The 70,702-nt window shown below is 30.4% G+C and overlaps 12 protein-coding genes across 13 annotated transcripts; 10 read left to right on the top strand and 2 right to left on the bottom strand.

The window, feature by feature from the left end:
* Positions 1-12,880: 12,880 nt before the first annotated feature.
* On the top strand, positions 12,881-13,562 carry LOC124936967 (non-specific lipid-transfer protein 1-like). The gene is made up of 2 exons (XM_047477493.1): positions 12,881-13,254; positions 13,344-13,562. The coding sequence occupies exons 1-2, from the start codon at positions 12,908-12,910 to the stop codon at positions 13,351-13,353; spliced, it is 357 nt and encodes a 118-aa protein (XP_047333449.1). The 5' UTR covers positions 12,881-12,907; the 3' UTR covers positions 13,354-13,562.
* Positions 13,563-29,698: 16,136 nt separating this feature from the next.
* Positions 29,699-30,100, top strand: LOC124933706 (non-specific lipid-transfer protein 1-like). The gene is made up of 2 exons (XM_047474147.1): positions 29,699-29,985; positions 30,091-30,100. The coding sequence occupies exons 1-2, from the start codon at positions 29,699-29,701 to the stop codon at positions 30,098-30,100; spliced, it is 297 nt and encodes a 98-aa protein (XP_047330103.1).
* A 5,614-nt stretch (positions 30,101-35,714) lies between these two features.
* LOC124933705 (non-specific lipid-transfer protein 1-like) lies at positions 35,715-36,156 on the top strand. The gene is made up of 2 exons (XM_047474146.1): positions 35,715-36,061; positions 36,147-36,156. The coding sequence occupies exons 1-2, from the start codon at positions 35,715-35,717 to the stop codon at positions 36,154-36,156; spliced, it is 357 nt and encodes a 118-aa protein (XP_047330102.1).
* Positions 36,157-44,044: 7,888 nt separating this feature from the next.
* LOC124936882 (non-specific lipid-transfer protein 1-like) lies at positions 44,045-44,719 on the top strand. The gene is made up of 2 exons (XM_047477411.1): positions 44,045-44,423; positions 44,513-44,719. Exons 1-2 carry the CDS (start codon positions 44,074-44,076, stop codon positions 44,520-44,522), a joined length of 360 nt encoding a protein of 119 aa, XP_047333367.1. The 5' UTR covers positions 44,045-44,073; the 3' UTR covers positions 44,523-44,719.
* A 538-nt stretch (positions 44,720-45,257) lies between these two features.
* On the top strand, positions 45,258-47,621 carry LOC124934426 (elongation factor P). Its single transcript, XM_047474957.1, has 7 exons — positions 45,258-45,551; positions 45,646-45,723; positions 46,014-46,120; positions 46,424-46,501; positions 46,629-46,730; positions 46,971-47,052; positions 47,152-47,621. Exons 1-7 carry the CDS (start codon positions 45,401-45,403, stop codon positions 47,268-47,270), a joined length of 717 nt encoding a protein of 238 aa, XP_047330913.1. The 5' UTR covers positions 45,258-45,400; the 3' UTR covers positions 47,271-47,621.
* A 2,510-nt stretch (positions 47,622-50,131) lies between these two features.
* On the top strand, positions 50,132-52,992 carry LOC124936684 (protein FATTY ACID EXPORT 3, chloroplastic-like). The gene is made up of 7 exons (XM_047477202.1): positions 50,132-50,527; positions 50,718-51,102; positions 51,213-51,380; positions 51,740-51,786; positions 51,903-51,940; positions 52,569-52,668; positions 52,741-52,992. The coding sequence occupies exons 1-6, from the start codon at positions 50,285-50,287 to the stop codon at positions 52,657-52,659; spliced, it is 972 nt and encodes a 323-aa protein (XP_047333158.1). The 5' UTR covers positions 50,132-50,284; the 3' UTR covers positions 52,660-52,668; positions 52,741-52,992.
* Positions 52,993-53,430: 438 nt separating this feature from the next.
* On the top strand, positions 53,431-57,043 carry LOC124933874 (receptor-like protein kinase FERONIA). The gene is made up of 2 exons (XM_047474316.1): positions 53,431-53,622; positions 54,203-57,043. The coding sequence occupies exon 2, from the start codon at positions 54,225-54,227 to the stop codon at positions 56,862-56,864; it is 2,640 nt and encodes an 879-aa protein (XP_047330272.1). The 5' UTR covers positions 53,431-53,622; positions 54,203-54,224; the 3' UTR covers positions 56,865-57,043.
* A 73-nt stretch (positions 57,044-57,116) lies between these two features.
* Positions 57,117-59,418, bottom strand: LOC124933875 (26S proteasome regulatory subunit 6B homolog). The gene is made up of 6 exons (XM_047474317.1): positions 58,864-59,418; positions 58,366-58,596; positions 58,125-58,283; positions 57,776-57,928; positions 57,610-57,693; positions 57,117-57,471 (listed from the first exon to the last, which is right to left on the bottom strand). Exons 1-6 carry the CDS (start codon positions 59,365-59,367, stop codon positions 57,337-57,339), a joined length of 1,266 nt encoding a protein of 421 aa, XP_047330273.1. The 5' UTR covers positions 59,368-59,418; the 3' UTR covers positions 57,117-57,336.
* A 1,077-nt stretch (positions 59,419-60,495) lies between these two features.
* On the top strand, positions 60,496-62,117 carry LOC124936626 (V-type proton ATPase subunit E1-like). The gene is made up of 6 exons (XM_047477140.1): positions 60,496-60,709; positions 60,915-61,015; positions 61,086-61,242; positions 61,323-61,519; positions 61,641-61,740; positions 61,823-62,117. The coding sequence occupies exons 1-6, from the start codon at positions 60,608-60,610 to the stop codon at positions 61,856-61,858; spliced, it is 693 nt and encodes a 230-aa protein (XP_047333096.1). The 5' UTR covers positions 60,496-60,607; the 3' UTR covers positions 61,859-62,117.
* A 277-nt stretch (positions 62,118-62,394) lies between these two features.
* Positions 62,395-64,292, top strand: LOC124933592 (histone acetyltransferase TAP1). Of its 2 annotated transcripts, none has more exons than XM_047474016.1 (8): positions 62,395-62,502; positions 62,585-62,679; positions 62,928-62,991; positions 63,230-63,422; positions 63,526-63,628; positions 63,748-63,848; positions 63,920-64,013; positions 64,089-64,292. In XM_047474016.1, the coding sequence occupies exons 1-8, from the start codon at positions 62,465-62,467 to the stop codon at positions 64,166-64,168; spliced, it is 768 nt and encodes a 255-aa protein (XP_047329972.1). In that variant the 5' UTR covers positions 62,395-62,464; the 3' UTR covers positions 64,169-64,292. The 2 variants fall into 2 exon arrangements, with proteins under 2 accessions (XP_047329972.1, XP_047329971.1); XM_047474015.1 differs by having other exon boundaries at positions 63,745-63,848.
* A 225-nt stretch (positions 64,293-64,517) lies between these two features.
* On the top strand, positions 64,518-67,115 carry LOC124933590 (putative zinc transporter At3g08650). Its single transcript, XM_047474013.1, has 4 exons — positions 64,518-65,682; positions 65,760-65,888; positions 65,963-66,060; positions 66,170-67,115. The coding sequence occupies exons 1-4, from the start codon at positions 65,002-65,004 to the stop codon at positions 66,993-66,995; spliced, it is 1,734 nt and encodes a 577-aa protein (XP_047329969.1). The 5' UTR covers positions 64,518-65,001; the 3' UTR covers positions 66,996-67,115.
* LOC124933591 (protein RETICULATA-RELATED 3, chloroplastic) lies at positions 67,077-68,824 on the bottom strand. The gene is made up of 2 exons (XM_047474014.1): positions 68,659-68,824; positions 67,077-68,512 (listed from the first exon to the last, which is right to left on the bottom strand). Exon 2 carries the CDS (start codon positions 68,508-68,510, stop codon positions 67,416-67,418), a length of 1,095 nt encoding a protein of 364 aa, XP_047329970.1. The 5' UTR covers positions 68,511-68,512; positions 68,659-68,824; the 3' UTR covers positions 67,077-67,415.
* Between the last annotated feature and the right edge of the window lie 1,878 nt (positions 68,825-70,702).

Below are 70,702 nucleotides of genomic sequence, written 5' to 3'. Positions count from 1 at the left end.
GCAATGAGGATTGAGGAGGATGGGTCAGTTGTTACAATTTTCACTTTCCTAACTAGCAAGTAGGGATGATCCAAAGGAAGAAGCAGAACCCTCGCTTTCTTATCCTAAAGGTATCAGGGTTGGGCTAACCTCGTTTTCCCCTGAAATTGGACTAGGAGCCCCAACACCAACAGATGATGTTGATGGTCTAAGAGAACTATCAGGATCAAGGTTGCGCAAATACAAATGCAATTCAACAAAGAACATCAATTAATTCATTACAATTATAACATCTAACAACATACCTGAAGCAAGACTGTCAACGCTCACTACAAACAATTTGAAGAGATAGATAGATCGATCACTAAACAAACAAACAAATCAGAAGTTGAAAGTGAGATTTAGAAATGAATTAAGGAGGTTTGGAAGCAGTAGCACTCACGATCGCAATTGGTGAGAGGTGGATGAGAGAGATGGCTTTGGTAACATTCAAAGTGACGCCAAATTGAGCGCTGTTTCTGAAAGCGAAGCAGATACACTGAGCATTGTTTTTCAAAACAGCTTTGATACATGAAGAGCAAGTTCCTTGTGGTTTCATATAGGTGCTTCCGGTGGAGACGTAAGACAAGCCATCGACCATTTCGAGGACTATATTAGTACAGCCGGCCATCGGTGGTGGAGATTCAGGAGTGGCGGAGGAGCGACCAATGAAGAAAACATAGAGAACTTACAGTAGTAGAACTACTACGGGAACCGACTTGATGATTGCCATTACAGATACTTGGATTAGAACGAATTCTGCCTACTTGGATTGGGATGAGAAATCTGATCACACGCAAGGTGAGTGAAAGACGAGAACTGGCTTGCAAAGTGATTTAGGTTTTGAATATTTAGTATTCATTCCTAATGTTTTTAGGTTAAAAGAAATATAAATGGACTATTATTTAAAAAATGGGTTGATTAGACTTATATAATGGATATTTAATATTTTTTTTCAAAATTATAACTTACTTATCATTAGGATGTGTTAAAAATTTCTTAAAAAAGAATAGGCCTCTAGGAAAATATTAGTTAATTGATTTCTAATATTATTCGAAAAAACATTCAATAGCCACAGTATTTTTATACGGTTGCCAATGATGAATAAATAGTGTTTGTGATTTTTTTATAGCTACAAAAACATTTTACCGTCGCTAAATTAATCGCTGATGATCAAATTTTTACTAGTGACATAAAATAAAATAAAAAATATTTTAATATTATAATTAGTGATGTAATAAAAGGACAGTAAAATAATATTTAATTTTGTTTAAATTATTTAAAAAAATCAAAACCGAATAAGACTCGTATTCTAAGATCTTTAAACCTTTTATTTCCTTATCATACATTTTATATATATTTTCAAACACTTATTCTTCCTCTCTCTCTCCATTTTCCGCATCATCTCTCTTTTCTTCATGTTGCCATCTTTTCTTCTTCTGTTGATCTTCTCTCTTTTCTCTCTTTTCTTCTTCTCTGTTTTCTCTCATTTCTTCATCATGTTGTTTTGTCTATTGATCAACTCAATACGAAGAAAAGAGAGAAATAGAGAAGATTAAAAGGGACAAAGAGTTTTCAAACTTGCAAGTATATTAATGGGGATATATATACAGATCTTCAGCATTCATTCTCTCCGATCAACGTTTGGTATCTTGTATTTTTGATTCATATGAGTTTATATTCTAATCACATTTTTTTTAATCCTCTCTAATTTGCCAAATTTTCAACTTTATATAACTTTAAATAATGTCATATATATAAATTGACAATCGATCAAATATATATGGTAATCCGTTATAAAAAAACATGCATGGTTATGATTATCAGCTATCTATTTAGTAAGGAAATATTAAAATTAATTGGCTTTTTTGTAAGCATCCAATTAATATATATACCCTTTTGTGTGGGATAATTATTGTGATTAAAATCATGATATAATTTTCTGTAAAATGATTAAATAAAAGTGGTTACAAAGTGATTCAATAGTTTTATTTTTGAAAGTTTTGTATTTAATACATAAATAATATTGGAGGGCAACCCTAAAGTGGAGTCAACAACAACTATAAAATGGTGTGACATAGGGTATTTAGATAACACTACTTAAAAAAATCAGTTTTTCTTTCTAAATCATATTAAACTTGTTTTTTATAAACTTAGTTTTATCCAAAAATTCTAAATCAAACGAGCTTAGTAAAGGCAGTAATTATTAGTGTTAAAAATTATAACATAAACTTAGATTGATTTATTTGTTATTCACTAAAACTTAACCTGGTTGGCTTTATTCAATCTGATAAACACAAAAGAATAATAAACTAAAAAATGTACATGCTTAAAGTTAAACCGAAAAAATAAATATGATCTATAAAGCGAGGACAACGGTTATAGACAACTTAAAAATGAGTAGTAATCTGATAAAGAGTAAGAGAGAGAGAGAGGTGTCAATCCAAAAAAATATGTGGACATAAATGAGGAATTAGTGAAGTTAAAACATAAATAATTCGTGTGAGAAATTGTTTTTTTGGTTTTGTCTGGATTTTGCAAAACTCTTGTTCAGGAAATAATTGGATTTTTCTTCTTTTTTTTTTTTTTTTTTTTTTTTTTTTTTTTTACTAAAATATCATTTATCCTTTTAAATTTTTATTTAATAATTAATTTATATTAAAAAATAGTAAGGAATAATTTTGGTATTTTAAGAAATAAATAAATGGATTAAATTAATGATGTGATGGTTAAGTCTAAAAACTGAGTTTTAACTAAATCACTCATTCATCAAACAAGTCTTAAAATGAAAGAGTGAGACAGTGAGTACAAAAACAAAGCACAAAATTCTAAAAAAAAAAATTATAAACGTATTTGAGTCACTTAAAATTGATTAAATTTTAACCTATTTATTAATTAATATTAAATTAGTCATTGTTCGATCCCCCAAACAAAAATATAGATTTTCATAGTGTAGATACTCATATTTTTAATTAAAATTTGAATTTATTTTAATATTATAAATAAAACAAACAAGTTAAATGAGTTAAATTATTTGATGTTTGATTTTTTTTTTTTTTCTAAAAATGGATCCAAGCCTAACAAGAGATGAACTCCAAAGCCCAACACGTACAAGCTAAACAAAACAAAACAAATAATTAAAAGAAAGTTGGTTGGTTAAACTAAGAGAAGTAGAAAAATTGGAGGGTCACATTTATTTATTTACGGAGCAAAACGCCAAACAACCGACCTTGAGGCAACATGAGGATCACGAGGCCTGAGCCCAGCTGTACGTACGTCCCATTCCTCTTCCTCCCTTTTCAAACAAGGCAACCACCAAAATCAATACATTCTTCTTCTTTCCAGATTCTTAAATTAACACTAACCATTCATTCATAAGAAAATTAAAGAGAGAAGATAAAAAAGAAAACAAAGAGAAGTTGGGGATTTATTATTATTATTATTAACTTGTTGTATACACTTCATGAAAAGCTTGGAATGAAAACACTTTCAAAATAAATAAACCATTTTGAGTTTTGTAGAATAAGAAATATTTATATATCTTCACATTTAAATAAAAAATTAAAAAATATCATTTCATCCTTCTTATTTATCAAATAACTTTATTCATTAACTAATATATATATATATATATATATATATATATATATATATATATATATATATATATATTAACAATATATATATTAGTACCCTTCTCAAAATAATCATTGATACTTATTTTTTTTTTTCTTTAAATAAGCATATGAATTAGATTCTTACATTAATATACTAGTTTGGTTATCTCAAATAAAAATATGTGTATTGCATCTCTCTGTAAATGATAACTTAACTATATACTAATTATAATTACGTACCCGGCCTGACCTATTAAAAAGGATACAACCATATTATATATCCATTTTCTCCAACTTATATAGAAGCTTCAAATAGTCCATTTCCTTTTCTTTAAGTATTAAAAAGGATACAAATAAATAAATAGAAAATGGTACGCCTCTCTGATTCGTAATACACTGCTAACAGATTTCCTTACAACTGTCTCACTCCTCCTATAAAACCAAAATATTTTTCCAAATCAATATTCATTCTTCTTTATTCTCTCTATATAATTTATCCGGATTCTCAAAATATTTTTATCTTTTTTTCTTATCATGAAAGCGGAGCCGAAGGCTTGTCACATCATTACCATTCCAGATTGGTTTCAGAAACAATATTTATATGTTGGACATTCAACAAGAATGGAGGAGGAGGGTTATTATACTGCCTTAATCAAAATTTATCCGTTAAGTCCAGGCAGTACTGGAATACTATTTGCCTGGGCTAGAACTGAAGCCTGGAATGAAAACGTCCAAAATGATGAAATCGTTGGTAAGATTTTTAAGCTTGTATTTTCTATAACCGGAAGATCTGCAATTTCACTAATAAAAATCTACTAGCGTTTATATTTGCTGTTTTATCTACCACCATGACAAGATATATATACCTTTAAAATTCATAAATATCTTTTCAAAATTATCTGGTATTTTTTTGACATGTCAGATTATATTAGGAAGTTATGAAGTTCCTACAAATTATATATATATATATATAAGTTTTTACTTTATTTTGTAATGTTTTTGGTTAATTTGTATGGTCGCTTTATCTTCCTAAAGTTTGTTTTGTTAGTTTATTTTAAGCTGTATTTTTATTATTGTAAAGCTTGTTTTTTAAGTTTATGTAAGCACGCGATGATTTATTAGTTTCTGCCATGGTTGTAGGTCTTTTGTGTTTATTGAAAATTTTGATTTAATTGTGATTCTAACATGATTATCTTGACTCAACCTAAATGAACACAAAATAGTAATAAAATTAAAACAAAAACCCCTTAAAAGTTAAATCAAGAAAATAGATATGATCTATATAGTGAGGATAACGGTAATAAGCGTTTTTGATAGCTTGTGATGATGACTAAAAAAATCAGTAGTTCTAGATTGAGAGAGAGTCAAAATTACAGGCCAGTCGAAAAAGAAGATGAAAAAAAAAAAGAGAAATATGAGGAATTAATCAAGATAAAACATAAATAATTGTAAGTAGGAATGGAAAGAAATAATTTTTTTTATAAAAAAAAAATGGTAAATATATTAAGACATCTATTTTGGGTCCTTTGAAAAGTATCTGATTTTAACCGGTTTAAAATCTACATTAATCAAACCTAATTTTGTGTATGAAGTAAGAAATTGCGATCACATACAACTTCATATTTAACCTCCTTTGAATTAATTTTAAAATAGTTAATTAAGTAAAAAGTTGTAAATGAATATAATATATAATTTTTAGTACATTTATATTTAACTAAAAAAATTTACGTATCATACGGATAAAAATATAAACAAAATAAGTTTTAAAATAAAAATATAAACAAAATAAGTTTTAAAAATATTTATAATAATATGTATTTAATGTTTAATTTTTTTAATAAAGCACAAATAATATATTAAAATAAAAATAAAACACTTTAATTTCACATTTTATTCACTTCGATAAAACAACTCATCTTCTTACATATTTTTTTCCAATGAATCTCAAATCTCGTAACCTTACACTTTCACTTCGGTCTATCAAATATTTGATTCATATTTTTTAATATTTAGCATCATTAACTCACACTTTGATCAATCAAATATTTGATTTATATTTTTTAACCACTTTCAATTGTTAACCGTCTATTATCCTTCGACAAATCAAATCCCAATCACATTTGGTTAAAAAAATTGTATTTGTTTTTGTTAGATTGTAAATTTAAAACATACATAATCGTTTTAAGTTTATGGGTGAGTCAACCCACAATCCGACCCAAATATCTATTTAATCTCACATATATTAAAATTAACCAAAACTTTCGACCCGACAATCCAGAAGAGAGATAAAGAGATATTAATTAGTTAAAAAATTAAACTTATAGTTTTAAAAATGTACCACGTTCATTAAATTTGGTATTAAATTTAAAATATATTATCTTATTAGCCTAATTGGTAATTGGTTAAAGAGTTGTACTTGTTTTTGTTATGTTGCAAGTTCGAAACATACATATAATATTTTTAATTTTATCTTTAACCGTTTTAAGTTTATGGGCGAGTCAACTCATAATCCGGTCCAAGTATCTAGGGGTGTTCAACCGGTCGGATTAAGTCCGGTTTTACATCTTATTTTACAAACCGGTTAGTCGACCAATATTGGTATCGGTTTTACTGGTTTTTGAACCATTGGTTCTGATTGATACTGGTCAGTTAACCGTTTTAACCGTGAACTGATAATTCAATTTTTTAAATTAAATATTAAACTTATTAAATAATTTTTTTGTCAAAATCCTTATTTGCGCCGTATTTTTATGTTATTCTGTATTTTTGTATCTATATTATAATATATTATATTATTGTTATAATATAATATATTATAATAATATTTGATAGATATATTTAAAAATATTTTATAATATAATATATTTCATTTTTTTGAAATGCATCCATTTTTTATTTAATAACGATATAAATTATTTTTTTTAAAAAATAATTCTATACAAATTATAATTAAAAATAAAAAAAACTAATATATATATATATATTATGAAATATAATTTATAATATATATAATATTTATAAAATAATTAATATAAATATACATAATTAAATTATTACCGGTTTACCGCTAGAAAAATAGTTCAACCGAAAACCGAATCGTTTAACCGGTAAAACCGGTTAACCAATATAGCGATAAAACGAAACCCAACTCTTGTCAATCAAGGATTGTTGAAAGGTATATAAGTTTGTAAACTATATTTTTGTGAATATTGTTATGAGAAAACAACAAGGGTGTTTTGGAATATGTGCATTTAGATGTTTGAGGACCTGTCAAGATCCCATCTTTTGGCGATAGACATAATTTTGTTTACTTTTGTTGATGATTTTTTTCAGAAGAGTTTGAGTGTTATTATGAAGAAAAAAGGTGAAGTGTTTAAAATTTTTCTTAAATGGAAAACTCAAGTTGAAAAACAGACAAGAAGAAAAATCAAAATTCACCGAACTGATAATGATGGATAATACAAAAACGATTCATTCTAGAATTATGCCAAGAATGTGGCATATTTCGACACTTCACAGTCAACAAAATATCATAACATAATGAAGTATCGAAACGTATGAACAAGACATTGATGGAGAAAGTTCGTTGTATGTTCTTATATTGTTGAGAATATCTCGCGTTTATCAAATTTGGTGTTGAATTTAAAATATAAAATCTCATTAGTTTAGTAGGTTAAAAAGTTGTACTTGTTTTTGTTAGGTTGCAAGTTCAAAACATATCTAGAACATTTTTAATTTTCTTTTTAATCGTTTAAAATTTATGAGCGGGTCAACTACAATCCGACTCAAGTATTCATTTACTCTCACATACATATCAAAATTAATCACAGTTTTCAACCTGACAATTTAAACACTTTGAAAATTAAATATCAATATATAACTTCATAGCTGTATGCATGTTTTTGAGTTATTGAGATTTTCATTAAGGAATTATATAATACATGAAAAATTGAGAATATTATTTTTTTAGTTAAAATATTTAAAAAATATTATATAATAATAAAATAAATAATTAGATTTTAAATTAAAAATATTTAATTTATAAATTAAGTGATTTTTTTTTTGAAAATTGATTATGATCATTACATTAAAATTTCAAAAATGAGAGGATTAATAATCAAAACTTGACCAACCATAACTATGATTAAAATGTGACAATCAAACCATCCTAAAGAACTCGATTAATAGCAATCAAACATACAAACATAAATTATAAATAAATATTATAAATTATATCAAATCCCAATTATCACAAGAGTAATGATAGGGAGAGCGAAAGATTTGTAGCAGCTAACCACTAACCACGTGGAGCGCTGATTAGATTAGATTGCTGACTAGGTATATATTTATTTTTATCTTTTATCTTCATTAATAATTTTATCTCTCTTCTTATTACTTCCATTTTCTCTCTTTATTTTAAATAAGACTCGTTCAATAAAACAAATTTAATTTTTATTATTAAAAAATAGTTAATAATTTATCTTTTTAATTTTTATTATTATAATTTTTTTTTTAAATTATTATAAACACATTTTAATTATTTCTCTCTCAATAATTTATTTTCTTTTATTTTTTGAAGAAATTAAAATCAATAATAAAAATGACTCAAATTAAGATAAATAATAGTTAATTGTGTTATATTTAATTTAAAATATTTATTTGAGTTAATTTACTATTTTATAAGGAGATTATACCTTTTAGTTTATTGAACCTTATTGACTCATTTCTTCCTCTTACACCCATATTAATATGGTTCTCAATTATGGATAAATTTAATTATAAAATGACTACATTGAGAGAGATCAAAATATTGTGAACACAAAATTAGATTTCAACATACATTAAACTTAAGGCTTTTTTAACTTTCATTTTATTTGTGTTTTAAATGAATGACTTAATTGTGATTGAAATGAACTTAAGGCTTTTTAACTTTATTTTATTTTTGTTTTAAATGAATGACTTAATTGTGATTGAAATGTACTTAAGGCTTTTTAATTTTCATTTTATTTGTGTTTTAAAAGAATATGACTTAATTATGATTGAAATAATTGAACATGATTATGATTATATGAGTAAATGACACTATTATTTAATGATAGGGTGATGATGATATTTTCACATTCATATTTTCACATTCATTCTTTGATTCTTGGCGGGTCTTTGGCCTATCAACTAATTTGATGGCTATGGATTGTTGGATTTTTAAAAAACAAATGGAGAACATATATTTTATTTCAGATAATTATAAGATTAAGAAACAATGTTTGAATTTAATAGAATATTATGTAGGTTTGTTCACTAATAAAAAACTTATAATTTTGATCTTTTAAATCTTTTTATTCATGTTAAATTTTGTAAAATATAAAAAAATAATTAGTAATTGTTTTAAATTAATATAGCCACCCTTTAGCGACGATAATTAAATACTGTAGTCACAGTAATATAATACCGTAGCCATTTAAGAGCGACAGTACGTGGTCCTGTAGCTATATTTTAGCTACGAACCAATAGCGTCGGGTGGCTGTTAACTTTCAGCGACAATATTTCCTGTCGCTATTGATCGATTTTTTTACTAATGATCTCCTTACAATCAATCAAATCAATATTATTATTAAATTTAAAAATTCCATAATTAAATAATAGAAAGTCATGAAATCTCAAATGAGTTTTTCATGGTGTTATGAATTAATTTTTTCTATTAAAAAATCAAATGTTCGGTATGACGCTAAAAAGCATGACAAATCTATGTCAAGGTTAAAAATACTCCAAAACCGAAAAATCGAACCAAAAATCACTCATTCTCGAAATCCACTACTCTTACTTCTCGTCTTCTGCACATGACACATAACCACTATTAGGAGTTAACACGAATCAACCGAAAAAAAAGACGCTATTTGAAAGGTAACTAAATGTCAATCCGCCGCTAAGAGAAGGCAATGAAATTGTCGCCTTAGAACGTCTAGTTGAAATCAATGCCCTCTAATTTTTAAACTATCGCCGGTTACTCCTCACTTACTAAAATGAGATTAAAAACTACCATTCCATTAGAAAAGGTTTCAAAGAGCGGAGAGTCAGTTCCATGGTAAGATAGAATTCATTAACATAAAGAAACTACTGATACTCTTTCATTTCTTTAATTTATATCTGTTGGAATAATTGGTCTAAAAGAAGGGACAATAAACTAATTTTTTTTATATTTTTTTAAATTTAATTTACTATTTGCTTTTTAATTTTTTAATTATTTTGTACATTTCTTTTTAAGCTCACCTAAATTCTAATTTTTTTCACACAAATATATATATTTACATAACCAAAAGTAATTAGGTAGTTTATTAATTACAACATCATTATTCCTTAATAAAATTATAAACTAAACTTAATTTTTTTAGAATAATTTATTATATTTTTTATCGTGTAAATTTAAATATATAATTAAATAACATAAATTTAAATGACACAAGTTTTAAAGCTTGTTATTTGTTTAAAAAAATGCAATCATAATAAAACAACATTTAATCCTTCTTCTCAATCATTCACATCAATACAAAAAAAAGTTAAAATATATTATATATATTTTAAAAATATTTTATTATTATATATTAATACATTTTAAATTACTTCAAAAAAAAATACATTTCTCACGGATTTGTGAATGAGTGAGTGCGATTACACGTTAATGTACAAATTTAAAATATTGAAGAAAGACCCAATATATGCTAAGAATGATAAAAAAAAAACCATTCAACTATGGATGAAGGATCCAAGAATTTGAGTTGAGGTGGGTAAATTTTAAAAAATAATTGGGATGAATTTACAAAAATTTGCTTCTACGGGAAGGGCGGTCGTTCGTCATCGTAAAGTTGTCCCGCGAAGCTTTTCGGGAAGAGCGGTACGTAGTCTCTCCATTGTAATATTATTTGATTCTATCATTGTTTATTTCTTCAATGTTTAGTTTTACACGTTTTAATTTTGGACAATCCCTATGAGCATTTTAGCAGCTGCTCAGAGCAAATCATAAAACCTTTGATGGAGATAAACCTTTTCTATGATACCTTCCTAGGTCTTAAAGGAGAAGAACACAATTCCATTTAGAAGAGAAAATGATTATATACCTGAAGTTGATTAATTAAGTGCCTTCTAAATACAAATACAAATACAAATTTTAAGAGTATAAAAATACATGAGGAAGGGGCTAGGAAAATTCGAGCTCTTCCACAATAATCTCGCGGACTAGAAAAACCTAACATATGTATATTCCTCCTGCTCCAGATAATCGAATATTGTGGATATGGCTCTAGACAATCGAATATGGCAGCTCAAACTCCAGATGATAAAAAAATAATCTTAGCAAAATGTAATTACTATTTGTTATAAATAGAAAGTATGCGCTTTGATATTAGTAATATCAGATCTTCTGAAAAAAAGATTGTACCCGGAATTTATTTATTTATTTTGTTTTTATTTACACAAAAATGTAAAAATATGAATAAAAAGATGAAATGGAACAAGAAGATCTTTCAAAAGTTTGTAAGAATGTTTATTTATTTATTTATTTATAAATAAATATTGAAAGATAGAAGAGTTACAATCAAAATCTATATATATATAATGATACTTAATTTTTAAAGTGTCCGGATTGGCGGGTCGAGAGCTGTGGTTAATTTGGATACTTGGGTCGGATTGTGGGTTGACCCGTTTTTAAACGCAGAGTGTTGCGTCGAGTAAGGCTGACTAGTTACTCGTTCTTGCGAAGATCGTAACTAGTGCCGCACGGATCGTCAGTGAAAAGACTGAGCCCGTGACAAAATGCACGGGAAAAATGCTAGTTGAAATGAAAATAGCCATTAATGCGTTTAGGTGTTAGGTTGTTTTCCTAGCTAACTAGGATATTTTAAAAAATTAATTAATTTTTGAGGTACGTTACACGTAAATGGTTCTATATATAAAAGTGATGCTTTATGAGTTTATGTACTCATGTCGGCACTTATTTGCAATTATGTACTCAACTTTGTAGAATATGATCAAGTAATTTTAAACATTCATATAAATAAAATACAATAATTTAAAACCCACTTCAATCACCAAAACAAAGAAGAAATTAGTTATGCTCTCTCTCTATATCCTTAATAAAAGAAAGAAATAAAAATAATAAACTTATTTTTTTCCTTTTAATTTCAAAATAGAAGATATAAAAAATAAAGAAATTTGACATTTGAAATTCTAATTCCAAATATAGAATTCAACTCCAAATTCTTCTATTTAAAAAAATATATATAATAAAAGTAATTTTATTATATATTATTAAAATATTAGTTTGACACAATTAATTATAATAATTACATTATATAGAATTATGTTTAAGGTAAAATATAACGGTTCGATATGTTAGATTTCTTAAATTAAAAAATATTGATTCGGCATATTAACTTTTAAGTTCAAAACAAAATATTAGTTCGACATTTTAATTTTTAAACTAAAAAAACATGTATACCGGTTGAAAATGTTATCTGACTAAATAAAAAAGGGAAAAAAATTGGTTTGAGGTTTTAACATCCTAAATTTAAAAAAAAACGATTAAACACGTTAATCATGTTGTAATTGTTAAAATAATAAGATATTTTATTTGAAAACAGAAAAAAATTAAATATCGAAATTACAATTCAAGGTAAAACGAGGCAAATTGAAAAGTATTAAATTGCATTGATTTGAATTCAATTGGAATTCTATATTCAATTTCAATCCTAATCTTGAACAGTACACTGTACATGTCACATTTTTGTTAAATTTGTATCTACAAATATAATTATTTCAGTTTATAAGTATATTTGACATCTCTAATAAATTCTCATACTCCCATACCTAATTTCCTAATAATATAAGTTGTCCTTAGGACTTTATATCTTTTTAAATTTAACATATATTTTTAAATTTTAAAAAATAAATATTATTAACCAAAATTGGTGAGATTAATCTTTTAAACACTAATTATTGTCACTTAAAACAATCTGAGTAAGTTAGTAATTAAACATATTAAAACTCAAATAAACTATTTTTGTATCAAACAATTTGTAGAGAAAACATTATTAGATTTACATCTAAATCATGAATTGAATAATATATCCACGAGATGTTTCTATGTGTAGGTACGTATTGATGCATATCACGTGTCAAATGCAGAAGGGTCCATTTTCACTATATAAACAACGGAAGACTTAACTAGTTTGCAAAGACATAAGAAATTAAAATATATAGTCTTGATAATATTATAAGAAATGAATGTGATAAAAAATGTTAGAATTGGTTGTGTTTGGTTAGTAGTTATTTGCATGGTGATGAGTCCAACTTCCCAAGCAGCCATAACTTGTGGCACGGTCACAAGTTACATCTTACCCTGCCTTACCTACGCAAGGAATGGTGGCGCAATCCCGCAGGCTTGCTGCAGCGGAGTTAGAAACTTTAGTACTGCCGGTAAGACCACCGCCGACCGTCGTGCTGCCTGTGCTTGTCTCAAACAATTCGCCGGAGCCGGAGCCTCAACTTTCAAATATGCAGCTGGAATCCCTGCCAAATGCGGTGTCAATATTCCATACAAGATCGACCCCAGTACCGACTGCACCAAGTCGGATCTCTCTTCCTCTCTTTTTGTTTTTTATTTCAAATAATCAAACAAAGTATGTCGAGGTAAATAATATATTGTTGTAACTGCAGGGTGGCTTAAGTCGAAGTGGAAGGACAGATCGTGGCGAGGCCGTTTAATTTCTATATATATTTCGGTAAAGAATAAAGCCGATCGATCAAGGTCATAATCATGCATGGACTCTCAATAATTTAATCTTAGTATTGTAAGTACTGAATTGAAGCCTCATTGAAGCTTAATTTCAGACTATACATCTTAATTACTTAAATCTCTATCATATGTGTATGCAATGATTTCCAATAAATAATATTGGTCAATTAGAAGGTTGGAACCTTGATTGTTTTCATGAAGATGAGACTTAACTTTAAATTTTGTTATATAAAGATTGAATTATCATAATTTTACTCAGTTTTTTTTCCAATCAAACATTAAAAGGAATGTCAATTTTCTTATTTTAATATAATATATTTATTTTCTTAATTAATTTATCATTTGTAAAATAAAAATAAAATTATATCTCTTTTATATTTTTTGAACTATTCCCACGCATCAAAATTTTATTACAACATTTAAATTGAATACGACAATTTAAAACGCGTATATTTCGGAAAAAAATACTCAATGTAAAAAATAAATACGTCTAAATTGATATACATTATCATTTAATCCCAAATTTATCTCTATTCGGATTTTTTAAAATATATTTCTCCATATCACACATTTACTTAGTGACTCAAACGACATCCAACAAATTAGGATTATGTGAAAAATTAATTAAAAAAAAATAAAATTGTACGTTATAATAAGAAAACGAATATTCTGTCTATTTAAAAAAATCCTTAAATTATGTTAGTTCGAGTTATATATAGCACAATTCAAAATTTGAGTCTCGTTAAGTTCGAAACTAAATAATAATTGGACCAATAAATAATAAAAAGTAATATTTTATAAGTTGTTAGGATCTAGGTAGCCGTTAGAGGACCGGGGGTTGGACCGGTTAGCGGTTCTCACTCGAAGGGTGGTGGTTAATCCGGTTAGATATTAACACCGGGGTTTCAATACTACACAACATGTCACAAACCCTTGAACTAGGTTCAAGCGCGGAAGATGTTTGCTTTCAGGTTGAAGCGGCACACTTGTATGATAGGCAGAATCGGTATTGTATAATGGAGGTTTGAGATTTGATGGGTCGGCTTCGGTAATCTGGAAATTCGGCTTGGATAGGGTTAAGTCGGTTATAGCGGTACGGATCGGTTAGATAATGAAACCGGCAGACAGTAAATAACAAGACAGATTTTATGGATGTTCGGAGATAAAACTCCTACGTCACCCCTTCCTCTCGAAACCGCGAGAAGGATATTCACTAAGGAATACAAGTACAATCCGATCGAGACTTATTTCCTGCTCGATAACACTCTTACAATTTACACCGAAATTGTAAAACACACTTTAACTTTAGCACTTAGGCTTTCTTAGAACAACACAGTCTTATCACTTGTAGAATAAATGCTTTTAGAATTTCTCACTTGTCCCACTGTGTCGCTTATTTATTCTTCTTCAACTGCCCCTTTTATAGGTAAAATATGCCAACGGTCATATTTCACTGCCTTGAATCTGATTGGCTGAGCAGAGGTGCAGTGATTCAGTGTTTCAGAGATTCAGACCTGCGGTCGTTTCCTCAGACCTGATGGTCAACCTCAGACTTGGCAGTCTGTTCTTCCGGTGTGTAAGACAAACCTGCTAGGTTTGTCTTTTACTCAATGTAGGCACTGTCTGTTGGACAGTTGTCTGTACTTGGAAGATCTTCTTTCTGACTTATCCCGAAGTGGAAAGATCCGGTGGTACTGTCTTCTGCAGCCTGCAGTCTTTCCTCAGACTTGTATGGATATGGAAGTGTTCAGTCTGTTCCTTTGGTATCATTCTCAGCAGATACCCGAATTGTCTTCTTGTACTGGTCGGTCATTTGACTTAACCGAATGGCTTTTGGTATGAGTGATGTAACCGGACTTCTTCCGGTTATTCCTTTGCCTTGTGGCCGGTCGGCTGTCTGATGTTTCCGTTTTTAAGCTTTGACCGATCCTTTCTTTGTGCGGTCATGTTCCAAGTATTCTTGGTCGGTTTAATAGCTTGACCGGCTAGTTTTTTTAGCCGGTTCTTTTGTTTATCCGGTCCTGTTCCTTGTTCCTGTATGGAATGTTTATTTAAGTTAGGTTTATTTGAACCGGTCTAATTTTATCTAACATAAGTGTACATGGATTTCTAATTTGCTAGGTAAAGAATTTCAGTTATTTTATTGAAGGGGCAGTTGATCAATAATTTAGCATGGTATAAGAACACAAGGAACTTGTACTATTTTTGCTTAGATTTTTATCATATATCATCATGGGAATTTAGAAATAAAATTAATTTCACACAGTTTTTTTTTTTATTGTTTTTTAATTTGTTGTTACGCTTAAAAGTTTGAAAGACAGGTTATTTATATTATATTGTATTTTTTTTTAAATAAACCAACAATTCATATGTCCTCCTCAAATACTAACAATTTGTAAAAAAAAAGATTATTAATAATAGGATCACAAAACAAGATCCATAAAAGTTATAAGATAAGTTTCAATATATAGCCCCAAAAATGATTTTTAAGTTTTTTATTTTTATTTTTTTGGAATATATATAACTTTTTTTATAATTAGTTACTAATTAATAATTTGACAGCAAGCAAATGTAATGAATCATATTGTAATGTAAAATTGAAAGTCATTAAATAAGAAAACAACAAGTAACTTTTACTTTAATTAGTATATATATATATATATATATATATATATATATATATATATATATATATATATATATATATATAAGTAATGAATCATATTGCAATGTAAAATTTAAAGTCATTAAATAAGAATACAACAAGTAACTTTTACTTTAATTAATGAGCTAGTTTCCCTTTTTATATATACCAATTTTTTTAATACACTTTAATTTAGTAAATTAAACAAGAACATATACATCACTTAAACGAGTGACCACCTTAATGAAATTCACAATATGGAATTTTAGAATTTTAAATATATATATATATATATATATATATATATATGAAAAATGTTCATCTCCCAAATCATTAAACGTATTTAATTTTTTTAGGTACATGTTGTTTTGATACAAATAATTCTCGATGGTTCTATATAAGTAATGATATGTGTACTGACATTATAAAAGATTACTTTTATTGGTATATAAATTATAATTTTACTACATATAAATATTTACCTATTTTTAAATTAAGGCAAGCAAAAGTGGAGTCGGCAAACGTATATAATGACACATAAATTTATGTAAAAAAAATTTACTGGCACATAAAATTTACTGGCAAAAAGGAAAAATTATACGAGAGTAAAAAATATTATTGGCACATAAATTATGTCAGTAATTTACCTATACATAAAATTTCGAGTAAAAAATAATTAAATGCAACTAAATCTATTAAGACTTTTTAATTTTTTAACAAATGAGAAAAAAATTAATCCCCAACCTTGAGATAATAATTAATGACTAATAAGACATGGCAAGATTCATGAAGATGCTCACGAGCCACTTTCATACCTACACCTACACCGGCCACCTTTAAATAGGAACCCTTTCCGGTCTTACCCATCTTTCAAACAAATTTTTCCAAACTACCCAACTTTTCATTTTAATTCTCAAACTACCCACCTTCTCTCTACAATATTAATTAACCCATTAATTAACTCACTCTCTATCTTAACCCACTAATTAACTCTCTCTCTAAACCCATTAATTAACTCCCCTCTCTCTCTTTCAACTATTAATTAATATCTCATTTTTAAACTATTAATTAATTCAATTAAAATATATTATATAAATATTAAAATAAAATAACACATGTTTTATTTTTATTTAAATCTATAAATATAATATATATAGTTCAAATTAAATACACTAAATTAAATAATTTAAATAGCTATTATAAATTAAAATAAAATAGAATACATTACATAAACAGAAACTTGAAATAAAATATATTACATAAACATTAAAATAAAATACATTACATCACAATAAAATACATAACATAATAATTACAATAAAATAAAATACATAATAAATATTAATCATGTTCAATATACAATAGAATGCATATTTTATCTTTATAATTCAATTTTATGATATCTACTCCATTTTCCACAAGAGCAAAAACCTCTATATAAATCCACATTATGTTTGTTACCACCCTTCCAATATCCATTTATGGTTCTGTATTGTGCAGTAACGATTTCGAAGACTTCTCTTTGTTCATTGTATGGAATAACCTTGTGTGATGATGTTTTTTTCTAAATAGTTTCAAATAATTCTCTTGACCTTTGACAATAAGTTTGACCATTTTGAAGGTCATTAAACGTCGCACAGTTTCAAATATAAAAAAAAATTGAATTATAAAGATAAAATATGCATTTTATTGTATATTGAACGTGATTAATATTTATTATGTATTTTATTTTATTGTAATGTTTATGTTATAAATTTTATTGTGATGTAATGTATTTTATTATTTTAATGTTTATGTAATATATTTTGTTTCAAGTTCCCGTTTATGTAATGTATTCTATTTTATTTTAATTTATAATAGCTATTTAAATTATTTAATTTAGTGTATTTAATTTGAACTATATATATTATATTTATAGATTTAAATAAAAATAAAATATATGTGTTATTTTATTTTAATATTTATATAATATATTTTAATTGAATTAATTAATAGTTTAAAAGTGAGGATATTAATTAATAATTGAAAGAGAGAGAGAGGAGTTAATTAATGGGTTGAGAGAGAGAGAGAATTAATTAGTGGGGTAGGATAGAGAGTGAGTTAATTAATGGGTTGATTAATGATTTAGAGAGAGAAATGTGGGTAGTTTGGGAATGTGAATGAAAAGGTGGATAGTTTGGGAAAAATTGTTTGAAAGGTGGGTAGGACAGGAAATGGTTCTTTAAATAGTCTATTTCAATAGTAGGGTCTTATAATTCACCTTTTTTTGAGTCTCGAGTACTGAGATAAAATGAACCAAAATTGTACGTTGACTAGCGATAGTGTATTTAAAAAACATTGATTTAGACTAGTTTTGACTTTTTTTTAAGCCGTTACCTAATTTATTATTTGAGAAATTATGAAAGAAAAATATTTTTTAAATACATTTTAAAGATTTTGTTATTGGTTCGATATTTGGTTATGTGTTAAAAATGACTCTCGCACTATGTCTAACGTGTTTATTATATGACATATCTATTTAAAACTTTTAGACATTAAAAAAAGGTTATTCTACACCTTATTTATTTAAACAATCTTATGACATGCGCCTAAAAATGAATCCAAACGTAAACATGGGTCTAATTTAATTTTGTATCGTTATAATTTTAAAAGCAAGCGTCTAGGTCTAGGTCATCACATGGTGACAAAATGAATTAATTGGTAATATTGAAAAATACATTTACAATAAGGTAGAATTTCAAAAATAATTTTAAATATGGTAAATTTAGACAATATCCGGAAATCCAAACATACCTATGTAAAAAAAATGTGTTCAAATAGTTATTGAAGTATTACAATCAACTTAAATATGTTTTATTATTAAGATGAGAATTATTTTCAACATGAATGGTTGGAAATTTTGGTTCATTTGATGAGCTTATTTTTATCTACAAACAAAACCGCAAAAATCAATTTAGAAAAGATGGACAATAATAAATAAATAAATAAATAAGTAAAGCAAACACTTCAATAACTCTTATACAAATGATGATAGATTAAACAACTTTTCAGATTAAATCACATATTTGTTTTTATTCTTAAATACAACAAATATTTTGGATGAGACTGTCCATTAGGTTTTTTCAAATAAACATCTTTTGAAATACAAAATGAGATTATGGGTCAAAAGAAGAATCTTTCTCAAAGAAGATATCTGTTTCTTCTTCTTCTTCAGAGAGAAAACAGAGCAGTGCAATATGAAAGAGGAAAGCCTTGCTTTAGGCGTGTTCGTCTTGTGGTAGAAAAAGGAAGCACCTTGTTTGACATCCATTTTTATTTCTTCAAAAAGGATCAAAATACAAACAAATCAATCAAATATATCAAATTAATTAAATCTCATTTTAATTTTCCTAGTCTATTGAATTTAATTATAATATTGGGGTATAAAATGTAAGCTGTGTCAACATTAATTATTTCAATATATAATTATTAGTATATTGAATTTAATTATAATTTATAATTAATATTAATTTGGTTTAAATTAAATTATCTATTTATATTTTATATATTAATTGGAATATTAAATAAATTATGAATATGTTTTGGAATGATTATTAAATATTTTAACATGATTTTTATTTATAAAAATTAATTAAATATTATTTTTAAGAGTTCACTATTCGAATTTACAAGGTTGTAACGATTTTAACTAAAAATTCAGAAGTTAAACAAAAAAAATTCACATCGGAGAAACTTGAATCAAAACCTATCAATTGAGAAATAAATTATTGATCCGTTATCCTATTTTCCTATTATTTGAGAATAAAGATGTGTATCATCCTGATATATAAATATTTATATATTTTAATAAATTAATTATTAATAAATAATACAAATGACATATACAAAATAAAAAAATTAATAGTTTAAATATATATATATATATTTGAATAATTTAAAAAATAAAAATAAATAAATTTCTCAATTAAAAACAGCCAACAATCCTATAATTGGTTAAATTTTATATTTATATATATTTTCAAAATATTGAGAAACTCTTATTTTAAGATGGATAACTCTTTATTATTAAAAATTAAAAAAATAACTTTAAATTTAATAATTTCGTTTAATTTGGTGTGAATAATTGCACAGGCGCAAATTTAAGAAATTATTATCAATATAAACAACAACGATCCACCAACGATTAAAAATATTATTCAAATTACAAAATTTTGAGACGAAAATACTAAATAAAATACCGAACAAAATAAAACTCAACATTAACTTAAATTTTAGTCATGAAAAAATAAACAAGACAAACTCTAATGCTATAATAAAAACCTACAAGAATAAATTATTTTTCAACTCATTTTAAGGTTTTTTTTAGAGAAAAAGAAAAAAAAAAAATATATATATATATATATATATATAATATTCGAAGCAACTCATGAGATCAACCTTCAATTATTTTGAATAAAAAAATTAAAAAATATAATTTCACCACTCACTCTTTTATATCAAATGAATTAATTCATTAAAATAATTTTTTATTAATTATTTTAAATACTCTACTTTAATTTTATTAAATACTCTTTTTAATTTTTTTTTATCGATATATATTAGTACCCTCTTTAAATCCTCAAAAATAATCACCAATAATCTTTTTTTTTTTTAAATAATATTGTTAATTAGATTATTATTGAATTATGCATAATTATTATTTTGGTTCTCTCAATTAATTAAATATCTCAGTATTGCATCTTTTATAGTCTCTATAATGATAGCTTAACTATATAGTACCCAACTTGTATAGAAGCTTCAAATAGTCCATTTCATTTTCTTAAATATTAAATTGGTACTTTAACTTAATCCTACTTTTTTTTGATGATTGTTTCCTAAAGTGATATAAATGTTAGTATTTGTCTTAAAATTTATCTAATATAATTTAATAAATAAATTCTATCATTATCTTCTCTTATATCTTTTCTTTTTAAATAAGATAATAATAATAATAATATGTAATTATTTTATACTATTTATTTATATATTTAGAAAATTTTAAATTAATATATTTTATAATTAAAATTATAAAAAAAAAACAAATTTAAGATTCAACTGTATAATATTTAAAAAATTAATATTAAATGTTAATAATAGAATAAAATGACTAAAATATATATTATTTGGCACGCCTCTGATTGTGTACTGTACTGCAGTAACCAATTTCCTCATATATATATACTCATTCCTCCTCTCTCTCTCTCTATATATATACAATTTTTAATCGAATATCTCCTTCATTTTTTGAGTTATCAGAATACAGATGAAGTTTGGATTATCCCCATATATTTTTGCAAGTTTGAAAATCTTTTGTCCCTTTTAACCATCTCCATTTCTATTTGTTTCTGTTGATCTTTAGTTCCCTTTTTAAGAACTCCAAAAATTGGGTAATAAAGACATTCATCTCGATTAAGCCTTGCAATATCTTGGTAATCAATTATTGTATCAATAAGTGAAATATATGTTCAATCATGATTTGGTAAGCGACATCTTCGAGTGAGTGAAACACTTAACAATCAATTTAGTAAAAGAACATATGTTTTTCTTATCATGATAATCGATTACCAAAATATTATAAGGCTCTGTCTATAAGTATGTATTCGATTACCAAATTTTTTGAATTCCTAGATGGGTGGACTAGAGAAAATTGAAGATCAAACTATACAAAGGTTTTCAAATTTGCATGAGGATTTATTAGTAACTAGTATACAAATGAAACTTGAAATGACAACTTCTTAAATCACGACATTCTTCATAAGCTTTTCTTAAATCAAATGATTTACTGATCCAAGTTCTTGCAATCATTTTAAAGATATATATATATATATATACCAAAAATCACAAAAAAAAAATCAAAACTTTCTGATATTTTATATTTAAAAGTACTACAATCCCTCAAAATTACATATATAATCTTTTTTTATGGTTTGTACTTTGATGTTTTTCTTCTTAGTATATATATGTAATAAGAGTGAGTTATTGGGTTACAATATTTTAGTTTGTTTGGTTGTATGTTTAATTTGTAAACTGCTTTTTATAGTTATAAGTTGCTTTTTATAAGTATATATAAGAACAATTATTTATTGGGTTACAATTCTTGCCTTTATTTTGTTGTAGTTTTATTTGAAAACTTTTATACGTTTGTTTATTGAAATTTTGGATTTATACGAGTTTATTTCAATCTAATCACTTTTTTTCATAATTCTCTCTAATTTTTTAATACAAGGTCTTGTTTTCTTTGTGTTATTTTAAAACCCAAACAAAATCAATTTTTTAATGAATCATATCACTCATTTCATTAATCAAAATATTAAATACCTTTATTTTAAATTATTATTTTTTATTTTATTTATATATAATACTTTTAAGTAAATTTACCAAAAATAATTATCACCTCCTCAAAATTATCAATCATATTGTTTTTTTTCATGTAATTTTTTTAAAAAAATCTTAATCCGAACACGGCCCAATTTATTATTCAGATAATTAATGTTGAGGCCGATTTTTAACTTTATATAAGCTAACCAGGTTTACTTATTTTAAACAAAAAAAACATGCATGGCTATCACGTATTTTTTTCTTAAGGAAATATAAAAACTAATTTTTTTTTTTGCAAGCATCCAATTGATATACCCTTTTGTGTGGTTAATTATTGTGATTAAAATCATGATATAATTTTCTATAAAATGATTAAATAAAATTGGTCATAAAAGTGATTCAATAGTCTTACTTTTTTTTAAGTTTTGTATTTAATATATAAATAATATTACCACCCTACAAACCCAAAGTAGCCAAACTCAAATCTCCCCACTTAAAAAAATTTTAAATAAAAAATATTTTTTTTTAAAGTGGAGTCAACAACAACTATAAAATAGCTTGACATAGGGTATTTAGATAACACTACTTAAAAAATCAGTTTTTCTTCTAAATCTTATCAAATTTTTTTTTTTCTAAACCCAGTTTTTATCCAAAAATTCTAAATCAAACGAGCTTAGTAAAGGCAGTAATATTCGTCTTAAAATTTATAACATAAACTTGATTGATTTATTTGTAATTGAATAAAACTTAACCTGATTGGCTCTATTCACCTCAATGAACACAAAAGAATAATAAAATTAAAAACATACATGCTTAAAGTTAAACAGAGAAATTAGATATATCTATAAAGTGAGACAACGACTATAAGGGAATTTGATGCCTAGTCATAAACAACTAAAAATGAGTAGCCAATCTGATAAAGAGTGATCAATCCAAAAAAAAAATGTGGACATAAACTAAGAATTAATCAAGTTAAAACATAAATAATTGTAAGTGAAAATGAAAGACGGGGTAGGAAAGGAAAAAACACAAAATCTAAAAGAAATATTAAAATTTTGTAAGTATTAGCACATTTATTTTGGGTAATTTGAAATCGATCCGATTTTGATATATTTATTAATTAAGGTTAAATTGGTCTATTGTTCGACTCAAACTAAAATATACACTAATCAAACCTAACATACACTCATATTTTACACCATATTTTTAATTTAAATTTGGACTATTTTAATAAAATAAAACTATTATAAATAAAACAAACAAGTTAAATGAATCTTAAATTAACTTTATTATTTATGTATTCTAATTAATTATTTGCTGTTTGTTTTTTAGAAGAAAAAAAAAAAATCCAAGCCAAATAAAAGATGAACTCCAAAGCCCAACGTAGGCCCAACAACAGTCTAAACAAAACAAATAATTAAAACAAAGTTGGTTGATTAAACTAAGAGAAGAAGAAAATTTGGAGGGCCGTGTAATGAAAACTAGGGTTTTGCTGGAAAAAGTAGGGAGGACGAGATACAGACACACTCGACGAAGAATGTCGAAGAATGTTAGAATATAATATAATATATATAAATTATGATAATATCAATATTATATTATTTAGCATTCATATTTGTCAATTATAATGTCTATATAATAGAAATAATCTATGCAATCACAAATAACAATTCAATACAATATTTCTCTCTTTAGTTTATCACAGACAACTACATGCATTCGCCTTTCCCGTTTCCTCTTCATTCGTATGTTGCTTTCTTCCCCGATTCAGACGCAGAATCCCCATCTGGAAGAAACTATTTTTTTAATTTATTGTCCAGAGCAAAACGCCAAACAACCTTGAGGCACGAGGATCACGAGACCTCAAGGCGCAGAGCTTCCTGGATCATTTAAAGGATCGGGAGATTCAACAACAAGAACTCTTGATTTTTGAATCTTTATATTATCTTATCTCATTTTAGATTTGTAAGAGATTCAAAATTAGACATGAAACTTGTAGAGTTATTAAACACATTTTAGATGTTTTGTTATTGTTTCAATGTTTGTTTCGATTTTAAATTAGTTGACTAGATTAGATGTTGGTTGAGTCTCTCGAGGTTTCGCCGTCGAAAAATGTTTTGTGAGAGCATGCAAGTGGAGACAAACGAAATAAAGGAGGGGTATTATTAACCTCCACACACACACTTCCCATAGAATGAAAAAAAGAAATTAGACAAAGGAAAGTAATAAAGAAAAAACATTTTTCCAGTAAGAAAACTAATTAAGATGAGTATCAATTTTAATTTTTATCTTTAGTATTGAACAACTTGATGCTATTTTTATTTATTGTAGTTTTTTTTTTTATTTTCAGTCTTTTCCTAATTGGTAACAAATTTATTACTTTGTTTTTTAAACAATAAAATAGTCTTGATTATCTTTTCTCATTTCAGTTATTTTTATATGTGTCAAAACTAAAACATCTGAATATATTGTTGTATATGACATTGATATATATGGAAGATTATCTACGTAGCTCTTTAATGGCCAAATTATAAATAGTTCATGATCTGATTCTTTCCTTTTACTTCGAAGAAAGGGACGATGATAACAATATTACTAACACAAATATGTAAGGTATGAACAACAAACCAACCAACAAGGATATCCTACGACAGTAAAGAAGATGAAATGGAACAAGAAAAAGATCATTCAAGTTTGTAAGAATTATTAATTTATTTTTAAATAATTAATATTGAAAGATAGAAGAGTTACAATCAAAATTGAAATGAAAATAGTCATTAATGCGTTTAGGTATTTGGTTGTTTTCGTAGCTAGCTACTTGCATGCATTTAAATAATTTAATTAATTTTTGGGGGTACCTTACACGTAAATGGTTCTATATATATAAAAGTGATGCTTTATGAGTTTATGTACTCATGTCGGCACTTATTTGTAATTATGTACTAACTTTTTAAAATATGATTTAAGTAATTTTAAGCATTCATATATTTTTATATGTGAATTTTTTTAAGCATTCATATAAAGTGTAAATCTTTATGTGTTTTTATTTTAGTAAGAAAATGAAGTAAATAATTGGTATCATATATATAAATACAATAATTTACAACTCACTTCAATTGCCAAAACAAGAAGTAATAATTAACTTGTTCTTTCCTTTTAATTTCAAAATAGAAGGTTAAAAAAAATTAAGCTATATATATGAGAAGAAATTTATAATAATGGAAGTTTGTTTGAAATTAGAAATGTATTAAAACCCATCAATTAACTTAGTGATAAAAGTCCACTTAAAAGACAAAATGTTAATATATTAAAAAAAGAAATACACATGTCCTACTTTCAAACGTGTTACTTTATTATTTTAGATATAAGTATATTGAGAAATTATTTAGAGGGAATTTGAGAGAGAAATTTCTCTTTCCCCACCCTTTATCTTTTTAGCTGTCGTGACACTTTCGTTCTTTCATTCTTTTTATCGCTCATCAAGTATATTTGAAGAGTCTAGTAAATTGGCAAACCTAATAATAAGTATATTAGTGTTTTTGACTTTCTTTTTAAGTTTAATCTATATATATATATATATATATATATATATATATATATATATATATATATATATATATATATATTAATTTAGGAAGTAAATACAACTCACCTCAATTGGTGACATTAAATTTTAAGACACCACTTAAATTATCTTAGTGAGTAAAAATTTACACAAATTAAAAAAAAAAAACTATTTTTGTATCAAACAATTTGGAGAAAACATTAGATTTACATCTAAATCATGAATTGAATAATATGCCCACAAGATGTTTCTGTGTGTAAGTACGTCTTGATGCATGCCACGTGTCAAATGCAGAAAGGGTCCATTTTCACTATATAAACAACAGAAGACTTAACTAGTTTGCAAAGACATAAGAAATTAAAATATATAGTCTTGATAATATTATAAAAAATGAAGGTGATAAAAAATGTTAGAATTGGTTGTGTTTTGTTAGTAGTTATTTGCATGGTGATGAGTCCAACTTCCCAAGCAGCCATAACTTGTGGCACGGTCACAAGTTACATCTTACCATGCGTCACCTACGCAAGGAATGGTGGCGCAATCCCGCAGGCTTGCTGCAACGGAGTTAGAAACTTCAGTACTGCCGGCAAGACCACCGCCGACCGTCGTGCCGCCTGCGCTTGTCTCAAACAATTCGCCGGAGCCGGAGCCTCAACTTTCAAATATGCAGCTGGAATCCCTGCCAAATGCGGTGTCAATATTCCATACAAGATCGACCCCAGTACCGACTGCACTAAGTCGGATCTCTTTTCCTCTTTTTTTTTTTAAAAAATAATCAAACAAAATATGCCGAGGTAATAATACATTGTTGTATTTGCAGGGTGGCTTAATTAAGTCGAAGTGGAAGGACAGATCGTGACGAGGTGGTTTAATAAATATATATATTTTGGTAAAGAATAAAGCCGATCGATCGAGGTCATATCATGCATGGACTCTCAATAATTTAATCTTAGTATTGTAAGCACCGATGAATTAAAACCTCAATGAAGCTTAATTTCAGACGATAAATCTTAATTAAATAAATCTCTATGTGTATGCAATGATTTCCAATAAATAATGGTCAATTGGGAGATTGAAACGTTGATAGTTTTCATTCAAATGAGAACTTTGAATTGTGTTATAAGTTATAAATTATATAAGGTTTACTTATTTAATTTTTTTTTAATGAAATGAAATGTTCATTTTCTTATTTTAACTTAATATTTTTAAAAAAAAATTAATTTATCATATTTGTAAAATAAAAATAGAATTATATCTGAACTATTTCGAACATCAAAAATTTATTAAAACATTTAAATAAATAAATTCGCTATATCTCAAAAAAATATTTAATTAATTAAAACACAATTACATTTATGTTTATATATGTTGTTAGACAATCCACTTAATTATATAGTTAAATCCCAAATCTATCTTAAATTCGGATTTTTTTAATCTTTCATTATATCATACATTTATTTATTCACTCAAACCACTTACAACAAAATTAGATGCATAAATTTTGAAAAAATACATAAAAAATGTCTATAAATATCATTTGATTATGTGACAAAATTAGTTAGAAAAACAAAAATTATACGTTATAATAAGAAAACTATTATAAAACGAATGTTTTGTCCATTTAAAAAAAGCTTTAAATTGTTAAAATTGTGATAGTTCGAATCATTTGCGGTATAGTTCAAAGTTTGAGTCTCATTAAATTTGAATTAAATAATAATTGGACCAATAAATAATAAAAATAATGTTTTATAAGTAAAGAATTTCAGTTATTTTAATGAAGGGGGCAGCTGATCAATAATTTGGCTTGGTATAAAAATACAAGGAATTTGCACTATTTTTGTTTAGATTTTTACCATAAATATTTAGGGATTTAGAAACAAAATTAATTTCACTCATATTTTTTTTATTACAATTTAAACGATTATCATTTATATAATATTTTATTTTTAAATTTTAATTTATTTAAAAATATCGTTTAATCAAAACAGAAGTGTACACCAAAATTAAAGTACAATAATAAAATATCAATTCATGATATGTCCTCCTCAAATACTAACCATTTGAAAAAAAAAGAGACTATTAATAATAAAATAGGATCCCAAAGCAAGATCCATATAAAAGTATATAAGATAAGTTTCAATAGCCCCAAAAATGATTTTTAAGTTTTTATTATTTGGAATGTATATACTTTTAATAATTAATCATTAATTAATAATTTGACTTTGAGATATAATATATATATTCACTATCTTGATTTTGAACTAAAGCAAACAAATGTAATGAATCATATTGCAATGTAAAATTTAAAGTCATTAAATATCAAAACAGCAAGTAAATTTTACTTTAATTAATTAGCTAGTTTCCCTTTTATATATACCATTTTTTTAATATACTCTAATTCAGTAAATTAAACAAGAACACATTCACAATATAGAATTTAGGAATTTTAAATATATATCAAATTTTTAGAAAATATATATATATATATATATATATATATATATAAGAAAAAATGTCCACCGCCCAAATCATTAATGTATTTAATTTATTTAGGTACAGGTTGTTTTCACACTAATAATTCTTGTGCTTAAATGGTTCTATATAAGTAATATTGGTATGTGTACTGGCATTATAGAAGATGACTTTTATTGGTACATAAATTAGAATTTTACTACATATAAATATTTACCTGTTCTTAAATTAACGCAAGGAAGAGTGTGGAGTCGACAACGCCAACCGTCTATAGTGACACATAAATTCGGCTTAAGAGACTAAAATGTCACGGGTTGAATTAATTTGAAAGTGCTTTGAGTTGAAACGGATGCTATGAATGTGGGATGTCATGCTAGTTCTCTTAAATTAAAAAAAATAAAAATAATAATCTCGTATTCTTCTTTAGGTCCTGGGTTCGAGTCCGTTAAATATAAAGCTTCGCTCGCCTGGTTAAATGGTTAATTATATTTGCAGGCTATATATTTAACCCGCGAGAAATACTCGCAACCCCGTAAAAGACACGAAATACAACATTTTTAAAAAAAATATCCTTTCTAATTTGTCTCAAATTAGTGAGGGACACAAAGACCCTTCAAGTTTTCTGAAGTAAAAAGTGAGAAAACAATTAATTAAATAGGTTAGGGCATTTCGATCTTTAATCCATATGGATATGACAATGGTACTATAGGAGGATGGATGTAGCCCAAATACCTAATAAGTTATAAGAACTAATGAATCAAATTATAACATTCTAAATTTATTCAATTAAAGAAAAGGAATTGGATAAGAATAAAAATAGAGGTCGATCGGGTATTTAAATGTCAAATTGGATTATGAGTTCAAGTTTTTATTATAAATTAAAAAAATGCATTTGTTTTATTCTAAACAAAAAAATAAAAATGAAGGTAGATATATTAATTTATGCACAAACAATGACTCCCACTTCTCCACCTAATTGCCTAATATGTCGTTTTAAGAAATCATTCGATTTAATTAATTACATCTAAATCATAAACATGTTGCATATATGCCACGTGGTAAGTGCACAAAGCTCCATTTTCACTATATAAATGAAAAGATTGGACAAAATATAATTCACAACAAAATTAAATTAAACAAGTTCTAGCTAGTTCATTCGATCGAATCGATCAATATCATTCATGGGTAGGTCATCAGAAATCATGAAGAATGTAATATTTATTGGAATAATTATGTGCATGGTGATGATGAGTGCAAAAGCAGCCGTAACATGCAACGATGTGACAAATGACACCTTCCCTTGCCTTTCCTACGCAAGCAGCGGCGGCGCTCAGGTCCCGTCGTCTTGCTGTGCCGGAGTTACCAGACTTAATAACGCCGCCCAGACTACACCCGACCGTCAGACAGCCTGCAACTGTCTCAAAAACCTCGCCCGCACTTTCTCTTTCAAATTTGCGGGCGATATTCCTGATAAATGCGGTATCAGTATTCCCTACAAGATCGACCCCAACACCGACTGCACCAAGTATATATATATCTCACCTCTAGATCTCTTTTATTTATTAATGTTACAATTTTGTTATCACTGATTAATTATTAATGGTTCATTATTAATTGTTACAACTTATAGGGTCACTTAAGCCCATCCAAGAACAACCTGCGGAATAAATTAATGGTGCTTTTTCTAGTTTCCTATATATAACTCAAGAATAAAGGTCAGCCGGCCAGGGTCCACGACATATATATATATATATGTAATATGGATTCTCTTTTAATGTTGTTATTCATGTACTCATCGAAGTCTTCATGCTGATATACTTGAAGCTAGCTAGCTTTACATATAGTATTTACGTACATCTTCGATGTATCTTTATGTAATGCTTTTGTTGTAATTTAAAAAATAAAGAATGAGTTCAAAAAATAATATAATAAGTGCAAAATAAACTGTTAAAACAATAAACAAAATAAAATCTGGAACAAATCGACTTGATACCTAAAGACAAAAAAACAGAAGAAAAAAACTTCGCAACCAAATCAAAATTGTGATACCAATCGAAACTGCAAACAAGTCGTGCCAAAAATCTTGCAATAGATCAACCAATACAAAGAAACAACTAGGCACCGGATAGTCTGGTCCAAACACGAGATACAATAGTGTATAGGGAGGTTGGTATTTGTTGCTATAGACAACGTGACAGTTGGTAAAATGGGCAAAAGAAACCGGCCTTGGAGCGATTGTTTTTTCTCAACCGAAACAACCAAAAGTTTATTTTCACAACTCGTTACACTTCTCAACAAAAAAAAATTGTAGCAATAACTCAAATTATAATATTAATCCATTTATCATGTCCACCTCATTGAATTCAATCATGGTGAATAAGCATGCAACCATTAATTTGTCAAGTTTCATCTTGATTATGCAACTTTTAATTTGATGTGAACTAATGAAAGGTTCTATTATTATTACCTTTCAAAAAGAGTATTTTTTTTAAAAAAAGAAAATTATGTAAATAAACCATTTAATTAGTCACATAATCATGAAAACCGTGAGCTTTTGTGAAAAAATAGTTGAAAAAAACTCTTATATACAATACACACAAAACATAAAAATATGAAAATATTGAGGTTTGAAAATAAATTCTCATAACATTTAAAAATGAAACTTAGTGATAAATAAACTGACAAAGTTATTGTCCATTTCTCTTAATCTAATTTAATATATATTTAGATTTAAAAAATGGCGAGTATTTCCAAATAAGTCTATATTATATATTTGTTTTGTTTAAATAAATATTTATTTTATTAAATAAGGAGAAAATGTCAAAATAGATTAAAATGTATTTTCATAATAAATTTTCGACCTAACTCATAGCTTAGAATTCTCTAGCTATATAGCTAGCTAATATTTATTCAGAATCGAAAAATCTACCAGTTAAAGAAACTTTTTTTATTTTTGAAAATAGACCAATTAAAGAAACTAATCATTATTATTGTTTCCACTTTGCCATGAATTGTATGCTTATTTGTATATTTGATTTTCTCCCATTTTCAGCATGTTTTTAATACAAGTTTCTATCAATTATTCATTATGTCATTAGTGATTTTCAATTTATATTTATTTTATTAACATTTTAAATTGAAATAAGCATCATGTAAATAAATAAATATTAAAGCTGAAATGGTGACAAATAAGGGACTTTGGTTATTCAATTATTAGCTAGCTATGAACTTATTTAAACTAAGGGCTTAATTTTTTTAAAATTATGTTTTCTCACTTAAATTATGTGTCTGAGAAGAAATTATACTTAATATTTTTCTCTTAAATAACACTATTTTTAGTTAATGATTGAGTAAAATAAGAGTTTTTTTTTTTAATGTAGATTATTTCCAAATAATTTGTCCTATTAATTCACTTAATTTATAATAAATTTCATTTAAATACCCAACAATGTAAATTTAACAATTAAATTATACAAAAGGTCACATTTCTAACAAGATTATGGGTTCAATTTTATTTGAAAACATTTTGAGTTTAAATGTGAGACTGGAGTGTCATTAGGGTCGGTCCTACGGTAAGCCCGGCAAGCCCCCGGGCTAGGGCAGGTCACTCCCCAAGGTAGCCCATTAAATAAAATAAAGAAGAGATTGTGGTTTAGGATGAAAATTTAAATTTATTTTCTGTTCATGAGTTCCAACCTCACCAAAACTTAATTTTTTATCATTTTTTTAGCGGTCAAAATTTACGTTTTTTTAGACTGGGACAGCCCAAAAGTCGGGGCCAGGCTCTAGATGTCATTTGAGCATATTAATGAGTAGAGTTATAAGAACCTAAGATTTGAGAATTTATAAGATACATATTAATGGTTAGGTAATCATAATATAAATTTTACATTAATTTTAACTCATATTACATGTTATGATTTATTTATTTATGCTTACTCAAGTTTTTTTTATGTTAATACCCTCATAGTCCGGTTTTAATGAAAAACGTATCACTGTTTGTAAAAGAAAATTGATAGAATAAAAGTAAAATATAAAGTATTAAACTGATCACCAATAATATTCTAAACGTGGCAGCATTTGTATGACATATAAATGATATCTGTTAATGTAAATACTAACTACAGTGGATTAATCTTAATTAATTGTTATACCAAAATTTTAATTTCAAATAATATAATATTGCTTTAAGCAAAGGCATGATAAATATAAAGTTTGTGTAGTTAATTATTTGACTAAAACAACCATAACGTCTCATCAAAATAAGTTTATTTTTCTCTGAAGAAACTAGTTTATTTAGAAATAAACCCTGTCAATTTGTAACGTTTTATCTGATAAAATTTAAAATTTTGCAACTTTGAAATTCAAACAATTTAATTTGTTATTCTTCTTTCATGGTTGCCTTTTAAACGTTTTAATCATAAACTTGTTTTACTTTGAGTGTAAAAAATAGTATTTCCATGTTTTATTTTTTTTAGAAAATGACTATTGTATTTTGGCTTAAACACCATTTGAGGTTCGAACTTGAGGCGATTTGATCACATGGGACTCGAACTTTCACATATTTAACCATTTAAGGCTTCGTTGTTTTTAAACAGACATAACGTCCGTCTATATATTTAACCGTGTTTTTTTTTAACACATGCCACATAAATCATTAATTTACACCTATTAAAATAAATAAATAAAATAAAAAACCCCTAAATTGAAAACCCCAATTCTCTCTCTTAACATCTTCATCATCTAGGTTTTCTTCATCTCATCAATGTTTTTATGAACTCCGGTCAAGGGATCGGTGAACTGTGCCCAATCTTCGATGATGAACTTGCCCAAACGTTGATGATGAGAATCACAGCAACATTGATGAGACGAAGAAAACCTAGACGATGAAGATGATAAGTGAGAGAAAACGATATTGGGTTTTTTTATTTTATTTATTTATTTTAATAGGTGGAAATTAATGATTTATGTGGAATGGGTTTAAAAAAACACGCTGTAAAATATATAGACAGACGTTATGTTTGTTTGAAACGAAGTCTCAAATGATTAAATATGTGAAAGTTCGAGCTCCATGTAGATCATTTGAAAGTTCGTGCCTCATATGGTCAAATCGACCCAAGTTCGAGCCTCAAATGGTATTTAAACCATTGTATTTTCACATATTTATTTTTGGAATTTGTTTTATACTGAGTTATTTGATAATATATGGATTTAATTAAATATTTGTTTGACGAAATTTGGTTCATTTATTAAAATATTTTTTTATTTAAATATTATAAAATTAAAATATTAAATAATAAATATAATATAATATTAATGAATTTTTTTAAATAGATAAATAAGCTAAGATCAAACTACTTTTATTTAAATAATATTGATTAGTGGTTAATTTTAAAAGATTAATTTTTTTAAGATAAAAAAATATATAGCGATAATTTTAAAAAATTAATATAATATATTCTAATATTTTAGTTAATGAATTGAATATATATTTATTTTTTAATATTTAATTTATTTATTAATTATAAATTCAATAATAAACTATTTGAAAATATTCAGAAATTAAGAATCTATCTAAAATGAGATATTAATCTTTTAAGAAAAACTAAATTATATAACTATTGGATTATACAGCAGTTTAGTTGTTTTTGATGGATGAATATTATTTTTTTAATTTTTTAAAATAATTAATTCTTATTAATTCCATATATATAATTAATTTATAAATAATATAAAATAATATCTACAAAAATAATATATATATATATATATATATATATATATATATAAAATATTAGCACTTTTTAAAAATTTAAACTGAAAAATAAACAAAATCATGTAAATGCTTTTAAAAAATAATGTTAGTTTTTTTTTTTCAATTTCAGCCATAATTAAATATTATTTCACTCACTCTCGTTATAAATCAAAACACATAATTTATTAAACAAAATATTAAAATATCTTCTAAATCTTAAAAAAAAAAAAAAAAAAAACTCACATCAACATTTCTTAAATAAAGTCAGGTTTATTTAAATAAACTATTGCAATTCATATTTTATAAACCTGTCGATTTCTCAACCAAATTATTGAGGATTATATTAGTTTTAATTAAGTTCAAAACCAATATAAATTACTTATTTATTTATTAATTATATCGTAAAACATTTTATTACTTAAAAAATATTATATATAAATATATATATCCTAATATGATCATATAACTATAAATAAATCATGTTTTTACACTCTAAGTCACTAACTAAAAGGGTAAACATTCACTATCTAAATTCAAATTCAAGCATAGAGTGGTTTGGTTAAGTTATTTAAATAATTGTTATCATTTATTATATTATTTAATTTATTAATTAAAATATTAAAATACATTTCATTTTAAATCATTATATTATATTTTATTATTACATATTAATAACTTTTAAAAAAATACTAAAAAACTCTCATTTTTTAAAAAATTATCATTAATCATAACTTTTTAAATACCACTACCAAACTCATATATAAATGTTACTAAGAGCTCCTTAAATCATGATAACAACCATATTGAAATTATTACAAAGATTTAAAGTTTACACATAATCAAATAATTAAATAGGTGATCCAAACTTTCATCCTCCAACATATTGGACAACTTAGCCTAATGCTAATTATCTGAGCAGGGGATTAGGTTAGGGTTGAAATGTGCTCAAGCACACCTTGAAAAATCAAACAAATAAAAATAAATGTGAGATGTTTTTTTTTAATTTAATTAATTATTTTTTTTTCAATTTTTTTAATAAAAAATACTTTCTACTCATAAAATTTCAAATTATTTTAAAGTCAACTAATTTTTTTCAAGCTAACCCCAACTTTAATTTATGTCCAACTTTAATTTATGGATTATCGCTATATTAGAGATTATTTTTAAATACATTATTAGATGACTAGCTAATACATTTTTTTTAATATCTTTACAAAATACTAAAGATACGAATAACTAGTTTCAAAACAGACCTCATAGGTTTGGATATAAATATTGGTTGAGTAGCTACATGCAACTTTTATTTTTATTAATTTACTTTTAAAAAAATTAAAATAATATAAAGATATATAATATTTTAAACTATTTTTACATTACCTATCAGCTAAGACTTGCTTGTTTGGTTAATGTTTCCTCTATAAATAAGGTAATATTTGTAAGATTATATTAAACAAAAATACAAGTTGAATTCAGAACATATAAAGTTTGTGTTAGAATCAATGGCTGCTGCCAAGATTGTTGTAGCAGTGATGATGATGATGATAATGATGTTTAGTACTGAAACCGCTGCTAAGTTGAACTGTGGGACTGTGTTTCAAAACTTGTCGCCATGTCTTGGCTACATTAGTACCGGGGGCAGTAAGAAACCTTCCCCTGCTTGCTGCAACGCCGTTAATTCTCTCAACAACGCCGCTGTTACAACGCCTGATCGCCAGACCGCCTGTACTTGCTTGAAACAGATCGCCACCGGCTACTCTTCAACCATCGTTGCTGTGGCTGCTACCATTCCGGCAAAATGTGGTGTTTCCATTCCTTACAAGATTGATCCCACAATTGATTGTTCCAAGTAAGATACAAATATTTCATTTACTTCATTAACAAACATACATATATGTAATATTCATTAATTCATTTCTTCATTGCATTTGCAGGGTCCACTAATGATCGATCAGCTCAATATGAAAGCATATATTATATTAATTAATAAATAAAAATGTATGGGATGATGATTAGAAACGCAAATCTTGAGATGGGATGAAAATCTTTTTGTTTCTTTTTTAAATCAATGTACAACTATTGATGCAACATTATTATAGTTGTATGATATTAATGATGTGATTATCCTCTTTCTTGTTTGTGCTAAAAAGAAATTAATATTAGGGTTTCTTCCATATAGGTTATTTGGGAATTTTACCCATAAACTCAACTATCAAGATTCTCTTCTTTTCATTGATCAAATTATTATATTCATTAAACAAAAATATCAAATTACCTATTATTCAAATATTTTTATAACTTTATTATTAAACAAAATAAATATATTTAGATAATATATACTTTAAAAAATATTTTTCTTTTTTAAAATCATATCAAACTGAGTTTTAAAAACCTAAGAACCAACATCAAACTGGCTCTTAATAAAAAGAAAAAAAAAACTAAATATGCATTTATTTTTCAAAAATTATAACTCATAAAACAATTCCATTTAAAATAAATATGGACTAAAGTACCCAAATACATGAAAATTATAATTATGGTGTATTTTAGACCTATTTCATTTTTAAAATTTGATGTACCCAAAAGACATAAAAAAAATATGAACTAAAAAAAAGTAAGGAAGAGAGAGAAAAACTCTGGAGATTTTTCAGTCAATTCTCTTATCACGAACGGCACAAACGACACGAACGACACGATCAACACGATAGATACAAACGACACAATTGACACAAATGGAATGATCGGCACGATCAGCAAGATATCAAAGTCGCGGTTCACTTGTGGTGTTCGCGATTTCTAGTCACTTTGGGTCGTTTCAGCACGATCAGCACAATCGACACAAACGACACGGTAACTCTAATAACTTGGTCGTTCATTCAGCTGCAAAACTTGATTGGAAAGTTAAGGTTTCTGTTTTACCCTGTTATTCAATAGTTAGGGTTTCTGGTGTATCTTGTTCTATAATTGCTCTATTTTGTTGTTGTTTCTTATTCTTCATTAAAATGGGAAGAAAGAAAAGCAATAAGAATAAAGAAAGTCAAAGAATTTTTTATGGAAGGTTTAATGGAGGAAGCTGAAATTTAAATTGATAGGATTCCTGAAGAAATTATTTAGGAAAAACAGGAATGCAACAAAGGTTAGAAACCAATTGCTGATAAAAATTCTGAAGAAAATGTAGCAAGAAAACAGGGGAAGAAAGAAGGAATTTGGAAGGTTGGTTACAATGAAAGAGAAAATCTTTTTGGACTGAAAAATCAAATCACAAAACTCCTGATGCACGCAAAGAAATGAGAGATTGTGCTCAACAAAGAAAAAATGCAGCAAACAAACGTCCAATTGAATGTACACTATCTTAAGGACTGAAATTTACTACAAAAGGAAGAGTATGAAAAGATAGTAAACTAGTCAGTTGAAATAATGAGAGAGCTGATGAAGTCCCCTAAATCTAAGACCTATACTATCAGAAGTAATTCCAGTTGGAGAGTAAACGAGGTCTAGAAAAATAACACAGGAAAGAAAACAGAGGATCATGCTTATAAAGGAAAAATCTACTTAGGCAATGTTAAAACAAAAGTGGAGGTACTCAATTCTCCTTTTGAATTTAAACTACCAACTGAAGTGGAAGAAAAATGTGTTAAAGAATGGGAAAATGTAGTGGTTAGAAACTACATAGGGAAGAATAGAGTATCATTCTCAGTCACTAAGGAAGCCTTAATGAAACAATGGGAGCATAAGAGACTAGTTAAGATTTCTGTAAATATACATGATCTCTATTTTCTACAGTTCAAGAAGGAATCAATCTTGGATGATATTCTGAAATATGAGCATACTTATATTGGATCAAATTGTATGAAGCTGGAGAGATGGTCTGAAAAATTGAATTTGCTAAGCAGATCAAAAGAAACAGCTCAGATATGGTTTAAGCTTTGGAACATCCCAGCACACATGTACAATGCAGAAGATTTAAGTTACTTTGCATGTTTATTGGGAAAATCATTATACATGAACCCAATTACAGAAGGAGGAGAACAACTTACCTTTGTTAGAATAAGCATTAAAGTGCATCCTCGAAGTACGCTGCCAAAAAACATGACAGTAGTTGACAGGAAAGGAAAGTCTACAATCATGGAAATCTTATATGAATGGAGGCCAAACATGTGTGTTTTCTGTAATACTTTTTAACATGCTAGTACTAAATGTGAAAAAGCAGTTGAGGAAGAGCATAAAATCCTAAAAGTCCAAGAAGAAGAAAAGTAAAAAAATAAAACGGAAGAATCAAGAATCAAAGAGCATATTGGGGAAGTTAAAGAAAATCAGCAAGGAAAAAATTCAGAGGAAGAATCAGAGAAAGAAGAACGTAATGATGTAGAGGAAGAAAGCAAGGTAAAATCAAATAATGAAGAAATCAACAAAACTGATGAAATAGGGGATACTGAAGAAGATAAACCTAAAGACAATGAAGATGAAGAGGCAGAAGATGAAATCAAAGATACAACAAATAATAAAAATACAGAGGAAACTAAGGTTGTGGATCCTCAAACACGTAAAACTGAAATGTAGAAAAGTAGTGACAAAAGCCCTGAAATCCTAAAGAATAATATATTTTATTATGTTAGTACGAGTTCATATAGAGGAAGATTAAACAATAAGAGCAGACAAACATCATCATCAGCTTCAATTCAATCTCCTTAATGAAGAACGCAAGAAGAATGTGACGTGGAAGAAGGCAATATGGTCAAAAGGCGGATATGGAGACAACATAGGTTGGGATAGCTAGATTATAGTCTTTGTTCATTATAATCAGTATTTTGTTATTTGATTTGACTGCCACCATTCAAAAACTTTTTTGTCTTTTGTTTGTTATCTTATAATCAAAACTAGGGTTTGTCTAGTTTTGATTATTGACCCCTTCCACTTTTGTGCTTTTTAATGAAATTGTGTTAAACCGTTTTTTTAAAAAAAAAATATGAACTAAAGTACCCAAAACTTCTTTATAGATAATTTTGTTTTAAATTGATCCTTATATATTTATTTTTATTTGAATTGTTCCTTATTACATTTATTATTTGTTTGAATTTTATTATAAATATCTAAAAAAAATTAAAATGTTATAAACCTGTTAAATTGTGTTTAAAATATATAGGCATAAATTTCTTTTATACATGGTATATCTATTTTTATTTTTATAAATTTTATTGTGGACCAAATTTTCACTTTCATATAAAGATGACTTCTTGAACTCAATTATCAAAAAACGACGCATCTATTATATATATTCCATTTTCACACAACAATATTACAAACTAAGACAACGACGAGGTTGTTACTTACTCGTCTCTTCCATATTTAGATATTATGTGTCTGTGTTATGTCCTCTAAATTATCTAAGCTATAAAAAAATATTGATGTTGAAAGAAATAAAGATGTACTATAGTTATATAGTTAAAATGTAATTAATAACATGATAGACATTACTAGGGACGGATCTAGAAATTATAATAAGGGTGTGCTTGAATTAAAAGTAAAAAATTATATATATATATATATATATATATATATATATATATATATATATATATATATAATGTTTAAATAAGTTTAGTTTTATGAGATTTAAAAAAAAAACTAATTTATAATAAAAAATTATTTATATAGAGAGAGTCAAGTAATCAACAAGAAAATGTCATTCATTTTAGTCTCCACATTCTTAATTGCTGAAAATGTTCTATCAATATTAGTAGTAGAAACATGTAATATTAAAACAAGATAATCACTTTCAATCAATTGTTTACACAACTCAACAAATGTAAAAATGTTTACATTCTGTATCACGTCAAATTTATAATGTACCAATTCCTTCGTCTATGAAATTTTCAGAATAAATTTCGTTATAAATTTATAAATATTTAAATATTAAATCAGTTGAATGAATTTTTTAGTATAAAAATGAACTAAGTGACCTTAAAATTATATATTGTCATTGTTATACATTAATCAAACATATATAAAATCATTTATAATAATTATATGCATAAAAAGATAAATATTACCCAAAAAAATAGAATATTAAAAAAAAGATAGGATTCAACATATATTTGGGAATTAGAAAATTAAACATTTCATAGATAAAATTAACTAGAGAAGAGAGAAGTTATGAAATGAGAATAAAAAAATTAAATCTAAGGTAACTATTTGATTACTTGCACTGAAAAAGGGAATAGAGTATGTTTTACGTTTTACAATAGGATTTTAACTTTTTATATATATATAAGTTAAGATTGATTTAAGTAATAGCTATATGATCATATTAGGATATATATTTACATATAATTTTTTTTAAGTAATAAATTATTTTTACAATAAATATGTAAGTTAAGATTGGTGAGTGAAATAATATTTAATTATATATATAAATACTATTTTTATACTCAAAGTAAAACAAGTTTATGATTAAAACATTTAAACAGTAACAAAGAAAGAAGAAGAACAAATTAAATTGTTAGAATTTCAAAGTTGCAAAGTTTTAAATTTTATCAGATAAAACATTTACAAATTGATAGATCAATTAGAGATGGATTGATCTGGGTTTATTTCTAAATAAAGTAGTTTTTTTTTATAGAGAAATAAACTTATTTTGATGAGACGCTATGGCTGTTTTAGTCAAATTAATAATTAACTTTATATTTATCGTGCCTTTGCTTAAAATTAAAATTTTGGTATATTAATTAAGATTCCACTGTAGTTAGTATGTACATTAACAAATATCTAAATGTCATATACAAAATGAAGAATATTAGAATATCATTGGTGAATTTAATACTTTATATTTTACTTTTATTTTAAACCCGACGAACCCTATGGGAGAATTAACCTAAAAAAACTTGAGTAAGCATAAATAAATAAATCATAACATGTAATAAGAGTTAAAATTAAGAGAAATGATTTATAATAGAATTTAGGTGAGGGAAAGACGTGACGCAATTTATTGACCGAAAAAATAAAATAATTTATCTCTCTTCTCTTTTTCCTCACATATTTACTTTTTCAAACTCACATATTTACTTTTTCAAGTAATGAGTGGTACTACATCATTCTCTCATCCATTCTTAAAATTCTCTCCACTATCACTTTTTTTTTTATAAATTTATAATTCAAAATGTTAAATTTACATTGTTGGGTATTTAAATTAAATTAATTATAAATTAAGTGAATAATATGACAAATTATTTGAAAATAATCTACATTAAAAAAAGGGTAGTAGGTCTCTTTTACATTTAATTAAGTTTTAAATATTTCCCTATTCATGATTTGTTTGAAATTGCTCATTCTATTTTTATTTTTGTTTGAAATTTCTCCATGTACATTTAATTTTATTTGAAATAATTTAAATTTTTAAGTAGTACAAAATAAAGAACCTAACTCAAAGTATATAAATAATTCTTATTTATATTTGAAATTTGAACCCTCTTTATAACTAATTTCAAATCATCGATCGACTAAGTTTCTAACTAAGTTGTGTTTCTTATATTTGGATTAATACTTATTTTGACTAATAAACTGATTTCGTCTTCAAATAAAATTAAATACATTCTCACTAAGAGGATAATCGTCATTTTGGTATAAATCATGTCTAGCCGACCGATTCAACTATATTACAAATTTTGTATTACGATATCATATTTTATATCTCGTAATGTCCAGAGACGAATACAAGAATGAGCTGAGGTAGTCTTAAGCCCACCCTTATTCACTACCTAAATTCAAATTCATTATATTTAGATTACAACTTAATTAATATCACTAGAGTATCGACTTTGTGTATCGATTTCGGATAGTTAATTAATCATGATTTGTCTCGTTATCATTCCTATTTCCAAATATAAAACTTAAATAGAGACGATATATTTAAAGTTAATATTAACATTATTATTAATGTTATAAATGAAACTAGCATATATCTCGTGCATTTGCACGTGTAATAATATAAAAAATCGTGAAAATAATATTACGATAAAAATATGATATAATTTTTAATTTTATTTTTAACCGTTTTAAGTTTATGAGCGGGTCAACCCACAATCCGACCCAAGTATCCATTAACTCTCAAATTGCAGAACGATCTTTAAAACAATTGATACAGTTTGAATCTTCAACTCCATTAGTTTGACCTTTAGACTCCACTTCTTTCTCATACTACAAGTGAAAGGGAAAATGTAAAAAATATCATTAAAGTAGTCATGCGAGACTTACTATATTCATATAAATTATGATCCTTATCTTTATAAATATGATGGAATTCTTCCATTATTGTTCACTAATAATAGTGAAATATATAACGCAGATTCAAAAAAGAATTATGACTTATTAAAAACTATTGATGAACAAACACGTTCATCAAATTTGGTGTTGAATTTAAAATATAAAGTGTTATTAGCCTAGTTGGTTAAAGGTTGTACTTGTTTTGTTATGTTGCAAGTTCAAACCATACATATAACATTTTTAATTTTATTTTTAACGTTATAAGTTTATGGCGGGTCAACCCACAATCCGACCGAAGTATATCCATTTACTCTCACATATATATCCAAATTAATCACAGCTCTCGACCCGGCAATCCGGACACTTTAAAAATTAAGCATCATTATATATATAGATTAATTAGTTAAAAGTTGAACTTTTATTGTTAAAATGTTTCGCGTTCAACAAATTTGGTGTTGAATTTAAAATATAAATTGTTATTAGCTTAGTTGGTTAAAGGGTTTGTACTTGGTTTGTTACGTTGCAAGTTCGAACCATATCTATAGCATTTTTAATTTTATTTTTAACCGTTATAAATTTATGGGCGGGTTAACCTACAATCCGACCCAAATATTCATTACTCTCACATATATATCCAAATTAACCACAATTCTCGACCGGCAATCCGGACACTTTAAAAATTAAGTATCATTATATATATATAGATATAGATATAGATATATAATATATAGATATATATAGATATAGATATAGATATAGATATAGATATAGATATAGATATAGATATAGATATAGATATAGATATAGATATAGATATAGATATAGATATAGATATAGATATAGATATAGATATATGTAGATATAGATATAGATATCTATATCGATATCTATATATATATCTATATAGATATAAATATATATATATATAGATATCGATATCGATATCGATATCGATATAGATATATATATATAGATATCGATATCGATATAGATATAGATATAGATATAGATATAGATATAGATATAGATATAGATATAGATATAGATATAGATATAGTCAACCCAAATTTTTTTAATCCAACTTACAACTTTATTTTTTGGTTCGTCACTATATTTAAGATTATTTTGAAATACATTATTAAATATTCAATACTAAAATATAAAATTACATTTCTTATTTTTTTGTTTGACTTTTAAAAGTACTAAAGGATATATAGTATAATTAGTTTCAAAACAAAAGCTTACCTAGGTTTGGATATAATTGGTTGAGGCTACATGCAAGTTTTATTTTATTAACTACTTTTAATACTTTTTTAAAAATTAAAATAATATAAAGATATATAGTATTTTAAACTTTTTTTTACATTACCTATTAGCAACTTTTATTTTATTAACTACTTTTAATACTTTTTTAAAAATTAAAATAATATAAAGATATATAGTATTTTAAACTTTTTTTTACATTACCTATTAGCTAAGACTTGTTTGGTTAAAATTATATCCAACTATGGGGGTGTTTCTTCTATAAATAAGGTAAGATTTGTAAGATTTTATATTAAACAAACAAGTTGAATCTAGAACATAAGGTTTGTGTTTGATTCAATGGCTGTTGCTAAGATTGTTGTAGCAGTGATGACGATGGTGATGATAATGATGTTTAGTACTGAAACTGCTGCTGAGTTGAAATGCGGGACTGTGTTTCAAACATTGTCGCCGTGTCTTGGCTACATTAGAACCAGCGGCGATAAGAAACCTTTACCTGCTTGCTGCAACGGCGTTAGGTCTCTCAACGAAGCCGCTGTTACAACGCCTGATCGCCAGACTGCTTGTAATTGCTTGAAACAGGTCGCCACCGGCTACTCTCCAGCCATCGTTGCTGTGGCTGCTACCATTCCTGCCAAATGTGGTGTTTCCATTCCTTACAAGATTGACCCCACAACTGATTGTTCCAAGTAAGATACAAATATTTCATTCACTTCATTAACAAACATACCAATGATATATATGTATTTATTAATTCATTTCTTCATTGCATTTGCAGGGTCCACTAATGATCGATCAGCTCAATATGAAAGCATATATTATATTAATTAATAAATAAAAATGCATGGGATGATGATTAGAACACAAATCTTGGGATGTGATGAAAATCTTTTTGTTTCTTTTTAAAATCAATGTACGTACAACTATTGCTGCAACATTATTATAGTTGCATGGTATTAATGATGTGATTATCCTCTTTCTTCCATTGTGTTTGTGCTAAAAAAAATTAATATTAGGGTTTCTTCCATATGGGTTATTTGGGAATTTTACCTATAAACCCAACTATCATGAATATGTTATTTTCATTTATTTTCATCAATCTAATCGTTATATTCATTAAACAAAATATCAATTACCCGTTATTTAAATATTTTTATAATTTTATTATTAAACAAAATAAATGTATTTAGATAATATATGCTTAAGAAAACAGTTTTTTTTAAATCATATCACACTGAGTTTTAAAAAACCTAAGAACCAACATCAAACTGGCTCTTTAAAAAAAACTAAAAAAAAAAACAAGACTAAATGAGCATTTATTTTTCCAAAATTATAACTCATAAAACAATTCCATTTACAAAAAAAAAAATATGGACTAAAGTACCCAAAGACATATAAAAATTATAATTATAGTGTATTTTGGACCTATTTCATTTTTAAAGTTTGGGTGAAAATGTGACTAATATACAAGTTTAGGGGAAAATAAGACTCTTTCAAATAGCCGTAGATGAAGACCTTCCTTATCCAGAACTAGAAATGGTGTAATGAAAAGAGGCAGAAACTCTCATATCCTTTCTCTCAAGCTCAATTTCTGCGCAAAGATTCGAAATTTATCGTCGTCTTCGATTGAAAGTCTAAACAGCTGAGGAAAAAAAAAAGAAAAGTTATGTCGGGTTTCGCAGCTTTGAAGCTGAATTCAAGCCCTTGCCATTTCCGTACATCATCGTTATTGTCGTCGTCCACTTCATTTGATTTGAGGCCTTCATTTCTTCGAATAAGTGTTCTTCCTGCAGGCCCCCGTCGATCCATTTACCCAAGTAAACGAACTCTTAACTTTGTTTTAGCTTCGTGTTTGTGAATTTTTTGAGCGAGTTTGCTGATTTTCTTTCGTCTATGTTTGATTGTAATTAGGGATAGTTGCATTTACGAGCAATGATATTAAGGTGGGTAGCAATATTGAAGTGGACGGAGCTCCTTGGAGAGTTATGGGTAATGCACACCATGTGTTTGATTTTATTGTTTGCGCTCAAACTGATCTAATTGCAAACTTATGTAATTTGCATTGATGGGTTCTTCCTTTTTAGATGCAATTTTACTGTTCTTATACAATTTAGTGTGTTCAAGACAATTTTGTTCTCAAATGAAATTGATCATTCGAATCACATGTTTTGTTCTAAACTAGTATCCTTAATTGACCATTCAAGACACTTTAGAGTTTAGTCTGGCATCTTAATGATCTTTTAGCTTTTGATAAGAGTTTGGACTGTCTACTATTACAGAGTTTCTTCATGTGAAGCCTGGTAAAGGAGCTGCATTTGTGAGAACTACTATGCGAAATTATATAACAGGAAATACTGTTGAGAAGACATTCCGTGCTGGAAGCAAGGTGATGTTCGGCTGAACTGACAAACTTATAAAATGAAAATGATGTGTATTTATTCTTTGTGGCTTGTTTCTTAGCCTCAAAGGAGTCCTTTTTCGAGTATTAGATACTGCTTTTATGCATTCCTTCCTAGCGAGTTGAAGTGGAGATCACGACTCCAGAGAGTTTCAAATACAAAATCTTGATATTTGTTTCTTTGATGTTTTCTTAAGCCTTTCATATTTCAAATGACAAAACTATGTTTCCCCTACCATTTATTATCTTCCTGGAGTTTCTGATATATGTTCTAAGTGATTCTTTAACCAGATTGGTGAGGCTGACATATTGAAGCAAACAAAGCAGTACACTTATAAAGATGCCGCCCAGTTTGTTTTCATGGATATGGTACTTACTATATACGAGAAGCTTTTCATGTTGTTCATATTACTTACTACATTTGAGAACTTGGTCTAAAGTCATGTTCAGAAGGCTACACACTTTATGTTAACTCCAGATTCTGATAAAATTGTAGACCACATTTGAGGAATATCGTCTTAACGAGTCAGATGTTGGTGATAAGCAAAAGTGGTTGAAAGAAGGCATGGATTGTACCTTGCTATTTTGGAATGGAAAGGTACTACATTTCCATGGTTCTTCTTTTGTCAAAATTTCCATCGGTCTTTCATTGATTGTGTGTTATATTTGGCATACAATACTAATTATCCATAAGAAATCAATGGGTAAGGACAGAATTGAAATTTCAACAATGAGACTGTGATCCCATCAAATCTATTAGGTCAATGAGTTATCATTTCATATTCCGCCCCAATGAATATAACCGTGTAAGGGATTGATTTATTGGTAATGCTGGCAGATTATAGACTTTGAACTGCCTATCACAGTAAGATTGACCGTGGTTGATGTTGATCCTGGCCTAAAAGGTGATACAGCACAAGGTAAATTTCACAATCCTTTCTTAGTCTGGTTTATTATGATAAATACATTTGCATTTCGGTTACGAGTTTTGCACTTTAAACTGTTTTATTTTTCTTTAGGTGGATCAAAACCGGCAACCCTTGATACTGGTGCTATCGTTAATGTTCCATTGTTCGTTGAAAGAGGCACAGACATATTGGTGGATACAAGAACTGGCCAGTACATGACCCGAGCATAAAACATCACTAGGATGATCTGCAATTTTAATCTTCAAGAATTGTTAAATAGATGAAGCTTGAATCTTCTTCGCTACAGTATATGTATCGCTGTTGTTTCAAAGGTTTAGTTGCAGAATATCTGATTTTGTACTTGAGAGAGTAGGATTTCGACCACTTATAAATGATGAAGTTATGAACGTCCATTCGGTTCTTTAATTAGATTCATTTGAGATCAAGGATAATCCTCTTCTTAGTAGTTGATTGTGGGTTAATCAAACATTCATAGTCTATTTACATGTATATACAATAACATGTATTTATCTTATTTTTGTAATTCTTATTTACAATTTTATAAATGTATTTTTAATTTCGAAATCAACTTTTTCCTAACACAAAATAGACAAGCTCTTATTTTTTTAATAGGCTCTATTACTATTTAGAGTTCGAAATTTATTTTCTTACATTAACATTTGTAAGAATAATTTTTTTTTTAATTATTCTCACAGATCTTTTAAAATATTTAAATCATATTCAATTAATTTTGAATGTGTTATTTCAAAAAAAATATATTAAATTTAAAACATAAATACGTTTAAATTGATATATCATACACAAAGTTAGGTAGTTATAAAATTTATAAAAATAAAAAATTTATTTATATTTAAGGTTTCTCGAATATTTCTATAGATTAAACTTTTTTTAGTCATTTAAGTCAAATTCGACAAATTAGAATGCGTAAATCTAAAAAAATAATATTTAATTTAAAAAATTACGTCCAAAACGTCTATAAATATAATTTAAAAACATGACAATGATACGTTAAAATAAGATGATTAACTTTTGACAAAATATCTCATTGACTAAAAATTTGATAGTTCAGACCAATCATGTGATACAATTTAAAATTGGAGCTACTTCTATATTACAAGAAGTTGACATTTTTTTTATATTTAAGCATAAACATAAAGACTAGAATTTTGAGGAGATATTCGGGTGGTATCAATGTTTTAAATGGTGGTACATGATAAGTGACTCTGTCTAATGCCTCGGATGGATGTAAGTATAACAATTTTTAAATATAAATATAATAAAGATATTTTATAATTATTATTTACCAAAAGTACAAATAACATTTATATATAATAATTAATCTTCTAAATCTTACCTTCATAATTCTCTCATAATTTGACTCAAAATCAATATTTTTTCATATTTCTCATATGATGTATCCAAATTTCAGTTTTTAATATAACATGATTGAAATTGCTTGAATTGATCTGAACATACTCTTAATATCTCTAAAAATACGTTAGAAAGGTAAAATGTTATTTTATTAAAATTATATATATTAATGGGTTGAAAAAACAAATTAGGGCTCTTTAACGGGGGTTAATTGTAATTTGGGACATTTTCTTTTGAACCTCACAATTTGAGACTTCTTATTGGAGGTTAATTGCAATTTTGGTCTTTTTCTTTCGAATCTTACAATTTAGGGGTCTTTATTTGACCATTTGTAATTTGGGACCTCTTCTTTCGAGCCTCACAATTTGGGGCTCCGCATTATAGGGTTTGTATAAATTGAGGTTTTGCCATAACGGACATGGACACCCGTCAAAAAATGTATTTTGTGATTTTTATAATTAAAAAATTAATAGTGACACATAATTCAAAATCCCCTAAACCCTACTCAACTTCATTTCATCGCGTTGTGAAGAGGAGGAGAGTCAAGGTAGGGTGAGAATAGTCGAGCATCGCGATGTGAAGGGTAGGGGAGTCAAACTAGGGTGCAGGGAATGGAGTCGGGGATGAAGTTTAATTTGAGTTGGGATGGATGTAGGGTTTTTTTCATTTTCATTTTTGTTTTTAATGAATTGACATTTATTAAAAAATATAGGTAATATTTAAAATTACATGTCAATATTAATATTTTAATTATAAAGGCCACGTAATACATTTTCTTAACGAACGTACATGTCGTTAGGGCAAAACCTTATTTTGTACAAACCTAAATTGTAATATTCGAAATAAGAGGTCCAAAATTGCAATTGGCCTCAATAAAGAGCCCAAATTGTTAAGTTCGAAAGAAGAGGTCCCAACTTACAATTAATCTATATAAGGAGCCCTAAATTATGAAGTTCAAAAAAAGATGTCTCAAATTGCAATTGATCCCCAATAATGAGCCCTAATTTGTTATTTCGGCCTATAATAATATTAGAAATTAATTAATTAAAAATAATAAATAATTAAATAGTTAATGACCGACTCAGGGCGAAGCGGTGTAGGCCTACCGCCTTAGGGGGAGACGGTGCAGGACTATCTACCGCAGTCCTACCGCCTTAGGGCGAGACGGTGTAGGGACTGTCTACTGCAGTCCTACTGCCTTAGGGCGAGACAGTGTAGGGATTGCTTACCGTAGTCCTACCGCCTTAGGGCGAGACGGTGTAGGGGACTGCCTACCGCAGTTTTACCGCCTTAGGGCGAGACGGTGTAGGGACTGCTTACCGCAGTCCTATCGCCTTAGGGCGAGACGGTGTAGGGACTGCCTACTGTAGTCCTACCGTCTTAGAACGAGACGGTGTAGGGACTGCCTACTGCCATTAGAAGACTGGGTAGTTATAAATTGTCTTAAAATATATATTTTTAAATGGCCGAATTAACAAATTAAGGATTCTTATTGGGGCTAATGGTAATTTGGGACCTCTTCTTTTGAATTTTACAATTTGAGGTTCATTATGGAAGAAGTTCCAAATTACAATTATAGAAGTATCAAATAAGAAGCACAATTTTATTATTTCAACCATTTTTAAATGAGAATAGAATAATTATCACATGAAAATTAGTTTTTATTATTTAATTATTTTAAAAAAATCTAGGTAGTCGAACCATGAAGGTTGGTAGATAATTTTGCTATATTGCACCGTTGAGCGGCTACACAGAACTAATCGCGCCGCCCGCCGAGAACGACGACCGGAGCTCTCCGTTCATTCTCCGACATACATAAGCTCAGCCTTCTCTCTCCCTTGTCGGAAACACAATGAGTGTTACTCTCCAGTCTCTACTGCTGGGAAAACCTAGCCCCAGCTCCAGCTTTTTACTGAAGACGAGACCTCAGATCATATTACCCTCTTCTCTTCACCTCCAATCTGTCGTTCGTCCTCAATTCAATCGTCTTGCGGCTTCCAACGTCTCTACTAGACAATTCCTCAGTTTTCCCCTTTTCCGTAAGGGTTCTAGGAACCAATTGGTTTTCTCCTGCGCAGCCGCCGACGAAAAATCGGTGAGCGTGTTCTCTTTCTTAACAGTATAGTATAGTAGAATTTCATAGATACCCATATCTGCTTTTGGTGAACTGAATTTTCGAAATGAGTGGATCTTCTCTTTTCTTCAGTGACTGAAAAATGGAAACTTGTTTTTAACTGAATCCAATAAAATAGTTTAATAGCTTTGATGGTGTGTCATGTTTTCAGAATCCTTCAGATGATGAAAGTGCAGAGATAAAGAATGATCTTTCAAATGAATCACAAGAGGCATGGGCAGAGTTACTTGCGTCTTTCAAAGAACAAGCAATCAAAATGCAAAGTGTTTCACAAGAAGCATATGAGCTGTACTCCAAAAAGGCTATGGTCATTCTAAAGGACACTTCAGAACAGTTGAAAATTCAAGCTGACAAAGCAACACAGGATTTGAGTGTGATTGCCAAAGAAACCAGTGAAGAGGCTAAAGAATATCTAACCGCAGCAGCAGAGACATCTCCTGAACCAGTGAGAGATATTGTTGAAACTTTCTCTACCTCAGATGTCGATATTAAGGAAATCTCTGAATTACGCGACTTTTACCTTGGAATACCTTATGGTATTGTTTTGCTGTACTTTTAAGCTCACATACTGTTTTCTGATTTGGGCATACATGCTTAATGTGGCTGCAGCTTCATTTTTCATCACACTATAGCTTATGCTTTGCAGGTGGCCTTCTTTTCTTTGGTGGCTTTGTGTCCTTCATGCTAACAGGGAACATTTCTGCCATTAGATTTGGCATTATCCTTGGTGGTCTTCTGTTGGCCTTGAGCATCTCTAGTCTGAGAGCATGGAAAAAAGGAGAACAATATCCTCTGGCCTTGAAGGGACAAACAGGTTATCTTGCTAATCTCAATCATGTCCATTGAAAAACTGAGCTTTCATAACTTCCATTCTTTATTTATCTGTCTAATGTTCATTTAAGAACTGGGTTTTCATTGCAGAGAAAAGCTGTTTATGGGTCTTTCTGAATTTAGATTAATAGGCCACTGGCTTCTCTATTAATCAAGGATACAGTTTCTAATTTTTTGGATAGCAAACGCCTAATTGCTTCACTGCATTTTTTTTTCTTCTGTTAGATTACATTGAATTGGTTAAGCTTGGTTTTGGTTGGTGTTCTTTTAGTTTGTCTTAGTTTCAGCTTGACCTATTATGTCTTTAGCTGCAGCTAATTAGTAATATTGTTGGCTTTGCAGCGATTGCAAGCATATTATTCATAAGGAATCTACGTGCCTTCTTTGAGGTATGTCCTCAAGCTATTTGAGACACTTTTTTTTTTTTTTTTTCCTGTTTTTCGCATTTCTTCTATTGCTTCAAGTACTTGTGGCATCTCTTACACTCCTTTATTGTGTTCTCCAGGTTACAACTGTGTTCAATTTTTTCCCTGTCTTCCTAAGGTAACCTGCACTATTAAATTTGAGTCCTTACGTCTTTATTAGGTCAATTTATGATAGATTTCTTCTATGTAGATTCATTTCATTCAATGACTGATAATCATCTGGATTCTTTCTGATTTTTCTAATCTTTGATATGTTTCATCTATGATTTCTTGCTTCTAATCTATCATCCTGGTTGAAAGTAGAAACCCCACTCAAAATATATTTTTGTGAACCTGACATACTACAATTATTGAGCCTTGATTGTTTTGGAGGTTTCAGGACAAGTGATTTTGTAGAAGTGGATTTTGAAATTGAAAATGTTTAGATATTGACTGTTGTACTACTAGTTCCATAATAAAAGTGATTTTAAGGAATCGACGTCACTAAAACAAGGCCTTTTTGTTTGCTTGAAGTAGAGATCATGATATTCTTAAGATGATAACCTATCTCTGTTATTTTTAATGCTATGTGGACTTGAATGTGTCTACTTCCCAAGAGCAAATTTGGTAATGTTTTTCATTTGCTTTGAAAACTCTTATGTTGGCATGTTGATGTCAATTGTAGTAGTTAGAAATGAAGGTAAAAAATGGTGGAATTTAGTATAACTTTATATATACATTTCTCACGGTTTAGCCATCTTTTTCAGTGGAGCAATGTCGATATTCTATATATACCGAATCTTAGTAAGCCGAGGAAATACAAAAAGATCAAACATCAATCATGGGACTGAAAGTTGATTCCCTGGTTCGTTTTTATTTTCTCGAAAATTTTGTTCAGATGAATTCATCATTTTCTAATCGATATCCGCTTGCAGGTGCGCATTAGACTGAGATCAGATGTCTTCTTCAGAGATCAGAAAAATCTTCGTGTTTGGAGGGAACTAACTAGACATAGAAGTTATTTGAGAAGTGTAATGGTATTATTGTTGTCTTTCAGGGATATTTCAATTTTCAAGAAGAGTTTGTTCATCTATGTTGCAACTATAATACTACTCTTATTTAAGTATTTGCATCATGCTAAGATTGTTATTTTAAAGTATTATCAGTAAAATACTTATGAATTGATTTGATCATTGTAGAAAATAATGGTGACACTTTTATTTTTGTGTTTGAATTGGAATTAGGATAGAAATTAAATATATCAAAATTTTATTTTGTATTTATGTATTTTAAATGGGCATCATCATCTCTTGAGCAATAATTATAAATTAGAATTGATTAGTCATTTAAAATAAAAATGTGAATTTGATTTGATTACAAGAATACAAATGTGGGTCCGTTTGATTTGAGACCATTCAAAGAAGTTTGGTCCGTGTATTAAGGCGTAAATAAATTCAAAGGAAAACACATTTCTTGTATTAACAAAAATAAATAAAACGTAACATGTTTGATAAAATATATAAATTTATCAATTTAGGAAAAGAAAGAAGGTCATTTTAGTCAATGTAAGATTAACGCGGTTCATCGTCCACTTTTACTCCCTTTCACCGTCACCACCATTTCTACTACTTTCTACGTCTTCTCTCTCTCTCTCTCTCTAAGCACGGAAAGCCAGAATCAATCAAGCCATAGAACTGATCGAGAAAGCTACCTGCATTTCGATAGTTGGATCTCTGCATGTCTTTATGGCTTCAGATGAACTCTCTCTCTCTCTCTCTCTTGCTATGAACCTCGCAATCCAATCCGTCTTCTACTCTGAAGGTAATCGATCGAACAATGATTTTATCTCTTAGTTAGCAAAATATATATATCTGTTGAGCTAAATCGCATGGTAGATCGGTTAAGATTGTAGAAAATCTCTAGTTGTGCTTGATGGAGTTATGTTATTGCTCGCTCGCTCGCTTAGCTTCTCTTACCTTGTAACGATGTACGTCGTAACTCGTAACGTTTCAGTCTGGATGATTTCTTCTTTACTTGTTCTGGTTCGATGATTTCTGTTCATTTTGCATATTTTAGGTTTTACTGTAAAGAAGAAATCAGTACGTAGTAGAAACATATATATATATATATATAACAATCGAGTCCATATGTGTATGGTTTTGGATGAAATAGAAACGACTTACAAGCTGGTGTAACCTAAATAACAACTTTGCTTGCTTCAATCTGCTAAACTTTACCAATTCCAGGATCCAATAACATCCGAACCTAGCAATATGAAATGATTTAGGCATTCAAGTAAACCTTCCATTTCTCTCATGTATACTGTTTTGCTGATAATGTCTAGAATTCTGACTTGTTATTGTGTATTATTATATATGTCTATATATGAAATTGGTTTCAGAGAATCATTGAAACTGTCTTTGATGGGAGCTATGGATAAAAGTCACGCATCATCATCGAGGATTGCTTTTTTGTTCCTTCCACTGCTACTGCACATCGTCACAGGATCAGACTATGTTCCGAACGATAAAATTCTTCTCAGCTGTGGAGCCAATTCAGATGTTTCTGATTCGGATGGTAGAAAATGGACTACAGATGTTGGATCAAAGTTTGCGTCCTCAGACGGGATTACATCAACAGCTGCAGCTGCAACTCAAGGTCCTTCTGTTCCTTCAGTCCCATACATGACCTCTCGAATATTCAAGTCGGATTATGATTACAGTTTCCCAGTGGCACCTGGTCGGAAATTCATCCGTCTTCATTTCTACCCCGCTTCTTACTCTGGTCTAAGTCCCACAAATGCCATTTTCTCAGTGAAATCTGGACCGTATATCCTTCTAAACAACTTCAGCGCATCACAAACCACTGAAGCACTCAACTTTGCTTTGATCGTGAAAGAGTATTCTATCAATGTTCCCACCGATTCTTTAACCTTAACCTTCAGCCCGTCTTCCAGCACTCCGAATTCATATGCTTTTGTGAATGGGATCGAGGTTATCTCTATGCCTGATATTTACAGTACAGCCGACGGATCCACCACTCTTATAGGACTGTCTGGACAGTTTATCATAAACAATAGTACTGCTCTTGAAAATCTCTACAGGCTGAATGTGGGTGGAAGGGACATCTCACCTTCAGGTGATACAGGCCTAGATAGATCTTGGTACGACGATACTCCTTACATATTTTCGGCCGCCGATGGGGTTACTACTAACAATTATGGAAACATGACTATAACATATCTATCTGGTACACCTTCATATCTTGCACCAATTGATGTATATGGAACGGCTAGAACCATGGGTCCTGATCCTAGGGTCAACTTGAATTATAACTTGACATGGACTTTCTCGGTAGATTCAGGGTTTCCCTATCTGGTTAGGCTTCATTTCTGTGAGCTTGATCCAAATAAGACCAAAGTGAATCAACGAGTATTCGATATCTTCATCGGTAATCGAACAGCACAGACTGCAGCCGATGTTGTTGCTTGGACAAAGAAAAATGCTGTTGCGACACATCAGGATTATGTCTTAATCGTTCCTTCTGGCCCTCCGCAGCAAGATCTTTGGATCGCGATGCATCCAAATCCTTCTTCGAAGCCGCAATGGTATGATGCCATCATGAATGGAATCGAGATTTTCAAAGTCAACGACTCTTCTGGAAGCCTTGCTGGCCTAAATCCTATCCCGAGCACAAAACAAAACAAAATTGATCCTAAACCGGTTCCTAGAGCTGCTCACACTCACAAGACTGCAATTATTGGTGGAATTGTTGCTGCAGGTGTTCTTGCAATGGTTCTTGTCGGTTTACTTGGTTTTGCACGTCGTCGTCTTAAGAAAGGGAAGTATTCAAGCCCAGGCAATGCACAATCCGGCTGGCTGCCACTTTCTTTGTATGGACATTCTGTGGGTTCTGCCAAGACCAACACCACCGGAAGCTACGCCTCTTCCTTGCCGTCAAATATCTGCCGTCACTTTTCCTTTGCCGAAATCAAATCCGCCACGAACGATTTTGACGAGGCTCTAATTCTCGGAGTGGGTGGTTTCGGGAAAGTCTATAAAGGAGAGATTGACGGCGGAACGACAAAGGTAGCTATTAAGAGAGGTAACTCCTCATCCGATCAAGGCATAAACGAATTTCAAACGGAGATCGAAATGCTTTCGAAGCTACGACACAGACATCTGGTATCCTTAATCGGTTATTGCGAAGAGAATTGCGAAATGATACTGGTTTACGATCATATGGCTTACGGTACTCTCAGAGAGCATCTATACAATACCGAGAAGCCTCCTATGCCGTGGAAACGGAGGCTCGAGATATGCATTGGAGCGGCTCGCGGTTTGCATTATCTCCACACGGGTGCGAAGCATACCATCATCCACCGCGATGTTAAGACGACAAACATCTTGCTGGACGAGAAATGGGTGGCGAAAGTATCTGACTTTGGATTGTCGAAAACAGGGCCGGCTTTAGACCATACACACGTGAGCACGGTTGTGAAGGGTAGTTTCGGGTATTTAGATCCAGAATATTTCAGGAGGCAGCAATTGACGGATAAATCAGATGTATATTCGTTTGGGGTGGTTCTGTTTGAGATTATATGCGGTAGGCCTGCTTTAAACCCGAAACTGGCTAAAGAAGAAGTGAGTTTGGCGGAGTGGGCACAGCATTGCTATAAGAAGGGTAGTATGGATCAGATATATGATCCTTATTTACAGGGAAAGATGGCGCCGGAATGCATTAAGAAGTTTGTAGAGACGGCAGTGAAGTGCATTAATGACGATGGAATTGAACGGCCTTCGATGGGGGACGTGCTGTGGAATCTGGAGTTTGCCCTGCAGCTTCAAGAGAGTGCAGACGAGCTGGAGATTGAGAGGAAAGAAGATCTGATTGATTTGGGGGGAAAGAAAGAAGAAGAAGAGTCGGGATTTGATTCAAGGAGCACTACTAGTGTTGGGATATCGATGTCGAGCATCGGTGGCCGCAGCATCGCCAGTGAAGATTCAGGTGGGATTACACCGAGTACGGTTTTCTCGCAGATCATTGATCCCAAAGGTCGATGATGAACGAATGAACTGCATTTTCTCTTATACATACATTATTATTATTTTATTATGTTGCAGTAATTACTTACTTAGTTACAGTTTTCAAACATATATTATTTTACTACTGTTTGTTTCTCTACCATTTTATGTGTTAATAAAATCCTAATAGAGAAAGTCGTACTCTCTATTAAACAACACATCTTTGAATTTGGCTCATTTGTTCTTAAACCAAGAGGAGGAGAGTCCTTTCATCCCCAATATTTAACGGTGTGTAATAAAAGACAGAAATGAACACAATTTGAAAACAAGTAGTGTCGAGATAATGAATTCAACTAAACTGTGTAAAAACAGAGATAATGAATTCAACTAAACTGTGTAAAAACAGAGAGACAGAATTCAACTAAACTGTGTAAAAACGGAGACAGAATTCAAGTAGAATGAATATTGTGTAATCCTAGGGGTGTTATTGGAAGGGAGGGTAGCAGCCTTATCACTTGTAGAACTCAAAATCAGTGTCTGGCTTCTTGACATTGGTCCTATATCCCTTTTCAAAATCCTTTGGCAGTATCACATACCTGTTCTTCCGCACTGCATGCATACCCGCTTCTTGGCATATAGCCGTTATCTGCAATTTCATCACCAAAAACATCCTCCTTAGATCAATAATTAACTAAGAACCTAAAACTAGAAAGCAGTTTTCTAAATTGGGTAAGAAAGAAAAAAAGAAAGGCATGTTTTTGTTGTGTAAATTTAATTAACTCACATCAGCAGCGCTGATTTTATCAGGTCGAGAAACATAGTCTTCCAAGTCAACCTCGTCGCCTAAGTTCATCTTAGCTGTGGAGACCTACATGAACCAAAAATCAATGGATAATCCAATCTGGAAATATAAAATTTTAAGTTATTGCGTTTGTGGGGAGATGACTGACCTGAAAAACGAGCCTCTTTTGACGCCTATCAGGCAAAGGGAATTCAATCTTCCGATCCAGCCTTCCAGGACGAAGAAGTGCCGGGTCCAAAGTGTCGGCACGATTTGTTGCCATTATAACCTTCACATTTACAGTCTGATCAAATCCATCCATCTGCCCAAACAACATTTACTTACATTAATTAGCCAAAAAGGAGATATGAAACAACAAACACTTCCAAAATTTCTTAACAAATTGAAGGCTTTTAACTCCAGTTCTATCTAGTCATCTGAATTAATAATGTAAAAAAAACTATCCAATTCTAATAAGATTGGATATCCATACAAAGACATTTCAATTCAATTTTTACCTGATTAAGGAGTTCCATGAGGATACGCTGAACTTCTCTATCAGCTCCAGTTTGGGCATCAAATCTAGCAGTAGCAATAGCATCTACCTCATCGATAAAGATGATTGCCGGGGCATTCTCTTTTGCCAGACGAAAAACATCTCGAACCATTCTAGGGCCCTATATATATACATACACCATTTAACCCATGTACGAGGTTTCTCTAAACGCTAAAACTAAAAACTGAAATTTGAGATTATACCTCACCAAGATACTTCTGAACAAACTCTGATCCAACAACTCTTATAAATGCTGCAGTTGTGTGGTTAGCAACAGCCTTAGCAAGCATGGTTTTACCTGTTCCGGGAGGGCCATAAAGCAAAACACCTCGTGGAGGGTCTATACCAATCTGCTTGTATAAATCGTGGTGGGTCAAAGGTAATTCAACAGCTTCACGAATCTCCTGCTTTTGAATATCGCATCCTCCAATATCCTATTCAATAGATGAAAACACTTTAGGAATCAATTTTATGCTGCTTCACATCTAATAAATGATAATGCCAAATGTGCATATCAAAGTGGACAGTTTGATCCAGATTCCAGACCAGTTCTAACTTCAATGTTCAATTATGGCTCTTCAATGTGAAACCCTAGCTAGTTATAGTTTTTTTCACAACCTAGATAAATGGCATGCATCCAACTCAATACTAAAACTAACTACGGATTGCAAGTCTGAATTCAGGTTATTGTCAATACTTACATTATACGTAACATCAGGTTTTTCCGACTGGCTAAGAAGCGATATACTGGAGTCTGCTTCAGGCGGCAGGATATCGACTAAGGCATTTGAGTGGCGGTGAAGCGCGACGGAGGCAGAAGGCTTGAGAAGCTCTCGATTGATAGTGCTGAGAATTCGGACATAATAATTGGAACCGGTGGTCGAGCCAACAATGCCGTTGTTCTGATCGACCATTTCCATGAACTGACCGATAACGAGTGGAACAGATTGAATTCTCTTGACCTCCTCTTGTGCTCGAAGGAGTTCACGCTTGAGGTTCTTGAGTTCGTCTTTGACGTACTCTTCTTGGATATCGATGAATTCGAGTTGCCTCTGGAGGGACTTGAGACGGACGTATGAATCGTCATCATCAGATGTCGTCGCCGGCGTGGATTGAACGGCGTGGTTGTCGTATTTTGATGATGGGATTGAAGGAGGAGGTTCGGAAATCGGCTTCGGATCCAAAACCATAGCGGAACCTGCCATTGCTTCTTCTCACTTCGTTCTCTCTACACAATATTTTCTATTTTTCTTCTGTTTTGCGACGGATGCAAAATAAATAAATAGAGCACTGTTGGGCCTTCTATTTTAAATTCACCGCCTAATTGTGGGCCAGGCCCTGGTTGGATTTTGAATTAGTATTATTTAATTTTGTTTCCATAAAAAATTATTCTTTTATTAAATTCAATTGAGAGTTGCATATAAATAATGTCTATAAAATCAAAATTAATAATTAGTTATTTAAATATTAAATTGCATAAACAATTTATGAAAATAAAATTATTGAGGATTCCTCAAAAAAAGACTACCTCATTTGAGTTCTTGAACGATGACGATGATAGTAGAGCAAGCCAGACTAACAAATTAAACAGTGTTGGAAGAATCTATACTAAAGATTCTGAGTGACAGTTAAAATTATCTTTAGTCGATGGTCGATAAAAAATGTCGGAAAAGGTCTTGCCAAATGAAAATGAATTATTTACATATATGGCCGAAATAATGAAAATTTTATACAAATAATGAGAAGATATATGTAAGAGACACTTCATATGAAAGATCAAATTGAGTAACTTTCTATTGAAAAAATGAAAAACAACTCTATATCCAATTATTTCGTCTCATTTGCTACTAAGAAAATGACGAACACGGACTCGAGAAAGGATAACTAACACAATTGAAGGGTATGAGCAGTAAACGAGTAAACGACCCGTCGACGATTGAAAGTATTATTCAGACTATAAAAATTTGAGACGAAAAAACTGTTTCAGCTAAATAGGATATCAAACTAAATAAAACGCAATATGAACACAAATCTGAGCGATAAAAATATAAATATAAAACACATGACACTGGACAAATTTTGGTTGACATATTTATTTTTCTAGAATTTATTTTCCTAAAGATATAATAATAATAATAATAATCTCTCTAGTAGTGTTATTTATGAGTTGGAAGAAGTAACTAACTAAAAATTAATTAATGTATATAATTTGAAAATAAGAAAGAATAGGAAGGAAGCAGCGGAAGTAGGATCGGGTGAGAAAGAATATTTGTTTGTCCTACAAAAACTCGTTTCCACATTTGAATGGACAAAATCAAACTCATCTTTTCATTCTGTTTCGTCGTCTGAAGAAGAAGAAGAAACGAAGAACACGTACAGTTAAGAAAGAATCATCGGTTTTGATATTCCATTCCTCCCGCCATAATAAAGAGAAGAGAAGAGAAGATGAACGACGGAGATGTATCGAAACAGATTCAGCAGATGGTCAGATTCATTCGGCAAGAGGCCGAAGAGAAATCCAACGAGATATCCGTCTCTGCTGAGGAGGTAATTTAATCTAATCTCCATCACATTATTCTTAATTACCTTCTTACGGATGGATGGATGATCATTTTGCACCACTAGGTTAAAGCCTTCTTAATTTACAGTGTCTAATTATTCGATTTCCATTTATGCTGATTTTATTTGATTTTATTTGATTAATGAAGAATCTCTTGATCATGAAATCGATAGCAACTTCTCTTAATTTTAGGAATTCAACATTGAGAAGTTGCAACTAGTCGAGGCAGAAAAGAAAAAAGTACGCCAAGAGTATGAACGCAAGACAAAGCAAGTAGATGTTCGTAGGAAAATGTGAGTTTTTCTATTTCATGCAAATCAGATTAATTATTACCATGGATTGAATGATATCTTTCTTTTCCAGAGAGTATTCTATGCAGCTGAATGCATCTCGCATTAAAGTTCTTCAGGCACAAGATGATGCGGTAACTTCCATGAAAGATAATGCCAGTAAGGAACTTTTGGCTGTTGCTAATGACAAGAATGCTTACAAGAAGCTTCTTAAATGCTTGATTGTTCAGGTAGGTATATATAGATCATTGTTAAGAAAAATAGATTATTCAAAAAAATTCATTTGTTAATTTCTCCCTGCAATCTGTAGAGTTTACTGCGTTTGAAGGAACCGTCGTTGTTGCTGCGCTGCAGAGAGATCGACGTTTCTCCTATTGACTCTGTTCTTTCTGAAGCAAAGAAAGAGTATGCAGACAAACTCAAAGTAGCCGCGCCTACCATTACTGTTGACAAACGCGTATATCTCCCTCCGCCTCCAAAGAGTGGAGATTCTCACGAGATTTCTTGGTATCGCTTTTTATCTCTTAAAACAAGTTTGTAGAAAAACTTCAATAACTTTTTGCAGTATCATTTGGTATAATTTGGCTCCTGAAGTAGTTTGTTTTATGCTTAATTGTGTTATAAAAAGTGCTGGAGGGATGGTTGTGGCTTCTCAAGATGGAAAGATTGTACTCGAGAACACACTTGATGCTCGTTTAGATTTAGTTTATCGTCAAAAACTGCCAGAGGTAGGTAATTTATTAGTTAATATCTATATATGTATGTATGTATGTATGTATGTTTTGACTACCACTGAAATGCATGTTTCAGATTCGCAAAAGCCTTCTTGGCAGAAACACGGCGTGATCCTTATAAGTTTGTGACAACAAGTTAGAGCTGAAGCCGTCAACAAACATAACATAACCGGGAGATCGTTTGTTTTGAATCCTTTGTTAGTATTTGTTTCTGCAAAATGTTAATAATAATATGAGCTCACTCTAAAACCTAACATTTGCCTTGTTCTTCTTGTTCTTCTTCATCTGGCAATTGAGAAGTGACTCTTTACTACTGGTTGTCTTGGTTGGATACACAATAAATAATTTGAATTTTATGGTTCATGCCTTTTCTTCTTAACTTTACTCTGTAACTATGGAATGCTTCTTTTTTGTTTTTACTATATTCGAGATTATTTGAAAATGGAACCAACATTTTGAGCTGTTTATGATGTCTGGAGTCGGATGGGTACATATTTTAATGTTATTTTTCTTTTTTTCTGAAATATATAAATAATTCAAAATAAAAAACAATTACCCGCCCGCAGCAATAGGGTCGGATGGGTATTGATTCATTTAGAATTTTGCAAAATGTAAGACTTTTGGGGATTAGTATAAAAATCTAAAATGGGTAGTGAATTGGAAGAAAAGTGGCGTTGAGAATTGGTGGCAGGCAGGCAGCAGAGATTCAGATTGAAGAATGCAAATCCGAAGCGTGATCTCTTCTTCATCTTCCCCGTTAGTTCTACTTCAATTCTAACATATCTCTTCTTGTTTGGAATCCATGGAAAACTTTATTATTTTATAGTACACGTTGCAGGTGTTGTTGTTCTACAGTTCTGAGCCCTCGTGCATGTCAAGTGTTCTGGGCTCGTTCGCTTTCTGCTAAGAATCTAATACCCACTCTCCAAAATGGTTCTTCAACTTTTCTCCTTTCTTTCTTATGCACTTCCAACTTCTATATTCGAATCTTCCGTTCTATTTTCGGCATTATACAACCAATAACATTTCAGATTTGGCCAATAATTTCATTTTCGACTCCTAGAATTCCAACCAAAAAGTTAATCCAAGTTTGGGGAATGATGGTTGTCTTTAGCTTCAACCCTAACATATATGTTCAAGTCTTACTCTTCTCATGTTGCAATTTTCCCTTTTGTATATAGGAAACAGCAGAAGGCTTAAGTTGTCCCGGATAAGAGCTGGCTTTTGGGAGTCCATCAGAACTGGGTAATAACTATTCATGATTACTTACTTGATTGTCATGAAGTTAAAGATTGCACTAATAAGAAGATTGTTCGCAAAATTCAGGCTTAAGCTGTTTTCGTAGATTTAGTCAGCTATAGGTTCCTCTTCACAATGAATAATCCATTTTAATCAAATTCTTACTGAGATTGACTTGCCTCAAGAAAAGTGAGAGTTACATTGGCTTCAGTTGTTAAAGAACATTTGTGTCTGTTTATTTCAGGTTTGTAAAGAATAACACAACACAAATTACTGATGTACCATCATCTGTCGAGGAAGAAGAAGAAGAGGCAGAAGTGTTGCCAGAGGAATTTGTTCTTGCTGAAAAGACTCATCCAGATGGATCAATAGAGCAAATTATTTTCTCTTCGGGTGGAAATGTTGATGTATATGATCTTGAAGCCTTGTGTGATAAGGTGTTTGTTTGCAAAGTGTCATTCTCATCAACTATTTTGCCTTGCTTCTGTTTTGGTATTATTAAGCAATTAAAAGAAATTGACACCATAACTTGATATTTAGGTTGGCTGGCCTCGTAGGCCTCTGGCAAAATTAGCTGCAGCATTAAAAAATAGCTATATGGTGGCTGCATTGCATTCTGTAAGAAAATCATCCCCCGGAGCAGGTACAATTATTGAGTCTGGATTACAAACTTTAGTTTTTGTGCAAGCAAACCTCCTATTAGTTATTTCCTTTTGAACCTGGATTAGAGTAGAAAATAATGATTAAAAATTGATTTAGCAGCGGAAAGTGAAGAAAGAAAGCTTATAGGCATGGCTCGTGCTACATCAGATCACGCTTTCAATGCAACCATTTGGGATGTTCTGGTTGATCCAAGCTATCAGGTAAGAATATTATTAGGATTCTAAAATGGACTCGAATGAAATTCTATATGAGTTTGTTTGTTTGTTTGTAGGGTCAAGGTCTTGGTAAGGCTCTTATAGAAAAGCTGATAAGGGCTCTATTGCAAAGAGACATTGGCAATATAACACTCTTTGCAGACAGTAAAGGTGTTTTTTAAAACAAATAATAGTGTCAATCTTGTTCTTAGAATTTCATTTCTGATGTTTGTTGGTTTGTGACAGTTGTTGAATTTTATCAAAACTTGGGTTTCACGCCGGATCCTGAGGGCATCAAAGGAATGTTTTGGCACCCCGAGTACTAGTAGATTGTGTTTGTTGATAGTGAAAATACTCTTCTCAATGTATAGAAGAAGAAACTCTCTATGTTGCCACACAACACACAATGTATGTATTTTTCTTTACCCATTTGAAATGATGCAAGCTGCACTAATGAATCTTTATGCAATTGGCTCATTGTTATTTGGTTTATAATGAAAAGGAAATGTTTGATTTATCCTCCCTTTCCTTTTACTTTTTTTTTTTTTTTTTGTTATAAATATTCCTAATACCTTTGAACACTTCCATGTCTCTGAGCTGTCTGTCTAATCTATATGAATGATCAGTTGTCACGACCGACTGACTGTCATCACATTATTAATAATAGTAATCTGAGTTGAATAAAGCCCCTTTAATATCACTAATTTTAGCTTGTTTTTATCAAATTACTAATTATTAAAAAGACTTTTATTGAGTTTTCTAAGTTTGACTTTATTATTATTAGTATTACATTTTTATCTTCTTCAATTTCATCCCTAGCTTGGCGCCCACCGGTTTCTCTATCTATCTATCCTCTGAAAACTAGGTGCCCGTGAGATAATATATTAAATTCCTTATCTGCCCAACTTTCATATTCACTTGAAAGTTTGCATTATTGTTTCTTATAAAAGAGGGGAACCATTAGTGTTCAGGGATTATTCCATTCGAATCGCAATTTCATCACCCTGTGAAGACAATAATTACTTCTCCTGGTAAGTCATCTTTACCTGGTTGAATCATTTTCTATCATATTTTGTTGCAGGAGTTGTGAATCTAACTTCTCTTTGATTGTCTATAGCTTCTGATCATGTCTATTTGAAGTACATACATACAATCAACAATGGACATGAAATGTAAATGCTTATTATTCTTTTTGGTGCTTGCGATTTCCCATGGTTATGTTGCGGCAGAGCCAGTAAAAAAAGTGAATCCACCTGGGATTGATAACATAGTCGATGCCAGAAATGGTCGGGAAGAAGTAACTGAAAGAGTTTCAGTGTCGATGGTTGCACTCCTTACTTTAGCAATGGCTGCTGCAACTGGTTTAGGTGCAGTGCCATTTTTCTTTATAGAACTTGATCCTCAATGGGCAGGGATATGTAATGGGATGGCAGCTGGGGTCATGTTGGCAGCAAGCTTTGACCTAATACAGGAAGGTCAAGAACATGGTAGTGGCAGTTGTTGGGTTGTAATTGGAATTTTGGCTGGTGGGATTTTTATTTGGCTCTGTAAGAAGATTCTTGAACAATATGGGGAAGTGAGTATGTTGGACGTAAAAGGTGCAGATGCAGCTAGAGCCATCCTCGTTGTGGGGATAATGACCCTGCACTCGTTTGGGGAAGGCTCTGGGGTTGGAGTGTCGTTTGCTGGTTCAAAAGGCTTATCGCAGGGAATATTGGTGACTTTGGCTATTGCTGTTCATAATATTCCCGAGGGCTTAGCTGTGAGTATGGTTCTTTCTTCAAGAGGAGTTTCTCCGCAAAACGCAATGTTGTGGAGCATAATTACATCTCTTCCACAGGTAATATTCATACTAGATATATGAGGGTCATATTAATGGCTAGAATTGTTGATACTTACTGCCTTGTGCTACTGCAGCCAATTGTTGCGGTTCCTTCGTTTATATGCGCGGATGCATTTAACAAGATGCTACCTTTTTGTACGGGATTTGCTGCTGGTTGTATGATTTGGATGGTCATTGCCGAGGTCCTTCCTGATGGCTTCAAGGTAAACCTACCTACTACTCTCATCCATCTAATTAGGGTTTTGTATTGATACTACTTGTTTTCTGTGTTGTATAGGAAGCTTCTTCTTCTCATGTTGCGTCTGCAGCTACCCTTTCAGTTGTCTTCATGGAGGCCCTAGGCGTTGCACTCCAAAATTTTAGCCATAACTTCCAGTAAGTTCTTCGATACGCTTAAAAAAAGTCAGAATTTGTGTTTGCCTAACTTATATTTTCTATTTCGAAATTTCTGATAATGATTCTATAATAATACTATTGATTGCAGATCTTCAGAAAATGTATCGGGTTTCTTCGTGTCACTCCTATTTGGACTTGGACCATTGCTCGGGGGCATTATTCTAGTGACATTGGCTGTCGCTTTGCGCCTCAAACACGCCTTCCTATCCAGCATTGCCGCTGGAATAGCATTCATTCTGGGTGCTTGGAGGCCAATTCAACTCATTCTATCTTCAAAAATGGAATTCATCCCTATAGTCCTTCTACTAGCAATGGGATTCACATTCGTCCACTTCTCCATTACAAAAATCTCAAAACTCGCCAGCCGCAACAAGACCACCTCGGCCCACAACTTATCATCATCGGTAACAACCTTTTCCATTAGCGCTCTGACCCTACAGTCGTTCCTATCTTGTGGGGCCGTTGCACTTCATGCTCTAGCCGAGGGTCTAGCCTTGGGTGTTGCCGCACCTAAAGCCTACGGGCTTGGCCGTCACATGGTCCTCCCCGTTTCTCTCCACGGCCTTCCGAGAGGGGCTGCCGTGGCTAGCTGTATATATGGAGCAACCGACAGCTGGAACGCAGCGCTGGCTGCTGCTGCCATGATTGGATTTGTGGGGCCTGTTTCTGCAATCGGGACCATACTGTCGGGTATAGAAGATTATAGCGGACTTGATCATCTGATGGTATTTGCTTGCGGAGGATTACTACCATGTTTTGGAAGTATTGTTAGGAGGGCTATAAAATTAGATTCGAGGAAGAGTAGTTTTGGGCTATTTGTGGGAATGGTTTTTGCGGCGGTTTGCCTGACCTGTACGAAGCTTGTTTGCCTTCATACTCCCTACTGCAATTCAGCACCCGAGGCTGTTAGATAGAAGAAGGATTTTTCATGTATGGATTCTAAAATTCATTCAAACATAATTTTGTATTACAAAATTGCAATGATCTTAAACATGTTAACAGACTGTAAATAGTAATAGATAATACATATAAAGTGAAAAGAAACTGGGAAATTGTGTTTGGACAGCAAGATATATAAACACAAAACTAAAAATATCTGATTTTCTGAATTATGAGTCAAACAAAAGCTCTATTATTTATTATTATTCATAAAAGTAAAACCCATTAAAAATACCTCATGAAACAAGCAAAGATCGATCATGTAACCCTACACATCTTCTGAACAGTAGACGCCCATAATTACAATCTCATCCAAACAGTCCTTAGCCTTCATTTCTCTCCCATCATCATGAAGAAGGAGACAAAATTTGGGAGAGATTGATTGGTTGACTAGACTAGGGTTTGTCTTCTCTTCCTTCATCATCTTCAAGCAACTTCTCACTCAGTGAAACTTCTTTTTCTGCCTTGCCTCCTCCTCCTCCATCAACAGACTGTGAACCAGTCAACCTTGCCAACATAACAAAAGTCATCCCACCAAGAACATTATTCAAGCATCTAAGAACAATCACAGAGCTCTTGAACACCATTGGTGGGCAAATCTTGTCTAGCAAGAACTCAACCCCATTCAGTGTTTGATATCTGAAATTACTACTCAGACCCATATGCGTCGCCCAAGTAGCAGCGTTCAATAGTGTCGGAGGAGCCTTATTTTGAGTCTCAAATGTTGGGTCCATCTTCTTTCTCATTTTTATCAACCCATTTGAGATTGCTGTCCCTACCAGACCAGCTGCAAAACCACAGGCAGCAAATAGGATTCCTTTGTAAACGAATGTCCCGAAACGATTTACTAGACTGTAAGTTCCCGGTTCAAACATATGGCCGGTGGGGCACTTGGCGAAAAGACCGGGCAGGCTAGGGGAGGAAATGGAAATGGTGGGAGCTAGAAGATACATAAGGACGAAATTCAGTATGCATCCAACGACTAGAGTTGAGAAGACGAAGTCCAGTTCGTTCAAACCGAAATTAGGTCGAGATGACATGTCTCCAAGAACACAAGCGCTTACACCTACCAATTCCTCCATTAGAACCTTGAATGGAAATTGGGGATCCGCAGCAACTCTCGATCTCCATCCATTCAGGAAAGCACCTACAGGTCCAACCCATGATGGTGACGAATCCTTTGAAGAATCTTCAGATCCGTCATTGTCACCGCCTCCGCCTCCACCGCTCTTTCCGCCAGCTCCGTCATTTCCTCCTCCTCCGCCGCCGCCGACAGCGCATGGAGGATGGAATTTGTCGAGTAAAGTAGGGTTTGTTGCGAGGGCAATGCGAAGGGTAACGAGATTGGAGGAGGAGGAGGAGGAGGAATGCGGAAATGAAATAGCCGAACGAGTGGGGGATTGAAGAGAGGTAGAGCGATTAGCAGCGAATTCATTGAACTGGCTTCTTCTTAATACAGGTGAATGACGAAGCTGAGCCGCTGTAGCCATATCTAAGATGATAATATGCAGCAATCAAAAACAAAAGAAATGGATGAACATATTGTCTCACGAGATTCCAGATATCTCTAAAGCTAGAGCAGAACGAACGAAATGAATAAGAAAAAGAATATCCATGAGCAAACAGAAAGAAGATTACCTGAGAATTGAAGATCGAGATCGAATGTGGATGGAGTTTCGGCAGCGTGAATCGTCGACAAATTCACAACTAGAACGAAAATGGCTGCTGCAGTTGCTCTCTCTTTCTAGAACTAGAAGTAGAGAGAGAAATAGAACCCTAAAAATTGAAAGAACAGCGGCGGAATCAAATCAAATGGTCTCACGGCGGCTGGCTTAGCTTACTTTGCACTACTATTAGCATTAGGCCTTGTTTGTTCTCACTAATCACCTTCACCTTCACCTTTTTTATCTAATAAATCTCATTTACATTATAAGAATCTTCTATTTCTATGTAACTACTCAACTTTACTATAAAAATAAAATTAATCTCTTTAATTATTTCATAATATATAATATTTACTTTTATATATTAAAATAAAAATAATTATATTTTTAATAAGAAATAAAAACTACAAGAGATATATATATATAATTTTATACCGTAAATAAGAAGTATGAATATATATCTAATGAATCAAATTAACCATGATGGTAGGTGTCACAAAGGCAATTATGCAACGAATTTTTACTAAGTTTTTCGCCCTTGTGCGGCCTGTTTTGCGCACCAAAACAGTCAGCCAACTCCGAGGTTCACTTCTCACAAAGAAATAAACAAACAACTTAACAAAACTTGCTCAGACCCACAATAATAAATCAAACATTCAGCAAAGATAAACACACACCAGATTACGGGCTAATGCCCAACTTTGTATTATATTCACTCACAAATATCAATTACAAAGAGGCTATAAATTATCAAGGCTGCACACAAAATGACTCTCACTTGTGGGGGATATTTTTCTATCCGAAAATCTAACTAGATCCTAACTCCCAACAAAACGTCTTGTGCAGCTCATGACATATTTATAGCCCTAAGAATAACAATAAGAAACTTGGAGACGGAGAAAGCTCTTGGCTAGGTCTTGGCTGAAAAAGTCATCCAAGACTTGGCCTTCCGAAATTATAGGGACTTTGACCGGGCCTTCCCGAAATACTCGGTCTCGGCCAAGACTTCTTCCATCTTTGACTTAACGCTGCGCCTTTCTTCGGTCGCCCAGAGGATCGGGACATTATCGGTCCACCACTGGCCCAAGGCCCAATCTCTAGTCGAGGCTTGACCCATGCACAATGATCTGGCCCATGCTGAAACGCTTCGGTCCACGGTCATCGGTCCTCCTCGGTCGGATGCTTCCTTCTCCACACTTTTCCCACCTTCTGCGCGCACACTCAATGCGCCGGCTGTTGTTACTCTTTCGACCCTAGGTCGCACGCACGCGACCCCACTTCGGCCTCCACTCGGTCCTGGCCTTCCGCAATCCGGCCCACGACCTACATTTTGCCAACACCTCTCTCGGTCCTGGCATTCCACACTCGTGCCACGACAAACGCATGCTAACATCAATCTCTCGGTCCTGGTACTCAACCCTTCGGTCCGGCAAACGCATGATAACATCATTCTCTCGGTCCTGGTTCTCAACCCTTCGGTCCGGCAAACGCATGCTAACATCATTCTCTCGGTCCTGGTCCTCAACCCTTCGGTCCGACAGCAACTTTGATTACTTAGCATTCTGGGGCCAGTGCCGAACGCCCTCGACACTCTTCTCGGCCCCTCTCGGTCCTGGCCAACACACAGCCAAGACAACTCGGCTAAAACCCTGCACCTCAGTCGCCCGCACACGACTTCGTCTCGGCACGCTTCTTCTCGGTCCTGGCGCTTCACACAAGTGCCAGACCCTAGGTTTCCTCATCTCCGGTACCCTGCCGCACACCCGCGACTCTTTTTGGGTACCTCTCGGTCCTGGCCATCCGCAATCAAGCCCGGACCGAGGCCAGCATGTTACGGTTGTAACAGACCACCCCCACTAGAAGAGCACAACGTCCTCGTTGTGGGTTGCACCAAACTCGCCTCACCCAAGCACATAGAATATAATTTCTCGGTCCCCCTAGCCAAACTCACCTTTAGCATCCGCATCAGGACCGTGTGCTCAGCAAATCTATCCGCACCCTGGATAGAGGTCTTCCTG

This window comes from Impatiens glandulifera, chromosome 4 (genome assembly GCF_907164915.1).
Source record: "Impatiens glandulifera chromosome 4, dImpGla2.1, whole genome shotgun sequence".
NCBI lineage: Eukaryota > Viridiplantae > Streptophyta > Magnoliopsida > Ericales > Balsaminaceae > Impatiens > Impatiens glandulifera.
This window is presented reverse-complemented; position numbering and strand designations above follow the sequence as displayed.

Coding starts and splice junctions, on each gene's coding strand:
- LOC124936967 (XM_047477493.1), top strand. CDS start 12,908: ATGAATGTGATAAAAAATGTTAGAATTGGTTGTGTTTGGTTAGTAGTT.
- LOC124933706 (XM_047474147.1), top strand. CDS start 29,699: ATGGTGATGATGAGTGCAAAAGCAGCCGTAACATGCAACGATGTGACA.
- LOC124933705 (XM_047474146.1), top strand. CDS start 35,715: ATGGCTGCTGCCAAGATTGTTGTAGCAGTGATGATGATGATGATAATG.
- LOC124936882 (XM_047477411.1), top strand. CDS start 44,074: ATGGCTGTTGCTAAGATTGTTGTAGCAGTGATGACGATGGTGATGATA.
- LOC124934426 (XM_047474957.1), top strand. CDS start 45,401: ATGTCGGGTTTCGCAGCTTTGAAGCTGAATTCAAGCCCTTGCCATTTC. Junction 45,552..45,645: donor CCGTCGATCCATTTACCCAA/GTAAACGAACTC, acceptor GATTGTAATTAG/GGATAGTTGCATTTACGAGC. Junction 45,724..46,013: donor AGCTCCTTGGAGAGTTATGG/GTAATGCACACC, acceptor CTACTATTACAG/AGTTTCTTCATGTGAAGCCT.
- LOC124936684 (XM_047477202.1), top strand. CDS start 50,285: ATGAGTGTTACTCTCCAGTCTCTACTGCTGGGAAAACCTAGCCCCAGC. Junction 50,528..50,717: donor CAGCCGCCGACGAAAAATCG/GTGAGCGTGTTC, acceptor TCATGTTTTCAG/AATCCTTCAGATGATGAAAG. Junction 51,941..52,568: donor TTTTTCCCTGTCTTCCTAAG/GTAACCTGCACT, acceptor CATCTTTTTCAG/TGGAGCAATGTCGATATTCT.
- LOC124933874 (XM_047474316.1), top strand. CDS start 54,225: ATGGGAGCTATGGATAAAAGTCACGCATCATCATCGAGGATTGCTTTT.
- LOC124933875 (XM_047474317.1), bottom strand. CDS start 59,367: ATGGCAGGTTCCGCTATGGTTTTGGATCCGAAGCCGATTTCCGAACCT. Junction 57,929..58,124: donor TCATGGAACTCCTTAATCAG/GTAAAAATTGAA, acceptor TTGTTTGGGCAG/ATGGATGGATTTGATCAGAC. Junction 57,472..57,609: donor ATAAAATCAGCGCTGCTGAT/GTGAGTTAATTA, acceptor ATGAAATTGCAG/ATAACGGCTATATGCCAAGA.
- LOC124936626 (XM_047477140.1), top strand. CDS start 60,608: ATGAACGACGGAGATGTATCGAAACAGATTCAGCAGATGGTCAGATTC. Junction 61,520..61,640: donor GATTCTCACGAGATTTCTTG/GTATCGCTTTTT, acceptor TGTTATAAAAAG/TGCTGGAGGGATGGTTGTGG. Junction 61,741..61,822: donor ATCGTCAAAAACTGCCAGAG/GTAGGTAATTTA, acceptor TGCATGTTTCAG/ATTCGCAAAAGCCTTCTTGG.
- LOC124933592 (XM_047474015.1), top strand. CDS start 62,465: ATGCAAATCCGAAGCGTGATCTCTTCTTCATCTTCCCC. Junction 62,680..62,927: donor AATACCCACTCTCCAAAATG/GTTCTTCAACTT, acceptor TTTTGTATATAG/GAAACAGCAGAAGGCTTAAG. Junction 63,423..63,525: donor TTGAAGCCTTGTGTGATAAG/GTGTTTGTTTGC, acceptor CTTGATATTTAG/GTTGGCTGGCCTCGTAGGCC.
- LOC124933590 (XM_047474013.1), top strand. CDS start 65,002: ATGGACATGAAATGTAAATGCTTATTATTCTTTTTGGTGCTTGCGATT. Junction 65,889..65,962: donor TCCTTCCTGATGGCTTCAAG/GTAAACCTACCT, acceptor TGTGTTGTATAG/GAAGCTTCTTCTTCTCATGT. Junction 66,061..66,169: donor AATTTTAGCCATAACTTCCA/GTAAGTTCTTCG, acceptor TATTGATTGCAG/ATCTTCAGAAAATGTATCGG.
- LOC124933591 (XM_047474014.1), bottom strand. CDS start 68,510: ATGGCTACAGCGGCTCAGCTTCGTCATTCACCTGTATTAAGAAGAAGC.